The 72,089-nt window shown below is 43.5% G+C and overlaps 3 protein-coding genes across 3 annotated transcripts in view; all 3 read left to right on the plus strand.

The window, feature by feature from the left end:
* The window catches only part of LOC117561966 (GTPase IMAP family member 4-like), a 7,213-nt gene extending 6,009 nt beyond the window's left edge, over positions 1-1,204 (plus strand). Inside the window, exon 2 of the mRNA XM_034239705.1 lies at positions 1-1,204. This exon is cut by the window's left edge and continues 828 nt beyond it. Coding sequence (XP_034095596.1) covers positions 1-698 — 698 coding nt within the window. The 3' untranslated portion in view covers positions 699-1,204.
* A 39,507-nt stretch (positions 1,205-40,711) lies between these two features.
* Positions 40,712-44,595, plus strand: LOC117561965 (GTPase IMAP family member 9-like). Its single transcript, XM_034239704.1, has 3 exons — positions 40,712-40,780; positions 42,195-42,296; positions 43,332-44,595. Exons 1-3 carry the CDS (start codon positions 40,753-40,755, stop codon positions 44,294-44,296), a joined length of 1,095 nt encoding a protein of 364 aa, XP_034095595.1. The 5' UTR covers positions 40,712-40,752; the 3' UTR covers positions 44,297-44,595.
* Positions 44,596-49,021: 4,426 nt separating this feature from the next.
* LOC117561961 (GTPase IMAP family member 4-like) lies at positions 49,022-59,480 on the plus strand. The gene is made up of 2 exons (XM_034239700.1): positions 49,022-49,265; positions 58,235-59,480. The coding sequence occupies exons 1-2, from the start codon at positions 49,241-49,243 to the stop codon at positions 59,089-59,091; spliced, it is 882 nt and encodes a 293-aa protein (XP_034095591.1). The 5' UTR covers positions 49,022-49,240; the 3' UTR covers positions 59,092-59,480.
* Positions 59,481-72,089: the final 12,609 nt, after the last annotated feature.

The raw sequence follows: 72,089 nt of genomic DNA on the forward strand, positions 1-72,089 counted from the left end.
AGGAGGACAGGTTGAGAGAAGCTCATGAAAGAGAAATGGAGGAGGAGAGGAGGAGAATGAGAGAAGAGGAGGACAGGCAGATAGAAGCTCATGAAAAAGAAATGGAGGAGACGAGGAGAATAAGAGAAGAGGAGGAAAGGCTGAGAGAAGCTAATGACATGGAAATGGAGGAGGAGAGGAGGAGAGAAGCTAGCAAAACTGAAATGGAGGAGGAGAGGAGAATGAAAGAAGAGGAGGAAAGGCTAAAAGCAGCTAATGAAAGAGAAATGGAGGAGGAGAGGAGGAGAGAAGCTAGCAAAAGAGAAATGGAGGAGGACAGGACGAGAATAAGAGAAGAGGAGGACAGGCTGAGAGAAGCTAGCAAAAGAGACATGGAGGAGGACAGGACGAGAATAAGAGAAGAGGAGGACAGGCTGAGAGAAGCTAGCAAAAGAGACATGGAGGAGGAGAGGACGAGAATAAGAGAAGAGGAGGAAAGTTTAAAAGCAGCTCGTGAAAGAGAAAGGGAGGAGGGGATGACGAGAATAAGAGAAGACGAGAAAAAGAGGGCCAGGAAGGATGCTGAGGACAGCTCTTCAATATTTGGCATAATTGCTTCCGCTGTGGGAAAAGGTGTGATCGCTGTGGGAAAAAGTTTGATCGCTGTGGGAAAAGGTTTGGGAGAAGGTGTGAGATCTTTGCTTCCTAGGAAGCCATGATACAATCTGACCCTCTGGAATACCTCCTTGTTAATCTTCACAGTCCCCTTTTTGATTTTGTTGTTTGATGTGATTTATAGTAATATCAGTTATTTCAGTGGTGAGTTACAATTACATACTAATAAGGTGACAGATTGTGAAGAACCAAGATGTTAACGTTCTAAACTATAGTAATGTACTGTACACTAATTTGTTCTTTGATTGCTTTTACAAGAAAAAAGAGCAATATATACATCATGAATTAATGCTTTTAAAATTGTATACGGATGCATTTTCTTTGGCTTTCCTGCAACTGAAGGCGTAATGTCAATGTTGGGTTTTGTAAAAACGAAAGGTTAAAATCTACATTTGTAATGAATTTTGTAATTCAATATGAAAAGGTTGGAACTCAAATGAATGTGAAAAGACAAATATCTATCTATCAATAATGTCTCATAATAAAATAATGTTGAGTTCACATTGAGTGTGTTATGTAATTTGTTGTTTAATAAACGTTTTAAAAGTGAGTTTTAAGGGTCTATATTATTAGAAATCACAGTATTATTCACAACTGGATCTAAATAAAAAGGTTAATGTCATTATAGAAAAGAAGAAATAAAGCCTGAACCCATTAAAAGCAAACTGGAAATGAATGTTTGCTAAATCTGAGCATTTCAAATCGTGGTAACTTGAAGGATTTTCCATTATTGACCTTTGTATTCAGAAAATACCTTAAACTCATTAATTATCTCAACAATAGCTGAACTTTTTAATTGGTTTGGACAACCAATCCCTACAGCTTTGGAGAGGAACTTTAAGGAACATCTGGTAAATACATTTGTTGTTAGCATGACAATTATTCTGAAAACACAGCCAAGCAGTTTGCATCAACACATCTATCTAAAGAGATAAGTTATCATGGAACTATTTATGTTTGTTTTAAGGCGAGACACGGCAGGCAAAAACATCGTTTTTCAAGTACTGGTCAATTTTGAGATTTTGTGCTATTTTGATTCCATAACATGTTTTCTTTCAGGCTTTTGGAAGGAAAACGTACAAAATACACATTTAAGTGTTTATTTTACTATAGTTTGTCTATTTGCGTCTGTAGATTTCTCCTAAATTCACCAAAAGTTAACATTCTAACGTAACATAAAGTACCGCGACCGCTGTGTGCACCATGTCAACAGAGGTATCGCTGGAAAGCTGTGTCTCTCCTGCACAATCTCATCGGATCCAAATATGGTCATTTCCTTTGTATCAGCAACCAATCGTGAAAGCACAAAGGGGTCTTAAACCAAGAAACAAAATCTCATTGGCTGGTGTCAATTTCTGACAACGTGATTCGTTCAGATGCGTCACGTGGTGTGCTAAAACACCACTGGTCAGCTTTCAGCTAGAAATTGAAATCTCAAAATGCCAAAAGAACGGCGAAAAAACGTTCACAGAGAAGACGCCAACAATTGTCACTTGCACGAAGTAAGGTTATACAAAAAAAAATGACTTGAGAAAAAATAAACAAATGTTGTAGAGCAAGATTATACATTGTAATATAAATGTGTGGGAAATGTGCGGCAAAAGGAAAATAAACAAAAAAATCTGTCTGCTCAAAATAGGTCAATGTTGTATTATTTGTGTCATTTATTCTTGAATCTATGTATTGTATGGTAATAATGAATTGAAAAAAACGTAATGTATTGAACACATTCCGAAACAAAGCAGATAAGACATAACTAGACTCAGACATTATGGTGATTGAAACCTTTTGCGCTGTTGCTGCAAAATGAAAACGTTGTTGATTGTCTGTTCCAACGAGTAGCATGAAGCTGCAGCGTTGGAGACGACACTTGTAGAACCACACACACAGGTCCCGCGTCACGAGCACACACACAGGTCCCGCGTCACGGCGGCACGTGACGGAGCACGTTCACATGAATGTGAACGTCAACGCAGAGAATGTGAGTAATGTGAAGTGCTTTTACAGTTTTATTTGTTTAACATTAATAACAATTCCGGTGTCTTGAAATGAAGTGTGATTAGCCAACATTAACTATGATAGTGTTAAGGCAATACAAACAAACATCTGTTTGCTTATGATAGCTTCTAACCGTATTAAAGTCTCTAAAAACAACTATTCATTAGCTATAGCTTTCGGCAAAAGCATTAGCAAAAGCATTAGCTTCGTTAGCATATTTGATCATTTGTTTAATTAAACTAGCGTGATTTTGTCAAGCCCAACTAGGTGTCATAGTTGATTAATTTAATCACTAATTACAGTAATAGTGTGAGTAATGTGAATCATGTTTTTTTTTTTAAAGTCAACAGCTATTCTGTTGTATTGAACAGCCATACAAGCAACAAGTGCTAAATGTCATCTGTTAGCCTATGATGACTCGCTGCAAAACCAACTGTTAACCATTTTGTTTATTTGTTTAATGAAACTGTATGTTATGGTTATGTTATTTGACAGAGGCTTTTATCCAAAGTGACTCACAAAAAACATAAAATAACCATAATTAACATTAGAATTTCAATACAAATAGTTACATAGTCAAGTTACATTACTTATTACATTTTTAACAGGGTAATTACTCATCTGTAACCTACTACATTTAAAAAAGTAAACTTCCCAACCCTAATGATTAATTATAGTCAGCTAATTAATTAAACTTCAACGGATGACAAAAGCATGTCAATATGTCCACTACATTAAATCAGCAGTAGCCTAAGTTCTGTCTTCAGTGTAAATGCTTCTTTAATAGTCATTGTATTACAATTTGAATTCATTGTAAATAATCTTCACTGTGCTGACTGCCTGTTTACCGTTTATCAGACAGTGTCATCATTTTGACATGTTTTGTAATATTGCATGAGGTGTTTTAGTCAGTTATGTCGGCCTAATATGTAGGTTAGAATCTGTCGTGTCAGAATCTAACAATTAAGCCTAATTTATGTCTGTCTGTGAAATTGTTTCAAAATGTTCAGTTTGACCAATTAGGCTCTCTCTTTTTCAAGATGCATATTACAATCCGAGAGGGGAGATCCTTGCCGGACCTTCAACGGTGCACGACGTGTTGCAATGACTTCCACTGCCTGTTCTGTGTCTCTCGTTTATTCTCTACAAAACACTGCAAGGTGAAAAGCCATCTCGAGAGCCACTTCCAGCGTGCAGTTCTCCATGAAGGTAAAGTTAGCTTACATTCTCTTGTGAAATGCAAATGGAGTTGCAATGTGTCTGCATTAAAAGCAGCCTAAATGTTATGATCAGTTCCATTTGAGCAATACATCAAAACAAGTCCTATGATTTGTTTGTGGTGACCAGTTACTTGATCCAGATGTTTGGTATTCATAATTTACACTTTTAAATAATATGATCACAAAATAATAATACTACAATTCTATGTTCTTATGTTTAAGGGTATACCATTCACAGATGTGGATTAAATTGCTGACCAGACTATCATTTTCACTGCTGCTACTGCCAATCCATGCATACTCGCAAATCTGGCTTTGTAAAGCACCTCGCTTTGTGCAAGGCAAAGCACTCTGCCATAACCCCCATCATCCCAGATCCAGCAATCCCCATCATCCCAGATCCATCAACGCCCGTCATCCCAGATCCAGCAATCCCCATCATCCCAGTGCGAAAGATGCAAAGGGTCCGTGTAGAGCAGGGGTGGCCAACCCGCGGCTCTCGAGCCGCATGCGGCTCTTTGCCTAGTTTCATGCGGCTCTTCAGTTCATATCGAATTGTATAGCCTATGTGTGAGTTTGGGGGAGAGACACTGACTCCTGACTAGTGTTGCACGGTGTACCGATACTTGAAAGGTACCGCGATACCCTGCCGTTAAAAACGTTACGATTCCTCCGTTTCATTAATATCGGTACTTTAAGAATGACGGGGAAAAGTACTCCGGTGAGAAAGCGCTGTTTTAATAAGAGCCGTGTGTGTTCAGCGCTCTGCTTTCACTCCCTGCACTGCAGCCGTGCCTGCAGTCCCGCCCCTCTCAAGCACGCTCTAAGTCCCTCCCCTCTCAAGCACGCTCTAAGTCCCTCCCCTCTCAAGCACACTCAAGTGCCTCCCCTCTCTCGTGCACGCGCTAGCTGCCAGAGCATGTGAGAAAACGAGAAGCAAGTGGGAGTGCAACTGCCGCTGCGCCTCGGCTTGTTGACAACAAAGACGCCAGAAGCGAAATTTGGAAGTATTTGAGCGATATCTCTGACAGTGAGGGCAAGCCTACGGACACCACGAGGCCACCACAGCGTGTCTAATTTTGATGTGGCCCAAGAGCCAATCACAATAATACCTGCGATGCAGTGAACCAATTTGAGGGGGGGGAAACCTATCGTTGATTAAACACTATCCAGTGTTTCCCGCCAACGGAGCCCCGCGCCCCCCCCCTGAAATTCAAGGTGTTTAAAAAATATATATAATTTTTTTTTTTAAATATATATATAGCACCAAATTCCAAATAATCTATAACTACTGTCACTTTTCATATTGAACATGTGCTCTTTAATTAAATAAACTAAACGCTTTCATTTTAAGTTGTGAGTTTAGTGTTTTTGACCCTAAGAAACACTGATGCATTTATCAATAACAATAATCCACAGCTCCTCTCTCTGCTCCAGAGGATTTCAAAAATATATATCCCAATGCCACAAAGATGCATCAGTGACGTGGTTGAAATCTTGTCTCCAGAAAACAAAAAACTGAAACAAGCGGTATCAGTGACTGTGTGTTTGATGTGGCTCTTTGCAGAAACATAGAAAAAATGTGGCTCTTAACCTCTGACTGGTTGGCCAGCCCTGCACTAGAGCTACAAAGAAAACCAATATTGAGCACACTTCAAATGAACAAAATGCCCCAAAACAGAAGGACAATATACTCCAATATGTTTGAGTACATCTGAAGTCATTTATAAACTTATTACCATTATGGTGGATTGACTTTAGCTTTCGAATAGATTAATGGTACATTAAGTAAGTACTATTTTACTTTTAGAATAAAATGCTTCTTCTCGTGAGCGTTCAGACCAAGAAAACACTCTGCAGATGAAGAACTATACAAACCTCATCTTCACTTTGCTTTGCTGTCAACATGGTGATATGGGTGTGGTTTGCTGGAGGAAGCTTTCATGGAGAGGTGTGGTTGCATGAAACCATTCAGTGCTCCACATGTGCTCTGTCCTCCACAACTTAAACATGGCCTGCGATGCAAAGGAAGCCAAACATGGTGAGTACATGAACACTATGGGATTAGTTTTGTGTCATAAACATAAAGGAACACTTTCTCAGAATCAAGCAAAACTAAGAGTTTACGAGAAGAAGAAAAAGGTGGGCGGGACTTTCAGCGGTGCGTCCCCATTGGCTACTCAGTTTTTGAGTGACAGCTCACTACACCACAGATCATACAGTGCAACTCATGCAGCAAACTCCGGAGTTCACTCAGCCATGTTTGTGTCGGTGTCTCCTGGGGAGTTTCCCTGATAATATCAGACTTATCTTATCGATTGCTGTGCATTAGACTTGTGTTGTGTAGTTTATACTTTATTCCAACTTTAAATATTTTAATTCCTGAACACCTGAACACACTGCTGCTGTACAATAATTTCCCAATTTGAGATCGATAAAGTGTCTGTCTATTTATTTTATAGATAAAAAACACATCCATGTATTTTCAAGCTAAAGGTGATAACAATATAAACTCTATACTGTTATTTTTTAAAGACATTTCAAAAGCATATATGGCTATGTTTAGGACACACAATTAAAGACTGCTTTAATTTAACAAATTCTACAATATAAAAGTGGCAGATTTTCTTGATTAAACAGACCAGACCTAGGTTGCTTTCAAGTTATTTCAGGTTTTGGCCTGTATTCAGTGTTTTGCCCAGACTTGAGAGGCTGGAGGGCAACAGAGGACGCTTGGACAACTCAGATTCTTTCTTTTTGTCTTTATTTTCTGCTCAGCAGTTATTTGAAAGAAACTATTTATCAGATTCTCATCAGATTCTCATCAGATTCTCATCAGATTCTCATCAGATTTGCATCAGATTTGCATCAGGTTGAAAACCAACGCTGTCTCTGGAGCCTCACACACACTGTCGCCAACTTCTCCCTCCGTGGCTGTGGGAACAAAAAGTTCGCCCATCATAATTCCTGCCCCTTTTTGTTGTTGTGTTACCGGAAGCTGCATTCATATTTTTTACGTACTGGCGCTTCTCATTTAGAGAAGTAGACTACGCTATCCAAAATAAAACGAATACCCCCTTGGTATTGAACAATACTATCACAACAATAACCTGTAGCTAACAGTCCCTGCTGTTAGGCTACTTAGCTAGCATTGTTATGGATCTAAAGCTAACTTTCATAGCACAGCTTTTCTTTACTTCTCACTTAAAACAATAAAGAAACAGACCGTATAGTACAGCACAAACAACACAATGATCAATACTTACATATATTTTCACATGTAGTATTATAATAATTGAAATGCTGGTTCTTCTGGGGCAACACACTCTCACTTAATAATCGTCCAGGAGCGACGTTTGGTCAGGGTCCCGTGGCGTGCAGTTGTGACGCTCCTAGGCTCCTTCAGCTTCATAAAGGGACGCAAATAGCTTTCAACTGATTGCAACGTATTCCCATCTGCGGCGGGATTTGACGCTCATGGAAGCACGGCATTCGTTTGTGTCGGCTGCCCTTAAAGGCAATGTGAGCCACCATTCCCATTGGATAACGGAGAATTGTACACCCGGAAGTAAGTATTCCCCTTACTGTCGATTGATTTTACAGTGATATCTGCACTACTCATCGACTAAAAAACACCAGATTATCCTTGTTAATTACACAACATTGATTGGTTTAAATTGTGTGCAATACTTTTGTATTTTTCCCCTTCGATTCGGAGAAACAAATGTTTTTTCGGAGTAAAGGATGGCAGAAGACACTACACTACCCAGAATCCCCAGCTATCGTTTGGACTACACCATGTGCTCTGTTTGACAAACCCCGTGATTAGTTCTCAAGCTCTGTGATTGGTTGACCTCCAACTGCATTCCATATAAAAAACGTTTCGTAAAAGATAAAATCATACTTTATTCAGCAGTGCTTGCTTTACTCTTTGAAAGTCATCACATGAATGCATTGTAATAAATGGTTCGGCTGTATTAAATATATTACACATCTGTCGTAGTTCTTTATTTTTATTTATCTACAGAGATCGGGCTCAGAATAGACCGGAAACTATTCTTTTACCGTTCTGTTTGAATTTCACAATAAAGTTAGTAGTAATAATGTATTTTGATATTATTGTTTTTTATTAACTACTAGACCGCTGGGTCATGTTAAGACCATCTTTTCTGTGTTGCTGTGGGTTTTTTCCATCGCTTTTGTGTTACAAATATCAAAACAATAACTAAATATATCCGTCGTAAACTAAACCAGAAACAGCAGTATATTTTATTTTGTTAACACTGTAAACTTGACAGCTTTTTAACCCAAACCACCTACTGGTTAAAGCACGTTATTACACGTTTAGAGTAATGCAATGCAGGAAGATTGTGTTGCTTTTTAATGACTGTTTAAAATGCCTTTTTCTTAATGTCTTTTATTATGATTAACTACTTGTTGCTAGGGACGCTGCTATCGATATTATTTCTGTTATGTTGTGTAACTGTTTAATGGTGTTATCTTTATTGTTACCCCCAGAATTCAACTAAGGAAGTAATATATGTGCAACATGTGCTCTGTCTCAATATGCATATTTATTTACCTACAATTGCTGCAAAATGCATTACAATTACCAGGATGTGCTCTCATAACGGTCAAAAGGTTGAGTGTGGAACATTGGAAACTTGTCATACTCTACGCGCCATCTTGGCTACGTAGCGGAAGGAACAAAATGAAAAAACGGAAACGTTAACTTTAATTAAATGTATTATGTCAACAGATTTCACATAACGGTATAGATGAAAGTAATAATATTAAGTTGAACCTAATATTATGGGTATTTTTGCCTTCAACTCACCTAATACAGTTTCATCGTTTACATTTTTCCGTTAATCAGCCATTGCAGTTGCTCCGATGAACACAGCACTATACAAACAAAACAAACAAAGAAGTTACACATGTTTTTTTACTCATAACTTTATAAACGGACAGCTATACAGTACTAGTGTCGAAAATAATCTGCTGTTTATTTTATTGGGTTTATTGAGCAGTCGATAATGATTTGATACAGCAAACGATAACGTTGCCAGCTAGCAAGCTAGCAAACAGCCACATAAGCAAAAACAAATAGTTACAGACACAAAAACAAAGAAAGGGGAAGAAATTAAAAGAACCAAAATAATCAAGCCAATAAAAAGAGAAATTAGTAATTAGTCAGATTAATGCAAGCAACCTTTAAATCAGGGCAATTCAATTACACATTCAGTTGGGCCAGATTGTATAACTACAAAATTCAGCTCGGCCAGACATTCAGCGGCCTGTAAAAAGCGGGTAATGACACATTTTAAACCAACACATATTACTGCGATGAAAAACATGCCATTTTTATTCATTGTTGATCTAACAAAGGCACGTCAAAGAATAAAAACACAACAAATTAGCATTAATTTAACAGAATCTGAAAAAAAGTGCACAGTTGTAGCATTACATTTGTTTGCTTTAGAAGTCAAATATTCAGGTTTTTATTTTAACCAGGCACAAAGTGCATTTAAATGAATACAATAATAGCAGTCTTAATACATGTCCTCACATACAAAATAAAATTGGATACATATGACACATGCACATCAAAAAGTGCATTAACAAACAGTTAAAGAGCTCCAATGTAACAAAAAGAGGTAGTAGGTATGGGATTCGTTTTGTATCATAAAGATAAAGCAACACTTTCTCAGAATAAAGCAAAACTATGAGTTTAAAAGAAAAAAAAACGGAGTCAAGCAAAATAAAATACATTTTAAAAATAAAACTATAAGTTGCAAACAAATAATTTGTGTAATCATGTAAACTATAAGTCTTTTTTCTTTGTTTTAACATAGGTTTTTGTTTGCAGTTCTCTTTGCTTCTTTCTCAATGATCAGACTTTTGCTCTCGCTGCAGCTCTTCTCATTTGCGCTCCCTCGTTTTTTTCCCCGATTTTGACACAAACATCCCAGGTGGGTGGGACCTTCAGGGGTGCTTCCCCATTGGCTAATCAGTTTTTGAGCCCTCTACACCACAGATCATAGAGTGCAACTCATGCAGCAAACTCCGGAGTCCACTCGGCCAAGATAGTGTCGGTGTCTCCTGCGGAGTTTTCATGAACATATCGGACTTCTCTTATGGATTGCTGTGCATTATACATGTGTTGTGTAGTTTATACTTTATTCCAACTTCAAATATTTTAATACATGAACACACTGCTGCTGTTAAATAATTTCCCAATTTGGGATTGATAAAGTGTCTGTCTGTCTATTTATTTATTTTATAGATTAAATAATAGGGGGGGGGTCCGAAAACCAGGCAGTATCTGGTGTGAGGGGTAGGGGTAGGGGTAGGGGTAGGGGTAGGGTAATGTTGTGAATCGAGTGGCCCATGGTGGTGGTATGGGCAGGCGTATGGTATGGGCAGGCGTATTTAATGGACGACGAACACAGGCCACTCGATTCACAACATTACCCTAACCCTAACCCTAACCCTAACCCTACCCCTACCCCTCACACCAGATACTGCCTGGTTTTCGGACCCCCCCAGACCCCCCCAATAAAGCAAAAATGCACGTTTCAGAGTGGCCTTTTATTGTGGCCATTCTAAGGCACACCTGTGCAATAATCATGCTGTCTAATCAGCATCTTGATATGCCACACCTGTGAGGTGGGATGGATTATCTCGGCAAAGGAGAAGTGCTCACTATCACAGATTTTTTCAGATTTTTGAACAATATTTGAGAGAAATGGTTATTGTGTGTATATAGAAAATGTTTTAGATCTTTGAGTTCATCTCATAAAAAATGGGAGCAAAAACAAAAGTGTTGCGTTTATATTTTTGTTCAGTGTATGTTGGTCTGAAGAGCTGAAGCATTCATACACAATGGATACAAACTGTGTTGTCTCATTCTATATCCTGTGAGAAAATGATATACATTTAGCATTAAAAACTCTACATACTATTCCTAGCCTGAGGAAGATATGAATAATCAACAGATTTGAATGGAATCTCTAACATTTTCTTTAATCTTGCTGGGAGACTTCAACGCACATGTTTGCATTGATGGAGACACTTGGAGGGGCGTGATTGGGAGGAACGGCCCCCCTGATCTGAACCGGAGTGGTGGTTTGTTACTGGACTTCTGTGCTAGTCATGGATTGGCCAAAACAAACACCATGTTCGAACATAAGGATGCTCATAAGTGTACTTGGTACCAGAGCACCCTAGGCAGAAGGTCCATGATCGATTTCGTTATCGTATCATCGGACCTGAGGCCGTATGTTTTGGACACTCGGGTAAAGAGAGGGTCAGGTAATGCTCCGGATTTTGGACAAAATTAACATGGGATCACTCCGGTCATTGTACATACTTTGTCTCACTGGAATATTAACGGTCAGATTGAATACAAAATCGACCCCATTTCTCCGGCCAATGACGGGACGGTTTTGAAAGTGACAAAACACTGTTCCTGTCAGGATTCTCATGTTTTGTCACGTTTGTAGTTTTGTATGTCTGGTTATGGGTATTTTCCTCCTTGTATATTGTCTGGTCCTTCTTCCTGTGTTTTTCCCCTGTCCTTAGTTTCCCTGGTGTGTCTAGTTGTCTGATTGTTTTCACCTGTGGCCCTTGTGTTTCTCCTCCCCTACCCGGCTGTTTCTCGTCTTGTGATTACCCCTTCCTGTATTTAGTCTTGTCTCTTCCTGTGTTCAGTGGCGGTTCGTCTTGTGTATTGACGTGGTCTTCGGTGAGTGTCCTGTTCGGTCTGTACGTATATATAGCCTTGAAATAAAGGAACTATTTTTGTCACTTAATCTGCATTTGGGTCCTGCTTCCTACACACACCGTAACATTACGAACCGACCTACGATATGGGCCCAGCAGATTCGTTTGAGCTGGAACTAGTGGATTATACCGCTTCTTTGTCTGACTACGCTCATCAATGGATAGGAGCGGTCAGGGTTCAGCAGCGAGATGCTGCTCTGGCAGATGCAGTCACCCTTATGCTGAGGAATCAAGATTTGGTCAAATTCTTACCGGCCTGGCTTTTGGATTACCTCACAGTTGGTTTTCCCGATCCTGATAGACCCAGGTCTCCAGATTCCCTCTTTGATACCACACGCATCGGTGTGGTCCGTCTGGCGTCAGCCCCTGCTTCTCACCCAGTGTTTGCTACAGTCCAGGAGCCATTCGCTGGTACTCGTCTGGCCTTTGGAGGTCCACGGAGCCTCCAAACGGCTCCTAAGAGGAGTCGCAAGGCCAGGTTAGCAGCACGAGCCCAAAAGGCCATGGTTCCAGAACCAGTTCAGCCCCCAGCAGCCAGGGTTACAGCCCCAGTACAGGCCCCAGCAGCCATGGTTTCAGCTCCAGTTCTGGCCCCAGCAGCCATGGTCCCGGCCCCAATCCCGGCCCCAGCAGCCATGGTTCCAGACCCAGTCCCGGCCCCAGCTGCCATAGTCCCTTCTTTAGTCCCTTCCCTAGTCCCTCCTCAGGTCACTTTCCTAGTCCCTTCTCTAGTCCCTTCTCCAGTCCCACCTCTAGTCACTTCTCTAGTCACTTCTCAAGTACCAACTCTAGTCCCATCTCAAGTCCCTTCTCTAGTCCCTACTCAAGTCCTTTCTCAAGTCCTTTCTCAAGTCCTTTCTCAAGTCCCTCCTCTAGTCACTTCCCTAGTCCCTTCTCCAGTCCCTCCTTTAGTCACCTCTAGTCCCCTCTCTAGTCCCTCATCTAGTCCCTTCTCTAGTCCCTTCCCTAGTCCCTCCTCAGGTCACTTTCCTAGTCCCTTCTCTAGTCCCTTCTCTAGTCCCTTCTCTAGTCCCTACTCAATTCCTTTCTCAAGTCCTATCTCTAGTCCCTCCTCTAGTCACTTCCCTAGTCCCTTCTCCAGTTCTCCCTTTAGTCACCTCTCTAGTCCCCTCTCGATACCCTTCTCTGGTCCCTTCTCTAGTTCCTTCTCTAGTCCCTTCTCTAGTCCCTTCTCTAGTCCCACCTCTAGTCCCACCTCTAGTTACTTCTCAAGTACCAACTCTAGTCCCATCTCAAGTCCCTTCTCTAGTCCCTCCTCAGGTCACTTTCCTAGTCCCTTCTCTAGTCCCTTCTCCAGTCCCACCTCTAGTCACTTCTCTAGTCACTTCTCAAGTACCAACTCTAGTCCCATCTCAAGTCCCTTCTCTAGTCCCTACTCAAGTCCTTTCTCAAGTCCTTTCTCAAGTCCTTTCTCAAGTCCCTCCTCTAGTCACTTCCCTAGTCCCTTCTCCAGTCCCTCCTTTAGTCACCTCTAGTCCCCTCTCTAGTCCCTCATCTAGTCCCTTCTCTAGTCCCTTCCCTAGTCCCTCCTCAGGTCACTTTCCTAGTCCCTTCTCTAGTCCCTTCTCTAGTCCCTTCTCTAGTCCCTACTCAATTCCTTTCTCAAGTCCTATCTCTAGTCCCTCCTCTAGTCACTTCCCTAGTCCCTTCTCCAGTTCTCCCTTTAGTCACCTCTCTAGTCCCCTCTCGATACCCTTCTCTGGTCCCTTCTCTAGTTCCTTCTCTAGTCCCTTCTCTAGTCCCTTCTCTAGTCCCACCTCTAGTCCCACCTCTAGTCCCACCTCGAGTTCCCTCTCGAGTCCCCTCTCCAGTTCCCTCTCAGGTCTCTTCTCGAGTCCCCTCTCGAGTTCCCTCTCCAGTTCCCTCTTGAGTCCCCTCTCCAGTTCCCTCTCGAGTTCCCTCTCAAGTTCCCTCCTCTAGTCCCTCCTTTAGTCCCTCCTCTAGTCCCTCCTTTAGTCCCTCCTCTAGTCCCCTCTCTAGTCCCTCCTCAAGTCCCCTCTCTAGTTCCCCTCTCGAGTCCCCTCTCGAGTTCCCTTCTCTAGTTCCTCCTCTAGTCCCCTCTGGAGTCCCCTCTCTAGTTCTCCTCTTGAGTCTCCTCTCGAGTCCCCTCTCGAGTTACCCCTTGGTTCCCCTCTCGAGTCTCCTCTCGAGTCCCCTCTCGAGTCACGTCTCAAGTCCCTACCCAATGTCCTGGTCCGTTGGAGGTTCCGCTGGGGGTCCTGCCAACTCCATGTCCTGTCCCGTTGGAGGCCCCGTCGACTACTCCTCTGCCGGGGGTCCTACCAATTGTATGTCTGTCCCGTTGGAGGTTCCGCCGTCTACTCTCCTGCCGGAGGTCCTGCCAGCTCCTTGTCCTGTCTCGTTGGAGGTCCCGCCGACTACTCTCCTGCCGGGGGTCCTGCCAACCCTTTGTCCTGTCTCGTTGGAGGTCCCACCGTCTACTCTCCTGCCGGGGGTCCTGCCAATCCTATGTCCTATGCCGTTGGAGGCCCCGCCGACTACTCTCCTGCCGGGGGTCCTGCCAACCTTGTATCCTGTGCCGTTGGAGGCCCCGCCGACTACTCTCCTGCCGGGGGTCCTGCCAACCCTGTGTCCTGTCCAGTTGGAGGCCCCGCCGACTACTCTCCTGCCGGGGGTCCTGCCAACCCTTTGTCCTGTCTCGTTGGAGGCCCCGCCGACTATTCTCCTGCCGGGGGTCCTGCCGACCCTATGTCCTGTCCCGTTGGAGGTCCCGCCGTCTACTCTCCTGCCGGGGGTCCTGCCAACCCTTTGTCCTGTCTCGTTGGAGGTTCCGCCGTCTACTCTCCTGCCGGGGGTCCTGTCAATCCTATGTCCTGTGCCGTCGGAGGCCCCGCTGACTACTCTCCTGCCGGGGGTCCTGCCAACCTTGTATCCTGTGCCGTTGGAGGCCCCGCCGACTACTCTCCTGCCGGGGGTCCTGCCAACCCTTTGTCCTGTCTGGTTGGAGGCCCCGCCGACTACTCTCCTGCCGGGGGTCCTGCCAACCCTTTGTCCTGTCTGGTTGGAGGCCCCGCCGACTACTCTCCTGCCGGGGGTCCTGCCAACCCCATGTCCTGTTTCGTTGGAGGCCTCGACATCACATGTCTCACTGGGGGTCCTGCCTACTCCTGGTCCTCTTCCGTGGGGGATCCTGCCGAAGCCTGTCTCACCGGCTCCGGTTCCTGTCCGGCCAACACCGGGTCCTGCCCGGCCTCCGGAGCTGTCCCGTCAGCACTTTCCTGCCCGGCCTCCGGAGCTGTCTGGTCTTCGCCCTCGAGCCCGGCCCCCTGAGAGCCGCGGTCTTCGCCCTCGATCCCGGCCATCTGTGAGCCGCGGTCTTCGCCCGCGATCCCGGCCCCCTGACTCTTCCTGCCACTGCCCTCGCCCACGGGCCCGGCCCCCTGACTCTTCCTGCCGCTGCCCTCGTCCTCGAGCCCGGCCCCCTGACTCTTCCTGCCGCTGCCTTCGCCCTCATGCTCGGCCGCCCGAGTCCCCCACGTTAGACTCTGCCTTGCCCCCGGGCCGTCCGCCCGAGACCCCTTCCTTGGACTCTGCCTGGCCCCCGGGCCGTCCGCCCGAGACCCCTTCCTGGTCCTCTGCCGTGCCCCTGGGCTGTCAGCCCAAGACCCGTCCTCCGGACCCCCTCCGCCCACCCTGGTGGCCCTGGTTTTGCGTCCCTCCTCCGGACCCCCTCCGCCCACCCTGCTTGAAGTTTTGGACTTTTGTTTTTTGTTTTTTTTAGGGACGTCTCGAATGCGTCCCTTGAGGGGAGACACTTGGAGGGGCGTGATTGGGAGGAACGGCCCCCCTGATCTGAACCGGAGTGGTGGTTTGTTACTGGACTTCTGTGCTAGTCATGGATTGGCCATAACAAACACCATGTTCGAACATAAGGATGCTCATAAGTGTACGTGGTACCAGAGCACCCTAGGCAGAAGGTCCATGATCGATTTCGTTATCGTATCATCGGACCTGAGGCCGTATGTTTTGGACACTCGGGTAAAGAGAGGGTCAGGTAATGCTCCGGTTTTTGGACAAAATTAACATGGGATCACTCCGGTCATTGTACATACTTTGTCTCACTGGAATATTAACGGTCAGATTGAATACAAAATTGACCCATTTCTCCGGCCAATGACGGGATGGTTTTGAAAGTGACAAAACACTGTTCCTGTCAGGATTCTCATGTTTTGTCACGTTTGTAGTTTTGTATGTCTGGTTATGGGTATTTTCCTCCTTGTATATTGTCTGGTCCTTCTTCCTGTGTTTTTCCCCTGTCGTTAGTTTCCCTGGTGTGTCTAGTTGTCTGATTGTTTTCACCTGTGGCCCTTGTGTTTCTCCTCTCCTACCCGGCTGTTTCTCGTCTTGTGATTACCCCTTCCTGTATTTAGTCTTGTCTCTTCCTGTGTTCAGTGGCGGTTCGTCTTGTGTATTGACGTGGTCTTCGGTGAGTGTCCTGTTCGGTCTGTACGTATATATAGCCTTGAAATGAAGGAACTATTTTTGTCACTTAATCTGCATTTGGGTCCTGCTTCCTACACACACCGTAACAGTTCCACACATTTAAAAACACTTAAACAATTAAACAATGTTTACCCAGGATCCAGGGACCTTCCCTGGCTTGTAAAATGTGGTGATGCGCCCTGGAGGCATCAGACTATTTAAAACATGTATCCCCAGGATTCAATCACTTTTCCTGGCTTGTAAAGTGCTGTGAAGCAGCCTGTTCTCTGGGTGCAGTCTGGGTGCAAGAACCATGTGCTGCAAGGAGATTTCTGGGTGTGCTCTGTGGTTCTCACAGCCCTCTTCTCTCTGGCTGCTCTCTCCCTCTATTCACAGCACTTTTCCCCGCCTTTCAGAGACTCATTGCTGGGTAGAAAAGCCTTGTGCATCACCCTGGATCTCTGCTTAGGTGCCTGCGAGTGTGAGACCCGGCTAACAGCAGTGAACCTGCTGCCAGCATTACAAACATATTAATCAGGCGTTTTAACACTTTTTTCCATGAAAATGATTTTTATTCACTATCATGGGGCTATATAAATCAAATTCCGGGTAATTCGGAGCACAATTGTACCTTTTACTATTTAAATGTATTTGTATTATATATTTTTGGGCTATAAAAGTGAAATTTCTGGGTGACTTTGTCAGTTTATGGAGCTTAGCCCAAAATTCCCGGTGGTTCCAGGCCAAATTTGGGAGCTCATAGGCGGCCTGCAATGCGCCCCCACCCGTGGAAAGCAGAAAAAAGTAAAGAAAACGGTCAATTATATCTTAAAATAATCAAAAATGAAGTTTAAAAAAATTGTGCCAACGGAGGAGGGGTTCAAAACAGCTCAAGTATTCGGGGCTTCGGACTTTTGCACTCCCCCGTTGCATTTTACAACGGAGAGGGGAATCGAGACCTCCCCTCCTCCTTCAAAAAAATTCATTCAGGTTTTTCAAGCTACCTTCCGCACGAAATCGGAAACCCGGTTTTTGAGAGGACTCAGAAAAAAAACGGCTGTTTCACATCATGGAGGAATGTGTCCGCTACGTGAGTGCTTTGGCTCGGATACAATTGTTGCATGGAGACTCCCCAGTATGGTTCTTACCAAACGTTACGTTTTTGAACTGATCTCTGGAGGAATGCAAGGGGAGTTGTCACGGAATTATGAGACACTATTTTGGGATACAATTTCTCCATTTTCATCCCTTTCCTCTGGTTCTCCCAAAAGATAACTTCGAGTTTTTCTGACTCTGGAGGAATGTAAGGAGAGTTGTCAGGGGACTCTACCCGCCTCATGAGACACTATTTTCGGACACAATTTATCAATTTTCACCCCTTTTCTATGGTTGTCCAAAAATGAACTCAGACCTTTTCTGACTCTGGAGGAATGCAAGGGGAGTTGTCAGGGACTCTATCCGTCTCATGAGACACTATTTTCGGATACTTTTTTCCATTTTCACCCCTTTTCTATGGTTGTCCAAAAATGAACTCAGACTTTTTCTGACTCTGGAGGAATGCAAGGGGAGTTCTGCAGATCTCATTTCGGCAAACATTTCAGGGCTTTGTGCACTTAATCCATGACAAACTGGAGTTGAGACCAGGAGGCGGAATCGCAGTCTTATACGGAATCCCGAACCCAATAAAATACCCAATATTAACGGTGTGTGTGTCTGCCCAAGGACAATTTAAGGTAAAACCTAATAGAGGTGTCATACATAATAACCTAATAAAAGTAAATGTATCAACTACTACAGTGCAACAAAACAGGAAGATTAAATGTGGTCTCTTAAATATAAGATCTCTAGCATCTAAAGCAATATTGGTAAATGATTTAATATCAGATTATAATATTGATATATGCTGTCTCACTGAAACTTGGTTGAGACATGAAGAATATGTCAGCATAAATGAGGCCACTCCACCCAGCCATATCAACACTCATATTGCCCGAGGCGTGGGCCGAGGAGGTGGAGTTGCAGCAATCTTTGACTCAAGTTTACTTATCAATACTAAACCAAAATTATACCTCCTTTGAAAGCCTCGTTTTTAGTCTGACGCATCCGACCTGGAAAACTTTGCAGCCAATATTATTTGTTACAGTGTACCGTGCACCAGGTCCTTATTCAGAATTCTTATCAGAATTCTCTGAGTTTTTATCAACTTTGGTACTTAAAACAGATAAAGTAATTATCGTAGGTGACTTTAATATTCATGTTGTATTCATGCTCCTTTGAAAAAGAAGAAAATAAAACAACAGATTAGCTCCATGGCATAATGCCGAAACCCGCAAAATAAAGCAAAAGTCGTGACAACTTGAAAGGATATGGGGTTCCACTAAACTTGAAGAATCTCGTTTAATTTGGCATATTACTCTCAATGAATATAAGAAAGCACTGCGTAAAGTGAGATCAGCCTACTACTCTTCATTAATAGATGAGAATAAGAATAATGCCAGATTTCTTTTCAGCACTGTAGCCACACTGACAGAGAGCCACAGCTCGATTGAGCCTTCTATTCCCATAGCAGTAATGATTTTATGTGCTTTTTTAACGATAAAATTGTTACTCTTAGAAACAAAATTAATGACCTCTTGCCTTTGACCAGTATAGTGTTATCAACAGCTCCCGGAAACGTAAGTTCTAATATTACAGTAGATAGTAATGTGACGTTTAGATACTACTTGGACCCCAAAGCAGAGACTGACACAAAATAAAGTTTCAATGTGTTTTAATAAACAAAAGTAGTCCAAGGCAGGTACTGATGACAGGGAGCTTGGCTAGTCGTAGTAAATCCAAATATAAAGCTGCGGGAAAACGTTCCCGACAAAAACTCAAAAATAACTCCTTAACTAACTGCAAAGTGAACAACAACAGACTCCAGACTGCAGAAAGGCACTCCGGACAGCGGGACAGCATGTAATACTCTGGCAGAGAAGTGAGGTGAGGGCCAGGAGTGGGAACAGGTGTGCCTCATCTGCAGCCAGGAGTAAAACATCCACGCCCCCCTGTCACACACCAGCCCTGCAGAGACGGAAAGACAGAGTAGTGAGGGGTAAAAGGAGCACACAACAAGTAAAACCCAAAAACAACAAAAGCCCCATGCAAAACATAACAGTACCCCCCCCTCAAAGGACTCCTCCTGGCGGCCTACCAGGACTATCCGGGAAACGGACATAAAAGTCTCTCAAGAGTTTTGGGTCCAAAATGAGCTAGCGAGAAACCCATTGTCGCTCCTCTGGCCCATACCCCTCCCAATCCACTAAATACTGGTATCCACGGCCTCGCCTTCGAACTTTCAGCAACCTCCGTACAGTGAAGGCCGGGTGATTGTCGATGAGCCGGGGGGGTGGAGGGGGTTTGGTCGGAGGGCAAAGAGGGCTGTAGGAAACTCTCTTAAGGAGTGACACATGAAAAGTGGGGTGCACCTTCAAGGCAAGAGGCAACTTAAGCCTAACCACACTAGGATTGATGACCCGTTCTATCTCATAAGGTCCAATGTACCTGGGAGTGAGTTTCCGAGAATCCGTTTGAAGAGGGAGGTCACGGGAGGAAAGCCAAACCTTCTGGCCCGGTTGGTAATGCGGAGCTGGTCGTCGATGACGATCCGCCATCCTCTGGTTCCGGGCGGAGGTGCGGGTAAGAGCTGCCCGGGCTTCACGCCAGACTCGCCGAAGATGCCCCTGTACCGAGGGAACCGCCACCTCTCTCTCTTGAACCGGGAAAAGGGGGGATTGGAAGCCGTTGGAAGCCATAAAGGGTGACATACCTGTGGCAGAGCACACCAGGGAGTTGTGGACGTACTCAACCCATGGCAGATGAAGAGACCATGAGGCTGGGTTTCGAGAGGCAACACAACGAAGAGCCGTTCCCAGGTCCTGATTTTCCCGCTCCGTCTGGCCATTGGTCTGGGGATGGTACCCAGAGGACAAACTGGCCGACGCCCCCAATGCCCGGCAAAAGGCCCTCCAAACTTGGGAGGAAAACTGCGGACCCCTGTCTGAAACAATATCCTGTGGGATACCTAGCAGCCTAAAAACATGCTGGGTGAGAAGAGTGGCAGTCTCGAGGGCAGAAGGTAGTTTAGGCAGAGGGACAAAGTGCACAGCCTTAGAGAAACGGTCAACGATGGTCAGAATAGTGTCGTTCCCGTCTGATGGTGGGAGACCAGTCACAAAATCCACCGCAATGTGGGACCAGGGCCGGTGGGGAATGGGAAGGGGGCGAAGAAAGCCAGCGGGGGCCTGATGTGAGGCCTTGCTGCGGGCACAGACGGAACAAGCTGAGACATACTCCTTTGTGTCTGCGGACATAGTGGGCCACCAGAAGCGTTGTCGAATTAGGGCCAGGGTCCGATGAAAACCTGCATGGCAGGCAACTTTGGACGCGTGTCCCCACTGGAGCACTGGAGATCTAGCATCGGGGGAAACGAACAACCGGTCTGGTGGACAATCCTGAGCCGCTGGATGGTCCTCCTGGGCCTCCTCGACCACCCTTTCAATCTCCCATCTAGCTGCTCCCACGACACAGGAAGATGGCAGAATGGTTGCATCTCTTGAATCCTCCACTGGGGAAGCGAACTGCCGGGACAAGGCGTCGGCCTTCACATTCCTGGAGCCAGGCCGGTAGGTCAAGGTGAAGTTGAACCGTCCCAGGAAGAGAGCCCACCGAGCCTGGCGCGAGTTGAGCCTGCGTGCAGAGCGAAGGTAAGACAAATTCTTATGGTCCGTCCATACTATAAAAGGATGGTTGGCTCCCTCTAGCCAGTGCCTCCATTCTTGAACGTCGTAATTCCTCTCAGCAGGGGTCAGCTGACGAAAGAAGAACGCACAAGGGTGGAGCTTCTGGTCTGCGGGGGAACGCTGGGATAAAACTGCCCCCACTCCAGAATCAGAGGCATCCACCTCCACCACAAACTGGACCCCTGGATCAGAATGAGAGAGCACAGGAGCAGTGGCAAACAAACATTTCAGTTTTACAAAAGCTGCCTCAGCTGCAGGAGACCACTCAAAAGGCAACTTGACAGAGGTGAGTTTAGTCAGAGGCACTGCTACCCTACTATAGTCCCGAATAAACCTTCTATAAAAGTTGGCAAAGCCCAGAAACCTTTGCAACTGCTTCCTGTTAGAGGGAGTGGGCCACTCGGTCACTGCTTGGACCTTGGCGGGGTCAGTCCTTAATTGTCCCTTGTCGACGATAAACCCCAGGAAACTCACAGAAGAGGCATGAAACTCGCACTTCTCAGCCTTAACGTACAGTCTGTTCTCAAGAAGTCTCTGCAGTACCAGCCTTACTTGCTGGACATGCTCCTGAAGAGTGCGAGAGAAGATTAGGATGTCATCAAGGTACACAAAAACAAACCTGTTTAACATGTCACGCAAGACATCATTAATCATAGCTTGAAAAACCCCAGGTGCGTTCGTTAACCCAAAAGGCATTACTAAATACTCAAAATGTCCCCAGGGAGTATTGAATGCATTCTTCCACTCATCCCCCTCCCTTATTCTCACCAAGTGGTACGCATTGCGAAGATCCAACTTAGTGAAGATGGTAGCTTCATGAAGGGGAACAAAGGCTGAGTCTATGAGTGGAAGGGGGTACTTGTTCTTGACTGTGATCTCATTAAGACCTCTGTAGTCTATGCAAGGGCGTAGGGTCTTATCCTTCTTGTCCACAAAAAAGAAACATGCGCCCATAGACGAGGAAGAGGGGCGAATAAGCCCAGCAGCGAGTGAGTCAGAGATGTAACTCTCCATGGCCTCCTTCTCTGGCCTGGAGATATTGTACAGTTTACTAGACGGAAAGGGGGTGCCAGGGAGCAATTCTATGGCACAATCGTAGGGCCGGTGAGGCGGCACGGATAGTGCGTGGTCCTTGCTGAAAACCTCCTTGATGCTGTGATATTCAGTGGGTACGGAGGTGAGATCAATGGGTTTGAGGGGGTCCGGTGCTATAGCAACTGTGGGGGGTACAGCAGAGAGTAAGCAATGAGAGTGACAGAATAAACTCCAGTTAACGATAGACGAGTTGGCCCAATCAATGTGGGGATTATGGAGCTTCAACCACGGAAAACCTAAAACGAGTGGTGACAAGGGTGAGGGGATAAGGTACAGGGAGATTATCTCGTGATGGTTACCAGAGATCTTGAGGGAAACTGGAGCAGTACGGTGGGTGACTTGGGCTAGGAGTCTCCCATCTAAGGCAAACACATCCCTCGGTTCTGGAAGAGGCTCGAAAGGGAGTTTAGACTGCATAACAAAGTCAGAGTCAATGAAATTGTCATCCGCAACAGAATCTATCAAGACTTGAAGCGGAACAGAGTTCTGAGACCAATACATAGTTCCTTTGACTGGGATGCGGTTGGAGGAGGCCGAGTGGATAGAGGTACGGCTCATCAGTGCTCCCCCTGTCGCTGATGAGCCAGGTATTTCGGCCGAGAAGGACAACCGGCACTGAAGTGACCAGCCTGGCCACAGTAGAGGCAGAGTCGCTGATGAAGAAGGCGTTGACGTTCAGATTGGGTAAGCGTCATCCCTCTCAGCTGCATGGGCTCCTCCATGAGGAAGGGAGAAACCTTGGTAGCTGGAGAAGCACTGGAAGGCCAGGAGTCAGGAGGATGAAGAGAAGGTCCAGGGAACGCAGGCCGTCTAGGAAACTTGGACTGAGGGGGAAGGGAGGTGGGGCTATGCTCTCCTGATCTCTCCCTACGCCTCTCGCGGAGGCGGTTATCTAATCGTATCGCTAAATAAATCAACTCTTCTAAGGAGGGGGTTTCATCCCTGGCAGCTAGTTCATCCTTTAAATCCTCATTTAGCCCCTTACAAAAAATTCCCAGCAAGGCCATGTCATCCCAACCGCTCTCTGCTGCAAGAATGTGGACATCAACAGCAAAATTAGCAACAGAGCCTGAACCCTGGGTGAGTGAAAGGAGTCTTTTACCAGCCTCCTTCCCCCTCATTGGATGATCAAAAACCTTACGCATTTCTGCAGTAAATGACGACATAGACTGACTGATAGGCGAGTTGCTGTTAGATATGGCAAGGGCCCATGCTGCTGCTTTATCACTCAGTAAGCTCATAATAAAAACAACCCTAGACCTATCAGTGGAATAAGTAAATGGTTGTTGCTCAAACACAAGACTACACTGGTGTAAAAACTGACTACAAGACCCTAAATCTCCTGAATACCTGACGGGTGTGGGGATAAAGGGCTCACGAGGATTGCAGGGCTGTCGTTCCGGATCCGCTTGAGGTGGAGGAGCAGGATCTGGAGCTTGAGCAGTGGCAGGCAGCGGGAGCGTGGAGAGGTGTGCTGCGACCTGATCCAAATGGCCTCCGAGGTTGGTCACACCGGAGGTTAAATCCCGAATTGCTTCCATTACTCTCTGCAGGGCTCTGTCATGTTGCCCTATAATTACCCCCTGGGCAGCAAGCGCTTCCCTGAGTCTCTCATTCTCTGCGGGGTCCATGTGGCCAGAGTATTCTGTGACGTTTAGATACTACTTGGACCCCAAAGCAGAGACTGACAAAAAATAAAGTTTCAATGTTTTTTAATAAACAAAAGTAGTCCAAGGCAGGTACTGACGACAGGGAGCTTGGCTGGTCGTAGTAAATCCAAAAATAAAGCTGCGGGAAAACGTTCCCGACAAAAACTCAAAAATAACTCCTTAACTAACTGCAAAGTGAACAACAACAGACTCCAGGCTGCAGAAAGGCACTCCGGACCGCGGGACAGCATGTAATACTCTGGCAGAGAAGTGAGGTGAGGGCCAGGAGTGGAATAGGTGTGCCTCATCTGCAGCCAGGAGTAAACCAGCCACGCCCCCCTGTCACACACCAGCCCTGCAGAGACGGAAAGACAGAGTAGTGAGGGGTAAAAGGAGCACACAACAAGTAAAACACAAAAACAACAAAAGCCCCATGCAAAACATAACAAGTAAACTAGAATGCTTTTCAGCCATAAACTTTGAACAATTCAATTCAATGATTCTCTCTTCTAAACCATCAGCGTGTATCTTAGACCCAATTCCAACTAAGCTGTTGAAGCAAATGTTTCCATTAATTAGCACTTCTTTATTGAATATTATGAATATGTCTTTATTATCAGGCTATGTTCTACAATCATTTAAAGTAGCAGTGATAAAACCGCTTCTTAAAAAGCACAACCTCGATCCAGAGGTTTTAGCCAACTATAGACCTATTTCTAATCTTCCGTTCCTCTCAAAAATTATTGAGAAAGCGGTTGCAAAACAGCTGTGTGATTACTAAAAAACAATGATTTATTTGAAGATTTTCAGTCTGGCTTTAGAACACATCATAGCACAGAGACAGCTCTGGTTAAAGTCACAAATTACATTCTAATAGCCTCTGACAAGGGACTTGTCTCTATTCTTGTTTTGCTCGATCTCAGTGCTGCATTTGATACTATCGATCATGATATCTTATTGCAAAGACTAGAGCACTTAGTTGGCATACAGGGAACTGCTTTAGGCTGGTTTAGGTCCTATCTATCTGAACGCTCTCAGTTTGTACGTGTCAACGATGAATCTTCCACGCAAACCAAAGTTAGCCATGGAGTGCCACAGGGCTCAGTGCTCGGACCTATTTTGTTCACATTATATATGCTTCCGTTAGGCAATATTATAAGGAATCATTCTGTAAACTTTCATTGTTATACGGATGATACTCAACTATATTTATCAATCAAGCCTGATGAAATTAATCATCTAAATAAAATTCAAGACTGCCTCAAGGACTTAAAAACGTGGATGACCTTAAACTTTTTGATGTTAAACACGACCAAAACTGAAGTTATTGTACTTGGCCCGAAGAATCTACGAAACAAATTATCTAAAGATATACTAACTATGGATGGCATTAATTAGGCCTCCAGTGAGACTGTAAGGAATATTGGTGTTATATTTGATCAGGATTTATCCTTTAACGCCCACATAAAATCAATTTCAAGGACCGCCTACTTCCATCTACGTAACATTGCAAAAATCAGGCATATCTTCTCTCAAAACGATGCAGAGAAACTAGTCCATGCATTTGTTACTTCAAGGCTGGATTATTGTAACTCCTTATTATCAGGGTGTACCAAGAAGTCAGTCAAGACGCTTCAGCTGATTCAAAATGCTGCAGCCTGTGTACTAACCAGAGTTAGGAAAAGGGACCACATTACTCCTGTTCTGGCTGCCTTACACTGGCTCCCTATAGAACACAGGATAGAATTTAAAATTCTTCTTCTCGCCTACAAAGCCCTTAATGGGCAGGCGCCATCTTACCTTAAATAACTCATTATACCCTACTGTCCTACTAGGGCATTGCGTTCCAAGAATGCAGGGTTGTTGGTTGTTCCTAGAGTCTCTAAAAGTACAATGGGAGCCAGAGCCTTTTCTTATCAAGCTCCACATTTGTGGAATCAGCTTCCAGTTTGTGTTCGGGCGGCAGACACCCTATCCGTTTTTAAGAGTGCGCTTAAGACCTTCCTTTTTGATAAAGCTTATAGTTAGGGCTGATTAGATTCAGCCCCTAGTTTTGCTGATATAGGCTTAGTTCAGCCTTTCCCAAACTCAGGGTCGCGACCCAAAATGGGTCGCGGACCCGTTTTGATTGGGTCGCCAGTTAAATGCATTGCTACACACAGCGTCAGAGCTGATGGCTGCGTTGCAAATACAATTTTTTTATAATTGTTTTATTTTATTTTTATTTTTAAAATGAAATTATGCAATATAGCATTGTATATTGAATGATTTAATTTTCTAAATACAAATACACAACAAATAAAAGATTGTATCAGCTCTGACGTGTCCCCCGCGAAAGTTTTCGCGCCGTCTGTTTATTGTCTGTTGATTAATTCCGATCGTACATGATGGCAAAAAGACGATACATAGAGGAGTTTTTAAACGTTGGCTTCACAAAAGCTGTTAGAAATGGAGAGGAGCGGCCTCAGTGTGGTGGAGAGGTGCTCAGTAACGAAAGCTTGAAAATGAATAAATTGGACCGACATCTCCAAACAGAACATCCTCTGAATCGGGACAAATCGAAGAATTTTTTCATCTGCAAAGAAGATTCGTTCAAGAAGCAGTGGAAAAGTAAGTCACTCATTTTAATCATTTGTTTTGTGTGTTTGTGAGCTTGTCAAGGTCTGTTGTGAAATTGTTTCGTTAATGCAAAGTTGGATGAAATGCAGACTGAGCCCCGGAGCGGACCGCCAGCTGCGCGCTCTCGCGCGTCCTCTACTCGCTCCCGCGAGTCCACTACATTCTGCAGCGGCACAGAGCGGTGGTTCAACTTTTACTTGCCTGAAATGTTTTTAAAACGGCCGGGAGAAAAACAGAGAAACAATAACCGCAGGAAGATTAGAGGGAAAGTGACAGGCAGTATGAGAAGGAAAGCGAGAGAAAGTATCAGCCGCACGGACGTGACTGCTGCAGTGTGATGCACATAGGAATACATATGGGGGTTATTCCCTATCTTTATTCAAGAGCGTGGACTTTAAATTTGAGAGCATACTTTATTGATTTCACGTTCAGAATATGTATTTATTTCCCTCAAACCCTGTCCTCGCACTCAAATAGTGCCTGCTTGCACTTAGATTTGCTCTGCTTCTGCTCAAACTGTACGCTTGCACTCAGATATATTTCTGCTTACAGATTTCCTGTGTTCCAGCTTAAAACTTTCTCCTCGCACTCAGGCTGTTTCTGTGCGCTCGTGAAATGTCTGCTCTCAGATTTCTTCTGTGCGCGCTTGGATCTCCATTTCTAGATAGTAAACTAGAATGCTTTTCAGCCATAAACCTTGAACAATTAAATTCAATGATTCTCTCTTCTAAACCATCAACGTGTATGTTAGACCCAATTCCAACTAAGCTGTTGAAGGAAGTTTTTCCATTAATTAGCACTTATTTATTAAACATTATGAATATGTCTTTATTATCAGGCTATGTTCCACAATCATTCAAAGTAGCAGTGATAAAACCGCTTCTTAAAAAGCACAACCTCGATCCAGAGGTTTTAGCCAATTATAGACCTATTTCCAATCTTCCGTTGCTCTCAAAAATTCTTGAGAAAGCGGTCGCAAAACAGTTGTGTGATTACTTAAAAAACAATGATTTATTTGAAGCTTTTCAGTCTGGCTTTAGAACACATCATAGCACAGAGACAGCTCTGGTTAAAGTCACAAATGACATTCTAATAGCTTCTGACAAGGGACGTGTCTCTATTCTTGTTTTGCTCGATCTCAGTGCTGCATTTGATACTATCGACCATGATATCTTATTGCAAAGACTAGAGCACTTAGTTGGCATACAGGGAACTGCTTTAGACTGGTTTAGGTCCTATCTATCTGAACGCTCTCAGTTTGTACGTGTCAATGATGAATCTTCCACGCAAACCAAAGTTAGCCATGGAGTGCCACAGGGCTCAGTGCTCGGACCTATTTTGTTCATATTATATATGCTTCCGTTAGGCAATATTATAAGGAATCATTCTGTAAACTTTCATTGTTATGCGGATGATACTCAACTATATTTATCAATCAAGCCTGATGAAATTAATCATCTAAATACAATTCAAGACTGCCTTAAGGACTTAAAAACGTGGATGACCTTAAACTTTTTGATGTTAAACACGACCAAAACTGAAGTTATTGTACTTGGCCCGAAGAATCTACGAAACAAATTATCTAAGGATATACTAACTATGGATGGCATTAATTTGGCCTCCAGTGAGACTGTAAGGAATCTTGGTGTTATATTTGATCAGGATTTATCCTTTAATGCCCACATAAAATCAATTTCAAGGACCGCCTACTTCCATCTACGTAACATTGCAAAAAACAGGCATATCTTGCCTCAAAACGATGCAGAGAAACTAATCCATGCATTTGTTACTTCAAGGCTGGATTATTGTAACTCTTTATTATCAGGGTGTACCAAGAAGTCAGTCAAGTCGCTTCAGCTGATTCAAAATGCTGCAGCTCGTGTACTAACCAGAGTTAGGAAAAGGGACCACATTACTCCTGTTCTGGCTGCCTTACACTGGCTCCCTATAGAACACAGGATAGAATTTAAAATTCTTCTTCTCGCCTACAAAGCCCTTAATGGGCAGGCGCCATCTTACCTTAAAGAACTCATTATACCCTACTGTCCTACTAGGGCATTGTGTTCCAGGAATGCAGGGTTGTTGGTTGTTCCTAGAGTCTCTAAAAGTACAATGGGAGCCAGAGCCTTTTCTTATCAAGCTCCACATTTGTGGAATCAGCTTCCAGTTTGTGTTCGGGCGGCAGACACCCTATCCGTTTTTAAGAGTGCGCTTAAGACCTTCCTTTTTGATAAAGCTTATAGTTAGGGCTGATTAGATTCAGCCCCTAGTTTTGCTGATATAGGCTTAGTTTGTCGGGGGACATCTTACTTCTTCCTTCTCTCTGTCTATACCCGTGTACTCTCATGTTCCGATTAACCCAGCTTCCCCAAATGTCTTTCTTTTTGGATCGCGAGCCCTGGATCTTGAGTCGTGGCTGTGGTCCTGGATCATAAGTCCTGGATGGATATCCTCGTGGATTCATCTTCCTATTATACACACAAGCATTTCCAAACATTTGGAGTACCTATGTTGCAAATGTATTATCTTTTCAATTACACACGGCATCTATTGCACGTCTGTCCGTCCTGGGAGAGGGATCCCTCCTCTGTTGCTCTCCCTGAGGTTTCTCCCATGTTTCCCTTTAAACTGTGGGTTTTCTCTGGAAGTTTTTCCTTGTACGATGTGAGGGTCTAAGGACAGAGGGTCTAAGGACAGAGGGTGTCGTATTGTCATACTGATACTCTGTACAAACTGTGAAGCCCACTGAGACAAATGTAACATTTGTGATATTGGGCTATATAAATAAACATTGATTGATTGATTGATTGAACGGTAACGTCATGATGCAGCACCAGTCGGGCTCTGGGCGGTGTGAACAAAACGGGGGCTGAAAAGAAATGTAGCTCAGCGTAAGTTCAATCAGGAAGACAATATCATCTGGTGTCACACGTTATCTCAATAAGTGATCAGGGGCATTACGCCCCGGCTAGCCAATCATCGCACCTGCTAACCCCTTTAAATCTGCTCTTCCCTTCCTGTCAGTTGTCATTTTAGGTGTCAACGCACAAAGGTAGTAAACTAATACTCCTCTGCAAAAACACTCAGAAAAGCAAAAACAAAACCCCACAATGTCTAACACAGACTCTTCAGACAACGAACCGTTTCCGAAGGATCCCGATCCCGGCTCCGACGTACTCTCTGGCTAGCTCCATGTTGCTCATCGACGCTCGCCTTCAGGCCATGAGGAAAGGCCCCGCTGGAGCTTCAACTTCTTCTGCGAACTGGGCCGGGGTCCCCGCTTCGCTGCCGCCAGGATTTATGCCGGGTCAGGGGGTTTTTCATCCACAAATCATATCTCCCTCTCACTCCCTGGCTTCCGCACTCCCAGCGCCTCACTTAGGTAGGCCTCATATTCCCCAGAGCGCTCACATTTCCTCTCGGCTGAGAGCGAAAATCCTCGAAGGGAAAGACATTAATTTAGTCAGCCTCATTTTGCCTTCCCCGGAGTGCGACAAATCCATCGCCACCGGAGGAAGCATCACCGCCGTTTTTAAGTCCGCAGATCCTCGGCTCCTCAAAGATCTCAACATAGGACAATTTCTTGTTGCTTTCGGCATCTTCCGCGATGTCCTATGCTCTGTTTACCCGGAAAGAAGAATTGAGTTAGACGCTTATCCGGGCATCATCTGCGATCTTTATCTCAAATATTGGAAATCCACTTTCTACTCCTATCACAAGAGCTTCTCTAGCAAAGCAACACTTCACTTAGCCCACTGCAACATTCGCCTGGACTGGTCCGTGCTGGACACAGAGCTGCTCGTGATGGCTACCGGCGGGCAACAAGTCGCTTCGTGCATTAGTTGCGGGATGCAGGGCCACACCTCCCCCTTCTGCCCATCAGTGCCTTTCTCCGGGTCCAGAGCTTTTCCTACGTCACAGTCTGGGAATAATAGACAAAACCGTCAGGTGCAGAATAGGCAAGACGACGGGATCTGTTATGGGTTCAACAAAAATGTCTGCCCCTTTCCTTATTGTTCTTTTCTCCATATCTGCAGTGCCTGCAGGGAGGCTCACCCAAAGTCAGTTTGCCCCAGGCGCGGCCTTGGCAACTTCCCGCAGCAGAAACCACGTGGTGGAAAAAACTTCTGAAACATCACCTTTCCACCCCCATTAATATCCCACATTTAGCAGCAGCGCTTTCTACTCACCCAGATCCCGTGTTTGTAGAATATCTCCTATCAGGGCTCTCTCAAGGCTTCAGGGTCGGGGTTATTTCTCTTCCCTCCGTGTCCTTTATTTAAAAAAATCTGCAATCAGCAGTTAAAGAACCCATCATAGTCTCCCAGCTCATCGAGAAAGAACTCAACAAAGGATACCTAATCGGTCCTTTTCACTCACCCCCGTTCCCAGTGTTCCGGACAAGTCCAATAGGAGTAGCCACACGTAAATACTCTGAAAAGAAAAGGCTGATTTTCGATCTGTCCGCACCCCGCTCCGGCCTGTTTTGCAGCATTAACAGCCTCATTCCTCCAGAGCCATTCTCCCTTCATTATGCCTCGGTCGATAACGTAATCAAACTTATCAAGTTCGCGGGGCAAGGAGCCTGGCTCTCCAAGGCAGACATTACTGACGCGTTTAAGATTATTCCCATCCATCCGTCCCAGTGGAACATGTTCGGCATAAAGTGGGAAGCTAAATTTTACTTCGCGGTCCGCTTGACTTTCGGGTGCAGAAGTAGCCCCCGTATTTTTAATTCCTTTTCCGAAGCTCTCTGCTGGATTCTGCTGAATAATGTCAGGATTCCCTCCGTTCTCCACTTGCTGGACGATTTTCTCCTCGTAGATCCCCCTCGGGATAACTCAGGTGCTTCCCTGGCAAAACTCAAATGCTGCTTTCAGGAGCTAGGCGTCCCCTTATCCGAAGAGAAAACCATAGGACCCGACACAAGCTTGGAGTTCTTAGGCATCGCACTCGACTCCATAGACATGAAAGCATCTCTCCCCAGCGACAAACTGCAGCGCATACGCGACATCACTAAATCCTATTGCGAGCAACAAGTCATCACCAAACAACAGCTGCTCTCCCTCCTCGGGCACCTCAACTTTGCCATGCGCGTCATCCCCCAGGGGCGCTCATTCATCTTCCGCCTCCTGGTCGCAGCGTCGGCTGTAACAAACCTCCACGACCGCGTGTTTCTAGACGAAGGCTGCCGCTCAGACCTATGCTTCTGGTTGCTCCTGCTCGCCCACTGGAATGGCATCACCTTCTTTTACGACGACCTCGTGTACTCCTCCGATTCAATGAGGTTTTTCACGGACGCTGCCCCATCCGTGGGTTTTGGGGGTTTCTTTCAGGGATGCCTCATCCTCCGCCCTGCACGAGATCTATCCGATTGCTGTTGCCTGCCACGTGTGGGGTCACCTCTGGCTACGAAAACGCATCTCGGTGCTCTGCGACAACCAATCAGTGGTCGGGATTATTAATAAAGGTCGCTCCTCGTGGAACCGCGTTGTTGTGAAAGGGGCAACAGGGTCATTATGTCACCTAATGGGCGTTTTTGGTTCTTATCTAGTACATTTAGCTGATAACGCTACTGGAATATTTTCTTGAATAAAAATGATAAATGTAAGCCTTACAGTATTATTTCCCTTTCTTCTTGAACCACTGTTTGTCAGCCACATGAGGGTGCTGTATCTCAAGGATTTAATTCAAAGTTGACCTTTCTCTGCTTCACAGCATCTGAGCTTAACTGCCACATCCTGTCATGACCAGAGACTGAGAGCTACAGTTCAAAGTGCTAACCACAGTCTGCAGGTTTTTGTGAACTTTAGAAGAACAAGGTGCATTTCTTGTAAATTCTGAAGGGAGGGGGGAGCAGGGTTTACTGATGGCAGTTATCTAAAAGTGAAAGGAAAATAAATTCTAATGACAAATGTAAGGGTGTCAATCATTTGAGACCCTGAATAAGAGGTTGAATAGATTCATATCACATGAACGTGAAAGCCTAGAGGGGAGAGAAATGGCGGTAAATAAAGGAACATGGTCAGTTTAATCACTATTACACTGAACAAAAATATAAATGCAACACTTTTGTTTTTGCTCCCATTTTTCATGAGATGAACTCAAAGATCTAAAACATTTTCTATAAACACAAAATAACCATTTCTCTCAAATATTGTTCACAAATCTGAAAAAATCTGTGATAGTGAGCACTTCTCCTTTGCCGAGATAATCCATCCCACCTCACAGGTGTGGCATATCAAGATGCTGATTAGACAGCATGATTGTTGCACAGGTGTGCCTTAGGCTGGCCACAATAAAAGGCCACTCTGAAACGTGCAGTTTTGCTTTATTGGGGGGGTCTGGGGGGGTCCGAAATCCAGTCAGTATCTGGTGTGACCACCATTTGCCTCACGCAGTGCAACACATCTCCTTGGCATAGAGTCAGGGGCGGATCTACCGGGGTGGCATGGGGTGGCAACTGCCACCCTAAACAATAGCCTTGCCACCCCAGCTGCCACCCCAGTTGGCATCTTTGTTTTGAAAGAAAAGTTGTGGCTCATCGGACATTTATGAGAGAAAGTCTCTAATGTCCGAGTGCAAGTGAATGCAGCACAAGATGCACGTCATGTAACCCCTCCCCCGGTCCTGGCGCGAGAGTGGAAATATGATTGGTGGCGAATTCACTTGAACGGGGGGACGGCGCAAAACGAGAAGCCTTTCGGACCCAAGCACTGAAGGAATGAGGTAGTTGCGGTCTACAATGACAGAGAAGAGAATGTCAAGTTTGGCTGTACTCAGCATTGAATCAAAACGCACTACAGCTGTTGATCTTAATAAGTTTGTGAGGCGTTTTGCTGAACAAAATACTAATCGCCGCATTCAGCTGTAATAGACATGCCAACTTGATGCTCTGCTCACGGATGACTCGATGAGAATAACAAACTGTTAAGATGATGACCTTGTATGCGTGTATATATTTTTTTATTTGAGGGGGTCTGCCCCCAAAAAACAGTTTTAAGTCCTGAGAAAGTAAAATAAGACGGTGTGTAAAACTACACTGCCCAGCCAACAGAAAGTAACCACTTTGAATGAACTAGGCCAGTAGGTAAGGACCTTCCACTGGATAATAACTGCAGCGATGTTTTAGCTGAATACACGTTTTTTAACCCTAACTGATGCAGTTAGTCACTTCTTTAATGTTTGTTCTTTCTGATATAAAGTCAAGGTTGTAACTGTATATCAATAATGATATAATGACTTGTTTTTCAAATTTGAAGGAGGGTGAGCAAGCATCTTGATGAACATTCATCATTAACTCCTCCAAAAAATATATAGTTTATTCAATAATAAATGAATATGTGAATCATAACAGTTCTTCACTATATCTGTAAAGCGTCTTTGAGCACCTGTAAAAACACTAACAAATTAAATCTATTATTATTATTTATTAACAGTGATTGACAGCTGATAGGAATGATATGATTGTTAATAGTATCATATTCATTCAGACAAACATCGATGAGACAGTTAATTAATGTACTTATTGCAGCAGTCTGCATAGATTTGGTTCCCCTGCTGGTCTAAGAGTGAGACAAACTCATTCAGTTATTGTTCAGTTAAAATTCATTAAATTACATCTGCCACCTTATATGTAAGGCTTTACTGATGTGCCACAATAATATCACCTATGTGATTGAGTTAAAATATTAATATTGTGGCTTTCCAAGTTAACATTGATTGTAGGGGTGTAACGGTTCACAAACATTTCGGTTCGGTACGTACCTCGTTTTTAGGTCACGGTTCGGTTCGTTACGTATCACAAAACATTACATTTTTTTTAAAAATTATTATTAAACTGTGACTAATGTATTCAAATAAACATTAAGGTGCAGCATTTCGATGAACTGAAATAATCTGTATTTGAACTGTACTAGTACCTAAGCAGCCAGCTTGACATTAGGACTTGCTTGTCATTGTATTTTGTTGTTTAAAGAAAGATGAACTTGTCCACATTGCTTGCTGAAATGGCAGATCTGCTGGCACTAACCATGTCTCCTGCTGTGGAGAACACCCTCTCGCTAGGGACAGTGGTAGCAAATACAGCCAGGTAGCGCTAACATGGCAACATAAGGATATTTGGCGTTTGTAATAGCTTTGGCTTGGTCTGAACTTTCTGCGAGTGGTGGAGGCTTAAATGCTAGTGGGAGTTGGGTTTGCACTTCAGTCTTTTTTCTTTTGGTACCGGTAATATTCACATTCGGGTGATGCCTTTTCAAATGAGTGTGATGTATTGCCAGCCGCGTAGCCAATGTTAGTTGAACAATGCCGACAAACAGCTTTGGTTCGGTCCACCTGTCTTTGTCCGTCATCCTTGTACGTAACTGCGAAACCAAAATGTTCCCAAACCGGAGACTTCAATGATGCTGGAGGATTTTCAGCTCAACTTTATCTGCGTTCGCCATTTCGACAGTTCCTCAAATTACTGACTACATTTGAACGCATCCCTGTGACCAGCTCTCATAGTATGCCTCTCGTCCAATGAAATGACTTGGTCGCTCTATGATATATACCTGAGATTACTTCCAGAAAGTTGTTCATGTTCTCAATTTTTTACGTTTAACGCTATATTCGTTCGGTACACACGTGTACCGAACCGAAGGGCCCGTACCGAATAATTTCAGTATGGGTACGTGTACCGTTACACCCCTAATTGATTGATATGATTGCGATTTAAATCAGCATATACTTCTTTCAGGGGATGCCACCCCTCAAAATCTCCTGCCACCCTCTTGCCACCCCATGAATATTTGTCTAGATCCGGCCCTGCATAGAGTTGATCAGGTTGTTGATTGTGGCCTGTGGAATGTTGGTCCACTCCTCTTCAATGGCTGTGCGAAGTTGCTGGATATTGTCAGGAACTGGAACACGCTGTCGTATACGCCGATCCAGAGCATCCCAAACATGCTCAATGGGTGACATGTCCGGTGAGTATGCTGGCCATGCAAGAACTGGGATGTTTTCAGCCTCCAGGAATTGTGTACAGATCCTTGCAACATGGGGCCATGCATTATCATGCTGCAACATGAGGTGATGGTCGTGGATGAATGGCACAACAATGGGCCTCAGAATCTCGTCACGGTATCTCTGTGCATTCACAATGCCATCAATAAAATGCACCTGTGTTCGTCGTCCATAACATACGCCTGCCCATACCATAACCCCACCACCACCATGGGCCACTCGATTCACAACATTGACATCAGAAAACCGCTCATCCACACGACGCCACACACGCTGTCCAGACCCTCCAGAAAAACGCGGGCTAAAATCCTTGATTATGCGATCAAACATGCGGGGTTTTATGTGATTTTATGCGTGAAATGGGCAAGACACTTCACCCCAAATTGCTCCTGTGGGGATTGCCCACAGTATTGAGTATGTAAGTTGCTTTGGATAAAAGCGTCTAACAAGTGACATGTAATGTAAATGTAATGAAATTGCGAAATATGTGGAAAGTTGCGAAATATGCGGAAAAAATAAATATTGGGCTGTCTTATTTATTTATTTATTCTCTCTCACACACAACCTGCCACTAACGTTAAACCCCTTTCCTATTCAATTAAACACATTCAATGTTTATTTATTGTAAAATAAATTGGGCTATTTTAATCACACTCTCTCTCTCTCACACACACACACACACTTCTCCGCCTCATTCTATTTTCATTTACTCGTTCGTTATCTGACCAGCTTCAATCTTGTAGGCTTCTCACCTCGTTTCTTGTAGCCCTTGAAAGGGTTTTGGAGGTCGATGCCTCGGTGAACGTGAGTTGTTTGGCTTTCTTGTCCGCAGCAGCAGAAAGCCTTTTCGAATGTTTGAATGAATCAAAGTGGGTCGTCACCGTTGATGTTCTCTTATGCTCCAACACAGTTGCAAGGGGTGCAGAATAGTTTCCCCCCACTTTCGTGCGAGACATCGGGGAACTGCTTTGCCCGGTCTTTAGCAGAAATGTTCGTCGGTAAATGAGATGGATTAGATTTTTTCATCTTGGTGTTTTCTCTCTCGTGTGAGCTCCACACGTTCACTCTACGGTGTTGTTTACCTTCTGTGATGCGCGAGCTGATGACGTCGCGTCATCATCATCATCACTTCACGTCAAGTCGAGTTAACTTTTCTTTTTTCTCAACTTTGTGTGGAAAAATGCGGCCTTTTGATAAATATGCGGCCTTTTAAAGATTTGCGCCATTTTGCTGATTATGCGGTAAATTCTGCGATCGCAGAATCGCGTTTTTCTGGAGGGTCTAGCTGTCTGCCATCTTGCCTGAACAGTGAAAACCGGGATTCATCCGTGAAGAGAACACCTCTCCAACGTGCCAGACGCCATCGAATGTGAGCATTTGCCCTCTCAAGTCAGTTACCACGACGAACCGGAGTCAGGTGGAGACCCCGATGAGGACGACGAGCATGCAGATGAGCTGTCCGAGTAGCAGCTGTCCGAGTGGCTGGTCTCAGACGATCTTGGAGGTGAACATGCTGGATGTGGAGGTCCTGGGCTGGTGTGGTTACATGTGGTCTGCCGTTGTGAGGCCGGTTGGATGTACTGCCAAATTCTCTGAAAATTCTTTGGAGACGGCTTATGGTAGAGAAATGAACATTCAATTCACGGGCAACAGCTCTGGTGGACATTCCTGCTGTCAGCATGCCAATTGCACGCTCCCTCAAAACTTGCGACATCTGTGGCATTGTGCTGTGTGATAAAACTGAACATTTCAGAGTGGCCTTTTATTGTGGCCAGCCTAAGGCACACCGGTGCAATAATCATGCTGTCTAATCAGCATCTTGATATGCCACACCTGTGAGCTGGGATGGATTATCTCGGCAAAGGAGAAGTGCTCACTATCACAGTTTTTTTCAGATTTGTGAACAATATTTGAGAGAAATGGTTATTTTGTGTATATAGAAAATGTTTTAGATCTTTGAGTTCATCTCATGAAAAATGGGAGCAAAAACAAAAGTGTTGCATTTATATTTTTGTTCAGTGTAATAGTGATTAAGCTGACCATGTTCCTTTATTTACCGCCATTTCTCTTCCCTCTAGGCTTTCACGTTCATGTGATATGAATCTATTCAACCTCTTATTCAGGGACTCAAATTATTGACACCCTTACATTTGTCATTAGAATTTATGTTCCTTTCACTTTTAGATAACTGCCATCAATAAACCCTGCTCCCCCCTCCCTTCAGAATGTACAAGAAATGCACCTTGTTCTTCTAAAGTTCACAAAAACCTGCAGACTGTGGTTAGCACTTTGAACTGTAGCTCTCAGTCTCTGTTCATGACAGGATGTGGCAGTTAAGCTCAGATGCTGTGAAGCAGAGAAAGGTCAACTTTGATTTCAAACCTTGAGATACAGCACCCTCATGTGGCTGGCAAACAGTGGTTCAAGAAGAAAGGGAAATAATACTGTAAGGCTTACATTTATCATTTTTATTCAAGAAAATATTCCAGTAGCTAAATGTACTAGAAGAACCAAAAACGCCCATTAGGTGACATAATGACCCTGTTGCCCCTTTCACACCAACGCGGTTCCCGTTCTAGGAACGTGCATTTATATTTTTGTTCCAGTGGCGAGCCGTCAGGGCCCTCTAGGCCCTCTGTGAGGGCCTAAGATATTCTAAAAAATAATATTTGAAAACATGAAAAAAAAATACATTTTTTTTTAAATATTATTTTTTTGTTGTTACATTTTTCATTAGTTTTACCAAAATAACTTGATTTAATTGTATTTCAAATAATATTTCCAAAGAAATAAATCCTTCGAATCTGCCTGTTCAGTTTCTGTTGGAATGTGAAGGGTTAAATGCCGTCTCTGCGAGTTATGTGAAGACGGGAGAGCTTGTTGGTCCCTCTCTACATTCACAGAGGGCCAGCTGTAGTAACTCAACGAGAGAGTCATGTCAAATGACAGTACAATTGACCAATCATATCTTCCCTCTAAATGGGCGGGCTTTATTTTCGCGGACTTTATGACAAGTTCCGCCCGCTGTGAGGTCTATGCAAGTGGTGCAGTGACGCGTCCTAAAACCCGGAAGTAAGCTTCGCTCGGATTCCCTCGACAGAAAGCAGTGGCATTTCTCCATAGGGTTTTGGAAAATAGCTCGAAATAAGGTCTGTGGAAAACGAACCTGTTAGATAAATGCACGTTGTGTTCAGCCGGATAATATCCACATGTCTACCCTACTTTTATTATTTTCGAATCATAAATCTAATCGATAGATTTATGATCGATAGATTTATGATCGATAGATTTATAATTAGCATACATTCGTTCATGATTGCTCAGTGATAGTGATGACATCGTTGCGAAATTATTAACCGAGTCATTTTCAAGATTGAGTTACAATGATAAACTGGAGTGGCAAAGGATCAGCTGCATGACCCGCAAGTGCTTCATCCAAAAGGACAGGAGGATGGACTTTGTGTTTCAGTGATTTATCATCAAAGGTAGGCCTAAGTCATTTTCAATGTGGTCCGCCGTGCCGACTTAGTTCATTTGTAATTGTTACATGGCTGTGGGTGCCCTGGCATGATAGGTGTTTATATAAATGGTGTTGTTTTGTGTGGTAGAAGGTCGCTGTCATTGATGCGTTTTGCACCCCGGGCCGCTGTTTTGATATTCCGCTGAAGTATACGCTGTGACGTAATATCTCTTCTTTTGTTTCGAGGGAAGTGGGGTGGGGTTGGGGGGGTGGTGTCAGAGGGCCTAGGTATAAAAGTCACGGCTCGCCACTGTTTTGTTCAGTGTATGTTGTATGCTGAATCAGCCTGTGTTTCTTATGAAAACACTTTGACAAAGTTCAGGCTGCTGTAACAGTGTGGATCAGTCCAACACAACAGCTGCTGAAGGAGTCAAACTCTAAATTGTCAGATAAAAGTAGCATCGAAAATCACATTCTTCTGGACTGTGTGTCAGTGTCTGAAAATAAATCCTGTTTGTGCATTGAAACTTTCCAACGCATTGAACTTTCGGAAATTGTTTATTTTGTTCAGCCTTCTTCTCAGATATCAAATACAATGATGAGGGGCTCAGGATTGTGATGGAGGGGAAGACTGAAGCTGGGATGAGCTCCACAGGGAACAGCCTTATGGGAATCAGAACTTAAAATGAACCTATCATGCTATATTTGAATAATATATTGTAGGGCCATACCGGTATATATTCATACGTTTTTTTTCCCAAATACCAAATAGATCAAGCTGTTACCATGCCACGCAACCTCTCATTCCCCTGATAGGTGGAGAGTTGCCCATATAGGCGGAGCTCCTCGTTTCTGCTCAGAGAATTTTCAAATCTGTATCAGATCCGTTGCAGCCCCGTTTTTAGAGATTCGGTTATGGAGGAAAAGAGAGAGGGTTGTGTTTTCTGACACTTGGTGAGTTCTCTGGAACACCGGGGACACATATTCATTCATGTATAAAAGACGTACAAGAGTACATTTTGCATGATAGGTCCCCTTTAAATAAGAATCCCTTGCACCGTACACTACAATCTTCAATAAAAGCAAAACAACTTATAGTTTATATGAAGATTCAACAGTGTGAGGAATTGAAGATCAATGTGTTTATATCAAAACCTTGATGAAGGGAGGGGGAGCAGGGTTTACTGAGGGCAGTCATCTATAAGTGAAAGGAAAATACATTCTAATGGGAAATGTAAGGGTGTCAATCATTTGAGACCCTGAATAAGAGGCTGAATAAAATCATATAACATGAACCTGAAAACCTAACGTGTAAATAAATGGCAGTTTAAACACATCCATGCCCCTTCCCACCAAACCAGTTTGGTTCTAGCTCCGTGCTTTTCTGGTTCTGAACTGGTTCTCCTTGTTAGTCCCAGTTGTGTTCCCAGCCGCTCACAACCACAACAATGGCGGACTGCGTCGGGTTGATGCTCGTGTTGCTTTTAATAATATGAAGCCAGATTTGATTAAATCACTATTATGCTGAATGCTGAAGCTAACTGTCCATGTTTCTTTTAAACACTTTGAGAGCTGCAGACTGCTGGAGGTGCTTCAAACTGTAAATAAAATGTAGCTCTACATGTCCATGTGACCTTGGGAAAGATACTTAATAAATTGGTATGGCCAACGTGTGTGAGTGTGTGTGGATGTTAGTCTCCCTGAGCACCTTGCATGGCAGACTCTGCCTCTATGAATGTGTATGAACGGCTGAATGTTGATATGTAAAGAGCATTGAGGGCTTATATCTAAAATATGTAAATCTGAACACATGAGGCTGTATTTCCCCTTCTTCTGTTTATTAAGGGAAGGATTTTATACGTTTTAATCTAATAATCATCCCACTGTAGCTGAACTTCAGACTGTGATGTCAGCAGTGTGTGGGTGTGGTTTGCTTCATGCAGTCTCTGTTTAAGGAAGTGTTGTTGCAGACTAACTTCACTTCCTCAGCTCAGCAGCAGACCAGCTCTTCCTAACTAACTATGGTCAGCAAATGTGCCCTGCTGAATGGTAAGTTGATCAACTGTATTCATGCTGTTGATTGTAACATTTTCATTTAAATATATATTTATTGTTACACATAGGCTACATCATGTCATAGTCCAACTCTGCCATAGAGGGAAACGCTTACAAGCCAAACCTGTTGATGTTAAACCTGCAGTATATGAACTCCTTGGTGAGTGGAGAGGGAAGTATTTTTATTTGACAGGCCAGCGCTGTTTTTATCGGCGAGGGGTGGATCTTCCAGAATTCTTTTTTAAAACCAAATCCCTTGTGAACTTCATCTGAGAAGGTTCTGCTGGGCGGGCAGTATGGCAGCGCTGGAGCACTACTCCGGTTTGATTGTTGACATGTTTGTTTATAAGAGCCGACCCGCCCTCTTGTTGTATATCAGTTACTGATTGAACGCTGCAGCTGATCTGATACTTACTGCAGTTTCACACCAGAGTGAACACTGATGACAGGTTAAACTCAAGATCATCACTCTAATGTATTGTATACATTTGTTTTCTGATTTAAGATCTAGTTAAAGGTATGTTTTAAATGTAAATGTTAAAGTGGACCTATCATGCAAAATGCACTTTTTGATGTCTCTTATACATCAACATGTGTCCCCGGTGCGTCGGGGAACTCACGCAGCGTCAGAAAATAAAACCTTCTCTCTTTTCCTCCGTACCCAAATCTCTAAAAACGGGGCTACAACGGAGCTGATCCAGATTTGCGTCCGGTATGACGTAATATCGGAAATGCAGGCTGGCTTTACACCCACGGTCCTATCAGAAACGTTGTGTTAGTGCAATTTATGGCTCACCAACCTTACATGTTAACACAGAGAGAGATCAATAAAGCACTAACACAGATATCGTTGTGATTCATTATTATTCAGTTGCGCAACAACAATAATCAATCTGGAGTAGCATCACCTTGCTTCAACAGCAACCAATCAAAGAACACAAGTACAATTTCACACAGGCATATATAGCTACTGTAATGAACGCACACAGACTTATCCTAATCATGTTTAACTAGCACACGAACCTCAATGTCTTCCCTCCAAACTCGTATATGTTCCCAGATGTCGAAAGTTCACTTATCTCATGAAATCCTTAGGAGTAAATTAACTGACAAATACCTAACTGCTTTTATAACCTGAGGCCTTCTCTGTACTTCCTCTGACATTGGCATCAGCTCACTTTAAAATGAATACATCGATTGATAATCAGCCATGGCCCATAGGCCTCTCCAAATCGGTGTGATCTAACTCAACAACAGACTTGTATAGCTTATCATGTGACCTTAATGAATAAGCCAGAAATACGCTGTAATAAAGATTCTGCCATAACACTTGCTATCAGAAACAATGCCCGACTGTTTTTCCAACCGTGTGTCTGTCATGATCAGGTTTTTTGTCTTGTTTGAAAAGTGTTCCTGCGACTTTGGCTGCTTGGGAGTGCGGTCGTCTTTCAATCAGGATGTTGTGGGTTAGAGCCCAGCCCGTACAGTCAACATGTCAACGATCCCTCTGGTAAGATACTGGAGCCTGAGTTGCTCCTGATTGCCAATGGTGTGTGTGTGTGTGTGTGTGTGTGTGTGTGTGTGTGTGTGTGTGTGTGTGTGTGTGTGTGTGTGTGTGTGTGTGTGTGTGTGTGTGTGTGTGTGTGTGTGTGGTGTGTGTGTGTGTGTGTGTGTGTGTGTGTGTGTGGTGTGTGTGTGTGTGTGTGTGTGGTGTGTGTGTGTGTGTGTGTGTGTGTGTGTGTGTGTGTGTGTGTGTGTGTGTGTGTGTGTGTGTGTGTGTGTGTGTGTGTGTGGTGTGTGTGTGTGTGTGTGTGTGTGTGTGTGTGTGTGTGTGGTGTGTGTGTGTGTGTGTGTGGTGTGTGTGTGTGTGTGTGTGTGTGTGTGTGTGTGTGTGTGTGTGTGTGTGTGTGTGTGTGTGTGTGTGTGTGTGTGTGTGTGTGTGTGTGTGTGTGTGTGTGTGTAGTTGGTGTGTGTGTGTGTGTGTGTGTGTGTGTGTGTGTGTGTGTGTGTGTGTGTGTGTGTGTGTGTGTGTGTGTGTGTGTGTGTGTGTGTGTGTGTGTGGTGTGTGTGTGTGTGTGTGTGTGTGTGTGTGTGTGTGTGTGTGTGCTAAAGAGATGTATACGTACAGTCCATTTACCCCGTGTGTGATGTCTGTTTTTACTTCCTGTCTTTGTGTTTTCCCGCCTGTTTGTCTGATATATGTCTTCCCTTGTCTTTGCTTTCTATACATCGTCTATGATCCCCTCTGGTTCCTGATGTCTGGTTTTATGTTCCTTGTGTGATTCCCTGCCAATGCTCCAGCACAAGTTGGGTTTCCTTCTGATTTAATGTGTTGTGATTTTAGATTATATTGTTTGGTTTGATGTAAATGTGTTAATGTACAAAGAGAGGGGATATCAGATGTTAGAGGGTCTGACAGGCACTCCTTGTGGTTTATTTGTATAACCATAAAAGGTTCTATTTGGAACCTCAAAGGTCTTTTGTGGAATTGCAAAGAACAAAAACGTATGAACACAGCAACAAATAGTTTTTTTCTGTTTTTCAGTCTGTCCGTCTCAACCTTCTACAAACTGCCACAACACATACTCTGGCGATACATACTACCACAATGATAAGGCTGTCCGGATTGTGATCGTTGGGAAAACTGGAGCTGGGAAGAGCACCACAGGAAACACCATTCTGGGAAAAGAGTACTTTAAATCAAAGTTTTCTTCTAAATCTCTGACTAAAGACTGTGCTAAGGCCTTTGGGGAAGTGGAAGGACAAAAGGTTGCTGTCATTGACACTCCAGGTCTGTTTGACACCAGCATTGATGAAGAGAAGACCAGAACATATATTGTTCAGAGCGTTGTTTTTGCTGCTCCTGGACCTCATGTCTTCTTGGTCGTCATCAGACTGGGCAGATTCACAGATGAAGAAAAGCAGTCAGTGCAGAAGATTCAGGAAATCTTTGGAGAGCAAGCAGACAGATACAGCATGGTTCTCTTTACTCACGGTGACCTGCTCGAAGACCAAACTATCGAAGAGTTCTTGAAGGAAAGCGAAGAGCTGCAGGAACTTGTGGACAGATGTAACGGCCAGTACCACGTCTTCAATAATAAGGTGAAGGATCGTTCTCAGGTCAAAGAGCTGCTCGACAAGATCAGTTATATAACAGAGAAGAACGGAGGAAGCCATTACACCAATGAAATGTTCCAGGAGGCAGAGAGGGCCATAGAAGAGGAGAAACAGAGAATCCTTAAAGAGAGAGAAGAGGAAATACGCAAACAGCAGGAGGACCAGGAGAAGAAAATATCGGAAAAGTATGAGCAACAACTCCGGGAAGCAAAGGCAGAAGGGGAGAAGTTCAACAGGATTATAGCAACTCAGGAAAAAGAAAAGCAGGGGGCAAGGAAACAACTGGAAGAGATGCAGGAAAGAATCGCTAGAAACGAAGCTGAGAGAAGCACTTCAATTTTCAAACAGTTTTTTGAATTTATTGTGAAAGTGGTGAAACAAGTGTTTTCTTAAATAAACATTTGGTTCAGTTTTGATGGTTTACAATCTCGTAAAAGTGCAGAATAATATGTACACATGCACATTTGCCATCATGTCATGAACATAAACTAAGAGCAAAAATCCAAAGAGCTAGCTGGACTCTCTACATGCATTTTATATTGGTGGCTTTTAAAAGAACAGGTGGCCTTTCTTGTAAATGCTGATGAGAGGGTGAACTGGGTTTGCTGTTTATAGTTCTCTAATGGCGCATTTCCACTGCAGCGGGTAGCCCCGTTTAAGCGTCCTTAACCGTCCTCAAGCGGCCAGGCCAGTTTTTGGTGGCGTTTCCATATAGCCTAGTACCGGCTAGCGGGTACTTTTTCCCTCTTTTTCCGGCCCCATAAAATCGTGGTTCCCTCAGACCAGGGCCAGGGCTGAACTAGTGACGTCAACACTCTCGACTGCTGATTGGTCAGAGAGAATCGTCACAAGATCGCGCGCGAGTTCATCCCTAGCGTCGCATATATATATCTAGAAGCAAGCTTGCAGCATTTTTATAAACAGCATTTTGTAAACGGAGGAGCTACAAAAATGGCTACGTCTAATAAGAAAAGCACACCGTGGTCGACCGAGGAGGTGACGACGTTCCTACATCTCATTGGGGATGATCAAATCCAGCAGGAGCTCGACGGAACAACTCGAAATGTGAAGCCGATCGCCCCGCCTACACTGCGTTGCTACCCCAGGTCCTAAACTGTAATGGAAATGTGCCACGGCCTCGGACGGCCAGCGAGGCAGCCCGAGGCCTGAGCGAGGACGCTTACGGCCCGTCTACACTACAGGCGTCAAAAAATGCTTTCAACGCTTCGCCCATTCATTTGAATGGGGTGACGTAGGATATTTTCAAACTTCGCCGAACTGCATTGTGGGTAGCATGGCAAGGCGTTGCAAGCATGGCAAGCGTCAATCGGCGTCAAAAGTTGAACAATGTTCAACTTTTGAGGCTCGATGCTTGCTCGAAGCTGGCGTCAGCCAATCAAATCCCGTTTTTGCAATTCCCGCCAGTACAAGCGCTAGCCAATCAAACCGCGTGCAAGCTGGGAGAGCCAGACCGCAGTTTATTTCCTCATATTCCAAACGAGAAATTACGGTAGCAAATCACCCGGTTCTTTCCGACCAGAACTATTACCGGGATACAAACCAGAGGAACCAGGCATGGAGGGAGGTGGCAGAGACAGTGGGTGAAACTGGTAGGTTTTCGCCTGTTTGGGGATTTTATATCCAGTTTACTTCGTTTTAACATTGCTATTGCTTTGTATGTCGGGGGCGGGAGATTCATGTGATTGGTTGTTGGTCGCCTTGGGCGTGAGAAATCGCCAAGCCTCAGACACGCCCAGCTTCAAGCTTTTTCGATGCCTGTAGTGTAGACGGGCCGTTAGGGACGCTTAAACGGGGCTACCCCGTTGCAGTGGAAATGCGCCATAAATGAACACTGAACATGCAGGTGGACTGGATATTCAAGCTGTGCTAAAAACAGAACAATAAAGGGCGTGAATCAACAAATTCCAATGACCATTGAAGAGCTGAGAAAAAACACGACAAGTAAAAGATTGTAAAGTGAAATGCAGAATAAATGCAACGGCTACATTTTGATGCTACTTTATGTAGGTATGTCTATCCGAAAATAATAATGTTCTTGTGTGTTATGTGTAGGCTGTGTAGATCTGTTGTAGGTTACATTAAAACCATTTTGAATAAAGCGACATATCAACTTGTAGAGAAGTTCTTAGTGTTTGCTATGTTTAACTTTGTCATCCTGATTGTCCATACTGTCATTTTGCATCGTTGGTCTTTCTGTAAACACATCAACGTTTATAAACATTTATTTCACCATTTAAGGTTTTTTGGGCAGTTTTTACTCATAACAATTTAGGGTCTAAGAATGAAAAGTTCTGTTGGTAGAGTTTGTGATTTTCAAAGTATGGATGTATGAATAAAAAAGACTTGACATGACTAGAAACACTGAAGACTACATTCATCAAAACATGTAATTTATCTTGTACATATAAAGACAGCACTGCATTTAAAACAAATTAAAGAACATCACTCAAAGACAGAGTTTGCTGAACCTTTTTGATTTAGTCTCAATGGATAAACAGCCTGTAAAATAACACGTACACACCCAGTCTGCATTGGGTGTGGTTTGCTGCATGCAGCTCATACAAAAGGAATTGTTTCAAACAGTCTCTTAACTCTCAGTCTTTACCTCACTGTAAACCAGCACCTCTGCTCTCTACAATCCAATAATGGGAGGCTTTATTAACAAAGACGGTAGGTCAGGATCAGCATGTTTTATATCCTTTATCTATCGGGGACACAGGTGTCTTTTTTAATATTTGTGCATTCATATTTTGCATTGTTTTCATCAGTAATATGATGATCAAGGACTTATTTGAAAACTATTATTAGTCTTCAGTCTACTTTCATTTCCCTTCTTATTTGGTTGAAATATTTCGTCAGTTTATAATTGTGTTCATATAAATTGATCTTTAATTTGTTTGTGTGTGAATGCAGCACATTGGCCTTAAAATGGGGTTAGTGCAGGGGTTCCCAAAGTGGGGGTGAGACCCCGAGTGGGGGTCGCGAGATGATTACAAAATTGAAAATAAAAAATATCAATTTTTTTGTAATTATTATTAATAATAACGTGTGCAGAGACATTCTTCAGGGGCGGACTAGCCATCTGTATAATTTCCCCGCAATGAGGCTCCCCCTTTGACAATCCATTAGCGCAGTGTTTCTCAAACTTTTTCATACCAAGGACCACTTGACCAATAAAAAACACTCACGGACCACCTGACTCCACAAATAATAATAATAATACATTTATTTTGGGGGGCGCCTTTCATAACACCCAAGGATACCTTACATATGTTGAGTATATCTCAGTCTTAAAACATATATTATTTATGATTTTCATTCAATACAGTTTCTTTGTGGCATTTAGAAGAACAGGGGGCATTTCTTGTAAATGCTGAAGGGAGGGGGAGCAGGGTTTACTGAGGGTAGTTATCTAAAAGTGAAAGGAAAATACATTCAGGACATTAAGGGTGTCAATCATTTCAGTCCCTGAATAAGAGGTTGAATAGAATCATATCACATGAACGTGAAAGCCTAGAGGGGAAATAAATGTCAGTAAATAAATGAACATGGTCAGTTGAATCACTATTAAGTTGTATCCTGAATCAGCCTGTCAATGTTTCTTTTGAAAACACTTTGACAAAGTTCAGGCTGCTGTAACAGTGTGGATCAGTCCAACACAACAGCTGCTGAAGGAGCTGGAGTCAAACTATAAATAGTCAGATAAAAGTAGCATCTAAAATCGCATTAATCTGGACTCTGTGTCAGTATCTGAAAATAAATCCCATTTGTTCATTGACATTTCAGATATCAAATACAATGACGAGGGGCTCAGGATTGTGATGGAGGGGAAGACTGAAGCTGGGAAGAGCTCCATAGGGAACAGCCTTATGGGAATCAGAACTTAAAATGAATCCCTTGCACCGTACACCATACTTGCCAACCCTCCCGATTTTCGCGGGAGACTCCCGATTTCACTGCCCTCTCCCGGTTTCCTCCCGGGGTCATATTTCTCCCGCATTTCTCCCGATTTCTGACCAAATCAGATTTACTCAGGACTGTTTCCACTCGGACTTTAATACAGCTACACCATTGTTTGGTTGTCATGGTAGCGCGTCTCTTTAGTAACGTGCGCAACTGAAAGTCTGAGAGGGTGAGGCAGATAGTCACATAAAACAGAACAAGAATCGACAACTCGACCCTCTGCTCACTCCTTTCCTGTAAAATACAGGTCCAGCCCACACATATGCTCCATCAAGGATGGTGCTACAGGCTGCAAGACATTGCATTTACCACTACAATAAGCATGTTAATGTTAATCTAATACAGCTCCGGCGATCCACTACCACCCCCCCCCCCCCCCCTGCCAAGGCTTGTTGTGGGATTTAGAAGAACTGAGAGCATTTCTTGTAAATGCTGAAGGGAGGAGGGAGCAGGGTTAACTGAGGGCAGTTATCTAAAAGTGAAAGGAAAATACATTCTAATGGGAAATGTTGTTACGGTGAGTGAAGCAAGCAGGTGGGAAAAGTAAGGGTGTCAATCAGACCCTGAATAAGAGGTACAATAAAATCATATAACATGAATGTGAAAACCTAACAGGGAAAGAAATGGCAGTTTAAACACATCCATGCCCCTTCCCACCAAACCAGTTTGGTTCTAGCTCCGTACTTTTCTGGTTCTGAACTGGTTCTCCTTGTTAGTCCCAGTTGTGTTCCCAGCCGCTCACAACCACAACGATGGTGGACTGCGTCGGGTTGATTCTCGTGTTGCTTTTAATAATATGAAGCCAGATTAGATTAAATCACTATTATGCTGAATGCTGAAGCTAACTGTCCATGTTTCTTTTTAAACACTTTGAGAGCTGCAGACTGCTGGAGGTGCTTCAAACTGTAAATAAAATGTAGCTCTACATGTCCATGTGACCTTGGGCAAGATACTTAACCACACATTGGTATGGCTAATGTGTGTGAGTGTGTGTGAATGTTAGTCTCCCTGAGCACCTTGCATGGCAGCCTCTGCCTCTATGAATGGGTGTGAACGGGTGAATGTTGATATGTAAAGAGCATTGAGGGCTTATATCTAAAATATATATAATCTGTTCAATTAAAACAAATCTGAACACATGAGGCTGTATTTCCCCTTCTTCTGTTTATTAAGGGAAGGATGTTATACTTTTTAATCTAATAATCATCCCACTGTAGCTGAACTTCAGACTGTGATGTCAGTGTGTGTGGGTGTGGTTTGCTTCATGAAGTCTGTATTTAAGGAGCTGTTGCTGCAGACTAACTTCACTTCTTCAGCTCAGCAGCAGACCAGCTCCTCCCTCCAGAACCAACTATGGCCAGCAAACATGCCCAAAATGGTAAGTGAATAAACTTTATTGTTAATGATGATTGCAACTTATCTAAATAGATATTTATAGATGGATATGTAGCTTGTCATATTTCCTAATAATGAACAGATCAAAACAGTTAATACAAAATGAATATTTCTTATATTCCAAGCATTTTAAGAGCCTGGGTGATTTTGCGAATGCGACACAGCTTTTACTTGCTTGCATTACATTCTTCACAAGACTACATATTTAGGGGTAGCCAGTACGAAGTCTGTTTGGGCTCATGACTATAACTAAAGGCAACTTATATACTTAAAAGTTTTTTTAGGCCCAAAATGGGGTAATTTGTAGAAGTATGAAAGATAGAAACTAAAATGTTGTCGTGACTATCTGTCAAAAATGTTTTCTCATTAAAATAAACGTACAGCTAGAGGCCACTGCTGCACCATGTCGGTTCAGGTTGTATTCAGGCAGTTAAGAAGTGAAACATTCAGGCAAGATTAACATTTAGTTTGATTTTAATTTTGAGTATTTGTGTTCATCATGGTGCCTCTCTCTTGCTCCGGTGAAGAAAAAATAAGGTCCCTTCAAGGTGCATCACTTGACATTGACAGACCCTCTACCTTTATCACCAAACCTGCCAGTCGCCTAATAAACGCTTTCTATGGTGCCAATAGCATCTACAGGAATAAATGAAAAATATCAATAGAATGACAGATTCTAGAGATGTTCTAGATTATTTAAACCTAGAATCTACACATATTTTAGATTATTAAACCATCTTGATCGAACCTGATCTCACCAGAATGCGTGACTCCACCACGACTCCTTAACACCGCATTGCGTGGTGGAGTCACGAACTTTGCTACATTTCCGTGTCTGCACCACGCAAACAACCCCAATGTAAAGTGAATGAGGCTCCTTCGTCGTGGTGCACACACGCATTTCTACAACGTCCTGCAGTGAGCTTTTATTCTATAAAACGTTTTTAAATCTACTTTTTTTATTTTATTTGTATTCATAATAATTTTTATTTTTTGTCAGAATGTATTATGGCAACCCTGTCTCCTAAAAATTACGTTCCCACAGAACTAAACTGCATTCTCAATTACGTTTAGCTAGAAACTTATTTTCTCCCACGTTACGTTTGTTATGAACGTATCTTAAAGACGTTTATTTTCTACATATCTTTGCCATTTATTGTCTTGCTTATAATAATGATAATAGTCATTTATAAATATCATTTTAGAGCACACCTTTGAAATCAGTAGGCGAGGCTGTAATTTCGCCAGCTGTTACTCTCATGAGCGAGGCAGAAAATAATAGTTTTAACATGCCAAAAAGCTGCTGTGTCGTTTATTGCACCTCAAATATTAAAACAAAACCAGAGTTACGTGTGTCTGTACTTCCTCTAAGAAGAAAGGACAGTAACAGAAGATCTCTGTGACGCCAGATGTGGTGTTGTTAATGCGATAGGATATCCGAAAAACAATTCAGTTTAGGATTGCCGAAGACACTACTCTACCCATAATCCCCAGCTATCGTTTGGGACTACATTCCCGTTGACAAACCCCGTGATTAATCTTCAAGCTCTGGGATTGGATGTTGGAGTGGCAGTGCGCCAAGGTTACGCCAAGCTGTTTGAAATGGAACGAAACCACGGCAGACTATTCAAAACTGGACTCGAACGCCCCCCAGAACTACACATGCTGGCTACTGTGTTTCGCAACATGTTCTCTTTGCCACGTCTCTACTGGGAATTGTAGTTTTAAAAGACGTTTTTGTTTTTCCCAAAATTAGAAGTTGACAGTATTAAACTGTGTACAGCCCTGGAGGTTTAGGTCATAGGAAACACATTGGTGTGTACACATGTAAAACATGTAAGTACTAAATGGGTGAAAATCGCTTTTATCCATAATGGGCAGCATTAATATATACCCACATGACAGCTCAGTGTATTTTTACTCCACTACATTTATTTTAGTTACTTTGTAGATTCTGATTAATGATGTGAAATTGCAGCTCATCCAGAATGCAGCGGCTCGTCTGGTCTTCAACCTTCCAAAATGTTCCCACACCACACCGCTCCTCCGCTCCTCCGCTCCCTTCACTGGCTTCCAGTAACTGCTAGAATCCACTTCAAAACAATGGTACTTGCGTACCATGCTGCGAATGGATCTGGCCCTTCCTACATCCAGGACATGGTTAAACCGTACACCCCAGCGCGTACACCGCAGCGCGTACACCCCAGCGCGTGCACTACGCTCTGCATCAGCCAAATGGCTCGCTGCACCCTCACTGCGAGGGGGACCCAAGTTCCCATCAGCAAAAACACGTGGGTTTGCTATCCTGGCTCCAAGATGGTGGAATGAGCTCCCCATTGAAATCAGGACAGCAGAAAGCTTACACACCTTCCCGCGCAGACTGAAAACTCATCTCTTTCGACTCCACTTCGAGCGATAGAACTATTAACAAAGCACTTATATACTAATAAAGGGCTGGCTTATCTAAAGCCAGTTGAGTAGCACTTGAAATGTTTTGCTCTAAAACCTGATGTACTTATATGATTCTGTTTTCTTCAAGGTTGTATCTTCCTGGTCGAATGTACTTACTGTAAGTCACTTTGGATAAAAGCGTTAGCTACATGCAATGTAATGTAATGTAATATAAACGACCCTTAAAGCAGACTTTAGTTACACCTGAGTCAAATTCAGGGAAGGTGATTGTCAAGTGCCAACAATCAGGAGAGATATTTGATTGTTAGAGGCACACATTGGTGTGTACACATTTAAAACATGTAATTACTATATGGGTGAAAATCGCTTGTATCCATAATGGGCAGCATTAATATTCTACTCCACTACAATTCAGAGGTTAACCTGGTATTTTTACTCCACTACATTTACTTTAGTAACTCTGCAGATTCTGATTAATTATGTGAAATATAAACAACCCTTAAAGCAGACTTTAGTTACACCTGAGTAAAATTCAGGTAAGGTGATTGTCAAGTGTCAACAATCAGGAGATATTTGATAGTTGGTGCTTGAGAAGACTAAACATTTATCTGCAGATCTCTATAAAGTATATTAATTACTCGTTATTCTCTACTAATAGTTAATTAAAAACTGTATATTATGGCTATTTTGCACATCCCTTTCAAGATTTCAAGATTTTCTAAGGTTTATTGACATATCACATACACAACTACGGTGTAGTTATGCAATTAATGAAAAACTTGGGTCACAGGTTCCTCAACAGTGCATTACAAGACATCTATCAATATGTGTGTACCTCCACCATTAAACTGTCATATTCTGCACATTTCTTATTCTATCTACATACATAAGAGTATAATTAATGTGTATAATATCAGTTAAAATAAGTGCTTCAACATAGTTGACATTGCAGTAAAGCAATATATTAGACGTTAACCCTTGTGTGGTGTTCGGGTCAAATTGACCCGATTTCCATTCTCAATGAATACAAAAATATATAAGGATATTTTCGTTCAACCTGAAACTCAATGGCCGGGGCTTATTTATAGTGAAGGACATGTGGAATTGTTTTATTTTTTTCCACTTATGAAAAAAATGCCCACCCGCATTTATGTCCTTCATAAGAGGTTCGGGTCAATCTGACCCGGATACAATACCAGGACAGACAGACAGAGAAAAACACACAGAAACACAGAAACTAAAGACACACACACACACACACACACACACACACACACACACACACACACACACACACACCACACACACACACACACACACACACACACACACAATCGTATGCACAGAGAAGCTGTTTGATCCTGTTTTCCCTTGATCTTTACGCTTTGTAGTGGTGTACACAAACTATCCTAGAACATTATAAACATTTTAGATCTTCCAGAAATGTATAAACATTTTAAATGTTCTCGCACTGTCTCCCTCGCACCTGCACGCCGGAGGAGGGACTAAACAGAGACATAACCTCACATTACAGTGTAGTGCAGAACTACAATTATCTACCAGCAAAATGGCCAAAAGATATTCTGCTCAGAGCCTTGGAGCTAATAATGGATGAGAGTGAGTGGAATGCATTAGAGGCACACGGTGAAGTGGAACAGGAAGACATTTCTGAAGATGAGGATGATGTGGAGGTAAACTCAGAATTTGACAGCAAATTGGAAGATGAACTTGACTCAGAGCCAGCTGCTGGAAGACCCCCACGGCTAGCCGCTGAAGGACCCCCACAGCCAGCCGCAAGAAGACCCCCACAGCCAGCTGTGAGGTCTGTGGACCCTCAAAGGAATCCAAGACACAGACTACATGCAGCAACTGCAACAAGTACATCTGTGCTATACACACAAAGAAGTTCTGTACATCATGTGTTTCCTAAACGGACTTGCCCATTGACTCACATGATGTTCTGTCACTTCATCAATATAGTTTTCGGATATACTGTATTTTATGAATAGTGACTGTTAATTGTTTTTATTTGCTTTGTGTTTATATCTGTTCTATGTCATTTATATGGATGTTTCATTCCCTCTATATTTGTTGTGTCCCGTTAATTATGTTAAGTTTTGTCATGTTAGTTTAGTTTATGTTCCACTTCCTGTTTTATTTTGTACTCACCTTGTCTCATTCCAGGTCCCTTTACTTCCTGCTCTGGTTCCTTTTCCCGCCATCATCAGTGTCTGCCCCGCCCCTGATTGTTTCCACCTGTGCCCACTTACCTCATGTATATATTGTCCTGTCTCCCCTTGTTAGTTGTCGGTTCGTCTTGTTCATTGCTCCAAGAAGTAAGATCTAAGCCATTGTTTAATGAAAGTCAGTGTTTTGCCTTTTACCCTCCACGAGAGCGCTTTACGTTTGTCAGTTTGTTCATTCCTCTAAAAGAGTGATTTTGTTTTTTTTGCAAGTAAAGACTATTTTTTTCTTCAAAAACCTGTTTGTCTCTGGGGTCGTGCATTTGAGTCCTCCAAGCTATTGGGTCAAGGTTCCTAACAATATTTCACAGCCAAATACTTTTGGATGTGGTTCTTGTGTTCCAATTGCTGATAAATGGCTTTATTTCCTTCAGGGCTTTGATTATTATATGACAGATTAAAAATAATAAACATTAATGAAAAAATGTTTCATTTACATTTGTCCGAGAAAAGCATGAGCAAAATGTAAACCTAGTTTTTATTAGTGTATTTTTTTTAACTTAAATTGTTATCACAAAAAACGATGGACACTTCCATTGTTACATTTGATCCAGCAAAGAGTATTTTCAAAAACTAATCATATTTCATTTATATTGTTGGGGAATTAGTTAAAGACAATATATATAAGGAATTGTGCATGTTGAATTTAGTTCTGTATTTTTTTAAACCCTGAAATATGTCCCGGGTCAATTTGACCCGAACATTACCAAAGGGTGCGAAATGTGAACATAACACAAGGGCTTTGTCAGGCTTAATATTTATCTGTAGCTAGATACTGTTAACTGTGATGGTTATTCTCGCGTCCAGGAAAGAGAAGCTTAAAAAGGAGACTAAATGGAGTCTCTGAGATGTTTTCAAATTGGTACTTTAATTAATAAAAGGCGCGGTACAGTCACAAACAGGATATCGTCCGACAGAAAAGCAGCTGTCTCTGGCCCTCGCTAGCAGAGAAAAGAGGCCGAACCGCTCAGGTGCTGCTGTTATATAGCTTCTGCAGGCTCCTCCCTGCGGGCCGGCCCTCCACATCTTAATGTCCGTTGTTACGTTTAAACAGAGGATTCAGGCATTGTACATTCAATACATACTTAAACACGCCTCTTCTCCTCATATTGTCTTTCATCACTTTTCCTTTAACACATTCTAAACGTTGTGGTTAATATTCTAAAAAATACAGAAAATACTTCACGGCTGGTTTGGTTTCTGGTCATTCCGGATGTTGTCACATCTTACCCACGTCTGTAAACAATAACTTTATTCAAATAAACTATACCTTCATTTAATATTCAGCAATAATAATACGTCTATAGTTGCAGTGTTAAAATCAGTAGGTTTCGGTGTGCATCACTCCATGTCATTTCGCTACTAAATTAACCTTTATAAGAAATGGTAAACTAGCCACATGCTAACCGGAGATGAAGGATTTTCAGAATAAAAGCTTAACTGGTTGTGCTCAATAATTTTCTGGTTTTTCAGTATAAAACAGCATTTAAACTGAAGGTACATTTAAGGTACATCATGCCATCAAAACATTGATTTTAATTTCTAACAATACCCCCAAAGCTTTTTTCTTATTTGAAAGAAGACCTTAAAGGTGGGGTAGGTAAGTTTCAGAAACCGGCTCGAGTGCACTAAAATTTGAAAGTACACAGCCGAAAATAATCCGCCCCTTCCTTCAGACTTCCTTACAGAGCACCTCCTCCAACACACATGAACGCGCAATGCACGCCCAATGACGGCATGCCCAATGAGGGCACGAGATACATTTGTGCGTGCACGAGATGGAAGGCTGACAGACAGGGCGGCAAAACGGATTGGTTGTACTTTTTACAGTATTACGGCTTCCACAGATTAACATTTTTTATGGATTTGTTGTCAAAGCATTTAAGATATTCATTGCTATCGGGGTGTTAAGAGCATTCCATGGAATATAACAAAAAGTGTATCTCGAGCCGGTTTCTCAAACTTACCTACCCCACCTTTAACCTGAAGTATTCTTTAATGTGTTAATACAGGTTAATTAGTTTGTCTGTTTTGCACATCCTCATATTAATATCTTTGTACATCCTGCACTAAACTGTTTTATTGTAGAGATCACTTACAGTATCTTCTTGATTTTTTATATTCTATATTTCTATCATTGACCTTCTACTTTCCCCCTATGAAAGTATGTACTCTTAATATTGTTTTCATCAATAACATTATTCAACAAAAATAACATTATTCAACAAAAATAATTCAATAACGTGCTTTAACCACTAGGCGGTGCACACAAGGTAAACAGCATACTAATAATAGCTTTGTATTATTAGTGTAGGACACGTATGTATGTATAACATCTGAAGATGTGTAGTTTTATTCATGTTTTTACATAATTTTACAGGATATTGCTATACTATTTCTCATGTTTTACTTCTACACATTAATATCTGATTTGTAAAACATCACAGACAGAAAGGTATCCGTCATTTAATGGTAAGCTATTGAAATTGTGATTCCATAGATGTGTCTCCCATCACCCACATTCCCAAACTATTCTCTCAACTCAGTATTTACATTCTGATATTCAAAGAAAATCAGTATTATCTTTAACAACTACAAGTCCTTTTCTACCAGCTGTGCACCGTTATGGTGTAAATATAACCTATCTACCAATTGGATCAAATATAAAAGTCAGCTGAATTACTATTGATACTGCAAGGAGACGTATTGTGTGAAAAGAAATGTAAGATGTTGTTTAATTGTTGATATATTTATGATCCACGTCACATATTCAGTTTTGCCGTCAAGTTTTCAGTTCTCCTGTTTGTCCAGAAGTCTTCTCAGCAGGGCTCTATAAATAAAGAACTACGGCAGATATGTAATATTTAATGCAGCCGAACCGTGTATTACAATGGCGTTATGTGATTACCTCCAAAGAGAAAAGCAAGAACACTCGGAATAAAGTATTATTTTATTATTTTAAAATGTTTTCAGATATCATATCGCATTAACACCATATCCCAACATACATTGCGGCTAAAACATCCAATCAACGAGCTTCAAGCTGAGGATCTTTGGTAATCTCTTCAGTGGGTGGTTTGTGATGTGTATCGCTCAAAATGTCCCTTAGAGGCCTACGTCTGTTTCCGGTGACTTTATTTACGGCTAAAAAGCCCAAGATTATAGAATTAAACAAATAAATAAAAAAGGATAATTGTGTGTTATTGTTGAGTAAATAACAGTGTGTTATTCAGAAAAGAATAACAAATTAGAAGGAAAAAAAGATTACAAAAAATACAGATTTCAGTATTTTGAGGCTCTGAGCCCCATTTATTTTCCTCACAGACGGCAAAAGAAGTCCGACATTATACGATTTAAGATAAAAACAAATAAATAAAAAGATAAAACACTGTCATGTAATTTACGTTAGAATAAATAGAATGGTTTTGAATAATATATGAGTGTAAAATCTACGTCACTTTACAGCCCCGCCCACTTTTGGGGAAACCAACGCTGTCATTTGAACGGCGATCAAGCCTGAAGCCACAGAGATCTTCTGTTACTGTCCTTTGTTCTTAGAGGAAGTTCAGAAACACGTAACTCTGGATTTGTTTTAATGTTTGAGGTGCAATAAACGACACAGCAGCTTTTTGGCATGTTAAAACTATTATTTTCTGCCTGCTCATGAGAGTAACAGCTGGAGAAATTACAGCCTCGCCTACTGATTTCAAAGGTGTGCTCTAAAATGATATTTATAAATGACTATTATCATTATTATAAGCAAGACAATAAATGGCAAAGATATGTAGAAAATAAACGTATTTAAGATACGTTCATAACAAACGTATCAATTAAGTTTCTAGCTAAACGTAATTGAGAATGCAGTTTAGTTCTGTGGGAACGTAATTTTTAGGAGACAGGGTTGCCATAATACATTCTGACGAAAAATGAAAATTATTATGAATACAAATAAATTAAAAGAAGCCTCCCGTGAGTTACTACAAGCTATAAAGTAGATTTTAAAAACGTTTTATAGAATAAAAGCTCACTGCAGGACGTTGTAGAAATGTGTGTGTGCACCACGACAAAGGAGCCTCATTCACTTTACATTGGGGTTGTTTGCGTGGTGCCGACACGTAACTGTAGCAGAGTTTGTGACTCCACCACGCAATGCGGTGTTAAGGAGTCGTGGTGCATTCTGGTGAGATCAGGTTGTCTTGATCCCACTCCCCTCTCTGTCAACATTGTTCATTTGGTAGTTGAACCATTTTATAAATACCGAGATTTCTAAATATTTCTTCATTCTTCTTTTTTTCAGCCTGCCAATCAAACACATACAATAACGATGTACTCCGGATTGTGATGGTGGGGAAGACCGGAGCTGGGAAGAGCACCACAGGAAACACCATTCTGGGAAAAGAGTTCTTTAAATCAGAGTTCTCTTTTAAATCCTTGACTGTAAACTGTGAAAAGGTCTGTGGTGAAGTTGATGGACAAAAAGTTGCTGTTATTGACACTCCTGGTCTGTTTGACACCAAGATTGATGAAAAGACGACCAGAAAGAACATTTGTAAGAGCATTTCATTTGCTTCTCCTGGACCCCATGTCTTCCTGATCGTCATCAAAGTGGGCAGATTCACAGAGGAAGAAAAGCAGACAGTGCAGAAGATTCAGGAAATCTTTGGAAAGGAAGCCGACAGATACAGCATGGTTCTCTTTACCCACGGTGATCTGCTCAAAGGGAAACCTATCGAAGAGTTATTGGAGCAAAGTGAAGAGCTGCGGGAACTGGTGGCCAGATGTAAAGGGCAGTACCACGTCTTCAATAATGAGGAGGAGGATCGTTCTCAGGTCAGAGAGCTGCTCGACAAGATCAGAAATATAGCAGTGAAGAACGGAGGAAGCCATTACACCACTGAAATGTTCCAGAAGGCAGAGAGGGCCATAGAAGAGGAGAAACAGAGAATCCTTAAACAGAAAGAAGACGAAATACGCAAACAGGAAGAGGAAATGGCAAAAAAGTATGAGAAACAATTAAATGAAGCCAAAGATGACATGGAGAGGATGCAAAATCTAAAAGAAGCTAGTGAAAGAGAAATGGAGGGGGAGAGTTGGATAATAAGAGAAGAGGCGGGATGGAAGGCCAGAGAGGAAGCTGAATGTACAATTTTATAGATTCCTTTTTTAGATAATACCTATCAACTGAGATGTTTAGCATGAGAGAGTCTGACCTTCTGAGGCTGGACAGCAGCAGATTTACCAAACCTCCTTGCTCATCTTCAGTCCCCTTTCTGATGTATTTGTTTGGTGTGATTTATAGTTATATCAGTTATTTCTAGGTTTGCGTGGTTTGAACAAATACTAAACAAATGTCACACATTGTCCAGAACCAAGATCTCTGATTTGTTCTTTGATTGCTATAACAATCGAAACGTTCAAATCTTTATATGTAATGCATTTTTAAATCAAATATGAAAAGGTTGGAACACAAATTAATGTGTTAATGTGTAAAGACAAACATCAAGTGATTAATAGTGTACCATAATAAAAGACTGTTGAGTTCACATTGAGTGTGTTATGTGCTTTTGTTGTTTAATTAAAGATTAAAAGAGGGTTTTAAGGGTATATCTTATTAGAAATCACAGTATTATTCACCACTGGATCTAAATAATTTGTTTTCATGTCATTATAGAAAAGAAGAAATAATGGAAATGAACGTGTGCTAAATCTGAACATTATAAATCGTGGTAACTTTAAGGATTTTACATTATTGGCCTTTATATCCAGAAAATACCTTAAACTCATTAATTATCTCAATAATAGCTGAACCTTTAATTGGTTTGGACAACCAATCACTACATGCAAACTAATCTGGGTTATAGAGACACTTAATAAGCTCTGGAGCAGGGAGTCCTCGACCAATCAGAAGGAAGGTGTTGATCAAAATATATGTATTTTACACAACATCACATTACAAACCTTTAAAAACTAAATTCTGTATAATTTATATTATTAGTTATGTTTACATATGCAAATGAGGCTTTATGTGATGCTGACTTTTGGTGAGTTTAGGAGAAATGTACGGTATTAAGGAGATTATAATAAAGAAGCTTTGAAAGCAAGAAAGCACAAAAGTAAACACAGTGTTTATTTATGTTCAACCCGGAGAGACGTGATGTAAGAATTACATATTTATTGTTTACACGTCATATGAATGAAATGATTGCCATGATAGTACAACAGGAGAATGTAATGGTGTTTGGCGATTAGGCCCCCGGTTTGCAGGATAATCATTCAGGAGGGAAAGCACCGCTCCGATGAAATCCCCGGGGTCTAGACACTGGTGGTGGTGATGAGTAGGTGAGACCGGTCTGAAGGAGGAAGGTTTAGCTTTGTCCTGACGGAGGCGAGAGGGGTGGAGGCGGGTTGCGTGTGATCATCTGCAATGACAACTGACAGGGAGGAAGAGCAGGTATTTAAGGCATTTAGCATGTGCAGCGATTGGCTGCTGAGGCGTGACGCCCTCATATTTAATGAGGGGGGAAGGGAGCCATAGAGTGACGTGTGAGTGACTCGAGTTAGGTCTTCCTTATTGAACTTGCGCTAAAGCTTTCATTTCAACCCGGAGAGACGTGATGTAAGAATTACATATTTATTGTTTACACGTCATATGAATGAAATGATTGCCATGATAGTACAACAGGAGAATGTAATGGTGTTTGGCGATTAGGCCCACGGTTTGCAGGATAATCATTCAGGAGGGGAAAGCACCGCTCCGATGAAATCCCCAAAACCAGTGAAGTATGAATACTGAGATGAACTGAGTTGCTTACCTTGTGGGGTGACTGGTGATCTGGGGAGGAGAGATAATAGATTAACACGTATATGAGCGACACTGTGCCGGAATCACTGCCGGAGCTTACTGGTCATGCTGAGACTCTGACTGCCGAAATCAGTGCCGGTCTTATCTGAAAACGACCTGCGGGTCGCATGCCTGGCCAGCAGGGGCTTGACTACGCCGAGGAGCGAGCGGTTTCGTTTTGTAACGGTGGCCCAACGTCCACGACACCGAAGTGTACGGTAGCCTTCCGCTACGACACCGAAGTGTACGGTGGCCTTCCGCCACGCCTGACTTCGCAGGCTATATATATATATATATATATATTTCTCTTTATTCTTTTTCCTTTGTTTGTAACTGACACCGAAGTGTACGGTGGCCTTCCGCCACGCCGGACTTCGCAGGTTATATATATATATATATATATATATCTTTCTTTACTCTTCCTTTGTTTGTTTGTAACTGACACCGAAGTGTACGGTAGCCTTCCGCTACGACACCGAAGTGTAACGGTGGCCTTCCGCCACGCCTGACTTCTCAGGCTATATATATATATATATATATGTTTTCTTTATTTCTTTTTCCTTTGTTTTGTAACTGACACCGAAGTGTACGGTGGCCTTCCGCCACGCCTGACTTCGCAGGTTATATATATATATATATATGTATCTTTTTTTCTTTACTCTTTGTTTTGTAACTGACACCGAAGTGTACGGTAGCCTTCCGCTATGACACCGAAGTGTACGGTGGCCTTCCGCCATGCCTGACTTCGCAGGCTATATATATATATATATATATATATACTTTTTCTTTCCTTTGTTTGTAACTGACACCGAAGTGTACGGTGGCCTTCCGCCACGCCTGACTTCGCAGGGCTATATATATATATATATCTTTTCTTTCTCTTTCCTTTGTTTTGTAGCTGACACCGAGGTGTACGGTGGCCTTCCGCCACGCCTGACTTCATAGGATATATCTTTACACTGACACGTTTGAGCGAGAGCCTGGGATTTGGATACCTGTGTCCGGGAGATGGAGCCCGTTACGTGGAGGTGCGCGTGAGACGAGAAGTTATTCCCTGTGGGCGGGGCCCGCGGACTAGGACAGGAATGCAGTTTGAATATCAGGTACCTTAGTTAGACATGTATACTTATGAATGTGTTTATGAGCCACCACCAGTTATATGCATAAATACCATAATTAGGGTCCGAGAGATCTTTGGGAAGCAGTACGGTGCTGATGTCCGGGCGAATGTAGGTTGCGAAGGCGGAGGAGGACCACCGTCCTAATTGTTGAAGGGATGAGGTTGGAGAGACCTTGATTAGCAAGCCGAGGTGGCTGCACCTATCCTAAAGGAATGTCCTGAGTAGGATGTAGGGGATATGCCGGACTTAGTGAGGACTTGCTTGAGGTAGAAAGTGAACAGTCGCAGCGTTAGGGGGGCATTTCCTTTGATGAGAAAAAGTGGTGAGGGACGGATTGGTGGGGGGGTCTGCAGCGCAGGAATTTTAATCATGGAATTAAAAGGGCAGAACGGGGAATTGATGCGAGCCGCGATGACTGAGCAGGCTCCCCCGCATTTTGAGTGTTTGAGGCTGAGACTAAAGTGGTTGGTGTTGAAGACTAGGTCGGAGAGGCAGACGTCTTGGCTGGGGTCGAACGTGAGGGAAGCTGTGGTAAATTCGCCGGGTCGGGAGAGCGCATAGAAGGCAAGTAGGGAATACGGCATCGAGCAGTGCGTCGAGATAGGGGGAGAATAATCCTTTCCTGAGTGGTGGACAGCATGAGACGCAGGACAGGGAGCGTGATGGGGAGCCTCGGGTCTGCAGCGGGGGGGAAACGTCTTGTACAGCCCTTTAAGGATGAGTTTAAACGGTAGGGTTGGAGAGTAGGCTGGGAAAGCTAGGATCAGAGCAATCGAACGTTGAATTGAATTCCTGCTAGGAGGCTCCGGATATACAGGGGGTTGAGGTGTCGATCGGTGGTGCAGTAGCCCATAAAGGCGCACACGGTGGAGATGAGGACAGGTTTGAGGGGGACATCTACTGAGGCGGCAGAAAAAAGCGAACGTTCTCCATGCGAAATCATAGGATTCTGAGGGTGGGAAGCGCTAAGCCCTTTCCTCATGAAGAATCTGGCCGACTCAAGGTGCCGAGCTAGGGGACTCTCGGTTAGTGCAGAGAGAGGAGATGAAGTGGAGGGATTCCGACTGGTTGCGAGCTGGCTTCCGGGCAGAGGCTCCGGAATGTCTGGAAATGAAAGCGAGAGAGGGAGGTCAGCGATGACATGAGGTGACCGGGAATGTGACGAGCTGTGGATGATGAAGTTGTGGATAATGGAGGACCCGCGTGATGCTTCTCATGAATGGCATGATGTCGCTACACTGGGAGCGCGCTTTATTGATGATTTCGACCACTGATTGGTTATCGCACAGCACCGAGATGCGTTTACGGAACCACTGGTGACCCCATACGTGGCATGCAACGGCGATCGGAAATATCTCGTGCAGAGCGGAGGATGAGGCATGATTAGGGAATGACGGGGCCAAGACCCTGCGAACCACTCGCCCTGAAAGAAGCCCCCAAAACCCACGGATGGGGGCGGCATCCGTGAAGAACCTCATTGAATCGGAGGAACACACAAGGTCGTCATAGAAGAAAGTGACTCCGTTCCAGTGGGCGAGCAGGAAAGACCAGAAACGTAGGTCTGAGCGGCAGCCTTCGTCTAAGAGGACGCGGTCATGGAGATTGTCGACCGCTGATGCTGTGTCCAGGAGGCGGGAGATGAACGAGCGCCCCTGGGGGATGACTCGCATGGCGAAGTTGAGGTGTCCTAGAAGGGAGAGCAGCTGTTGTTTTGTAATGATTTGTTGCTCGCAGTATGATTTGGTGATGTCCCGAATGCGCTGCAATTTGTCGGAGGGGAGAGACGCCTTCATGTCTATGGAGTCAAGGGTGATGCCTAAGAACTCTAAGCCATGTGTTGGGACCTAACGTTTTTCATTGGAGAGGGGGACGCCTAGCTCCTGAAAGCAGTGTTTCCAGTTTGCTCAGTGAGGTCCCTGAGGCTGTCCTGTGGCGGGTCTATGAGGAGGAAGTCGTCCAGTAGGTGAAGGACGGAGGGGATTCTGACGATGTTCAGCAGGATCCAGCAGAGCGCTTCCGAGAAGGAGTTGAAGATGCAGGGGCTGCTTCTGCACCCGAAGGTCAGGCGAACGGCGAAATAGAATTTGGACTCCCACTTAATGCCGAACAAGTTCCCACTGAGACGGATGAATGGGAATGATTTTGAAGGCATCGGTAATGTCCGCTTTGGAGAGCCACGCTCCGTGCCCTGTGAACTTAATCAATTTGATTGCATTGTCCACTGAGGCATAGTGAAGGGAAAACTGCTCTGGAGGGATGATACTATTGACGCTGCAAAATGTGCCGGAACGGGGAGCGGACAGATCGAAAATCAGCCTTTTTTTTCCAGAGTATTTGCGTGTGGCTATTCCTATGGGATTTGAACGGAACACTGGGAAGGGGGGAGGAGCTAAAGGGGCCGATTATGTATCCTTTGTGGAGTTCTTTGTCGATGAGCTGGGAAACTATGTTGGGTTCTTTAGCGGCTGACTGTAGGTTTTTTGCTACGAAAGTAACTGTGGAGATGAGAGGACCCCTACCCTGAAGCCTTGGGAGAGCCCTGACAGGAGATAGTCCACGAAAACGGAATCTGGTGGTTGGATAGCGCAGCTGCTAGCTGAGGGATGTTAATGGGAGTGGAGGGGTGATGTTTTAGAATGTTTTTCCACCACGAGGTTTCTGGCGCAGAGCTACTGAGAGGTTTTGGCTGCGCCTGGGGCACACGGACCTTCGGGTGTGCATCCCTGCAGGAACTGCAGATATGGAGAAATGAACAATAAGGTTGAGTACAGACATTTTTCATTGAATCTAGCGCAGATTTTGTCTTCGTGTCTCATTTGCACCTGACGGTTGTTCTATCATATCCAGTATACTGCGTGTGGGAGGCTCTGGGCGCGGAGAAAGGCACTGAGGGGCAGAGGACAGCGATGTGGCCTTGTGCTCCGCAGCTTGTTGCAAAGAAATAGCGGTTGCCCGCCGGTAGCCATCACGGCAGCTCGATGTCCATCACTGACCAGTCGAGGCGGATATTGCTATGCGCTAGGTGAAGCGGCTGCTTTACTAGAAAAGCTTTTATGGTACTGATAGAAGATGGATCTCCCGTATCTAAGGTTGATGTCCCCGATGATGGCCATGTACGTATCTAATTCTGCTCTTCTCTCAGGGGTAGACAGAGCAGATGACGTCACGGAAGATGCCGAAAGCTACCATGAATTGCCCTATGCTGATATCTCTGATAAGCCTGGGGTCCTGCGGTTTTAAAGACGCGGTGATGTCTCCTCCTGTGGCGATGGCTTTATCGCACTCTGGGGAGGGCAGGATAAGGCTAAGCAAGTTAACATCCTTCCCTTCAAGAATTTTCGACCTAAGCAGTGAGGAGATATTAGCGGCTTGAGAAATAAAAGGCCTACCTGCAGGGGGGGCTGGGAGGGCTGAAGCCAGAGAGTGAGGAGGAGCTGCCACTGGGATGCGTGGAAAACCCCTGACCTGGCAACCCCAGCGGGACTGAGGCAGCGAGCGCTGGCTCTGAATGCGGCGGAAGTTGACGCTCCTGTGCCGGAGTCTTCCAGGGCCTGGAGGCGAGCATCGATGGCTCTTATGGAGCTATTGAGGGATTGCAGGCGCCGACCACGCTACTTTCCCCGCTCCCGGCCTGGTGAGCCTGAGAAGGGGTGGATTTGGGAGGCGGACGGGGTCCTGGAGGGCTCGATTTCCTGCGTTTTTTTCCTCCGCGGCTGCGGCCGCGTCCTCGCCCTGGTCTCTCTGGGGAGCTGCTTGGGGCTGCTGCCTCGGGCTGGGGAGCTGAGCTGGAGACCTGATCCGAGAGCTCTCGAAGTTGCGAGAGAGTGAGGCCTGGGGCTGTGGGGATGCCCTGCTGCCGGAGTCGGGCGATGAGGAAGTCTGCCTCTGGTGATAGGCCGCTGTGGAGAGTCGAACCGGGATCAAAGATTTCCATACCAGGTTCGTCTGAATTGTCCGAGTTGGACATCTTGAGCTAGGTTTTGTTTTGGGTTTTTTTTTTTTTTCTCACGAGAAAGAGTAAAGAAGTACTGCTACTGCGTGTGATCATCTGCAATGACAACTGACAGGGAGGAAGAGCAGGTATTTAAGGCATTTAGCATGTGCAGCGATTGGCTGCTGAGGCGTGACGCCCTCATATTTAATGAGGGGGGAAGGGAGCCATAGAGTGACGTGTGAGTGACTCGAGTTAGGTCTTCCTTATTGAACTTGCGCTAAAGCTTTCATTTGTATGTGTTGATCCCTTCTGATACCGGCCTGACTGTTATCCAGCCCACAATACACATTGTTTGTTATAATAGATCCTTTTTTAAATAGCTGTCAACAGTCTTACTTTTATTTATTCTGCTACGTAGTCTGCTTTCTGTGTCTCTGTAAGAAGAAAGTTGACTTTTTCCTGAAGTTTTTTTAATATGGTAACTTATAACTAATTCCAGTAATTACAAATCCGACCAAAATAACGGGAGAAATATATTTTTGGAAAATTGAAAAACCCAAAAATAAGCGGTAAAAAATATTGTTACTGTAGCTGAGAACAGAATAATAATTCCAAAATGTATTAACAAAACTTTATGTAATTAAACTCAAGAATGTCAGTTAAATGTTGTAACTCATTTAGTGGCTTGCTCATGGGAACTTGTGCAGGAAGTGAACCGGCGACCCTTCTGTCCCAAAGCTAAGAGACTGAGCCACTGCCGCCCATTTAAGGTAAAGATTAGGCCTTGGAACCGGAATACACTATACCTCATTCCAGAGGTGGGACCAAGTCATTGTTTTGCAAGTCAGAGTCAAGTCTCAAGTCTTTGCGCTCAAGTCCGAGTCAAGTCTCAATTCATTGTTTTGCAAGCTACAAGTCAAGTCTCAACGTCAGGATGGGCAAGTTCAAGTCAAGTCCAAGTCCTAAACTTTGACAAAACGAGTCATAAACAAGTCTTATGTGTTTTTCATCAAATGTAATGACATCGATCAACAGATTAATACTTAATAATCAAATTAATCTTTATTAGTCACATTAATATTAATCACATTTTCTCTCTGCTGCGTAAAGTAACGTGTGTTTTTTCTAATTTAAGAGGGATCAGTAAGGGTAAGGCTACCGTGACGGTTTGATTTCAGAAGGAGTTTAATGGATAAGATCCCTGATGTTGAGGTAACCAGAATGTTTATTTCACTGTGTACAACATGTATAAGGGACCCACAATCTATCTTTATGCAAGGATAATGTGCAGCGAGGCAGTCTCTATGGGGAAAAGAACACCTGCATCTAGATCCCTCTTGCAGGTGGTACTTTAAGTATATTTTGATGCTAATACTTTTTCTACTTTTACTTGTAACATTTTGAATATAGGACGTTTTTTTGTACAGGGTTCCTGCAGGTTTCGCCAACTCAAATGTAAGACTTTTTAACACCTTTTTTAAGACCACTTGAATAGAATTTAAGACCTATTTCACGGCAATAAAGTATGAAGGAAAATGTATATAAAGAAGAAATACGTCCCATAATCACTTACAAGTAAATGTATTCATGTTCAACATAAGAACAATGACTGAAACAACAGCGTAACAGTACAGAACTGTGTTAGAGTGGTTAGACAAAAAGGTGTATGTGGTGAGTTCTGTGTGGCTTGCGTGTGTGTGCTTGAGTGTGTGTGTGTGTGTGTGTGTGTGTGTGTGGTGTAGGTGTGTGTGGTGTGTGTGTGGTGTGTGGTGTGTGTGTGTGTGTGTGGTGTGTGGTTAGGGCTGTGGCAATTAATCATATTTTAATCGCAATTACGATTTTGGCCCTGCCACAATTACGAAAACAACATAATCGGAAAAAACGATTATTTTGCTTTGCTAGGTTGTGACAGTGCACCACAACATATTTGATCTAATTAATTTGTTAGTAATGTATCATTTATTTAATTAATTTTTGTATTGGTTTTTCAGTTGAATTATACGTTCAGGGTAATCAAACAGTTAAAAGATACTGTTCAAATTATTATTTGTTTTAAAGTTCAATAAATGGATGTTTTCAAAGTGAATGAATATCATATTTAATAATCGTGATATTAATTATTGACCAACATAATCTTGATTATTGCCATAATCGAGCAGCCCTAGTGTGTGTGTGTGTGTGTGTGTGCTGTGTGTGTGTGTGTGTGGTGTGTGTGTGTGTGTGTGTGTGTGTGTGTGTGTGTGTGTGTGTGTGTGTGTGTTTGTGTGTGTGTGTGTGTGTGTGTGTGTGTGTTGTGTGTGTGTGTGTGTTGTTGTGTGTGTGGTCTCTGAGAAAGAGTGACAAGAGCTATATTCTACAGGGTGACTTGGAAGAGGGTCTGAGTCCGACCCTTGTCAATTAACTACGGGGGTCCCTCAGGGCTCTGTTTCTTGGTCCCCCTCCTCTTCTCCCTGTACACAAACTCGCTCGGACTCAGTCATTAGCCCGCATGGTTTTTCATACCACTGCTACGCTGACGACACCCAATTAATTCTGTCCCTTCCCCGCTCAGAGACCCAGGTCAGTCGCACGCATCTCTGCTTGTCTAGCTGACATCTCTCAGTGGATGTCTGCTCACCACCTCAAGCCTCAACCTTGACAAGACTGAGCTGCTCTTCCTTCCGGGAAAAGATTGTCCAACTCTTGACCTGACAATCAACATCGGCACCTCAGTTGTTTCCCCGACTCAGACTGCAAGGAATCTGGGTGTGACCCTAGATAACAACCTGTCCTTCACTGCAAACATCGCTGCTACAACCCGTTGCTGCAGATACACGCTTTACAACATCAGGAAGATACGTCCCCAGCTGACTCAGAAAGAGACTCAAGTTCTGGTCCAGGCTCTCGTCATCTCACGCCTAGACTACTGCAACTCCCTCCTGGCTGGTCTACCTGCATGTGCCATCCGACCTCTGCAGCTCATCCAGAATGCAGCGGCTCGTCTGGTCTTCAACCTTCCTAAATTCTCCCACACCACTCCGCTCCTCCGCTCCCTTCACTGGCTTCCGGTAACTGCTAGAATCCACTTCAAGACACTGGTACTTGCTTACCGTGCTGCGAATGGATCTGGCCCTTCCTACATCCAGGACATGGTTAAACCGTACACCCCAGCGTGTGCACTACGCTCTGCATCAGCCAAACGACTCGCTGCGCCCTCGCTGCGAGGGGGGACCCAAGTTCCCATCGGCGAAACACGTGGGTTTGCTGTCCTGGCTCCAAGATGGTGGAATGAGCTCCCCATTGACATCAGGACGGCAGATAGCTTGCACATCTTCCGGCGCAGACTGAAAACTCATCTCTTTCGACTCCACTTCGAGCGTTAGAACTATTAACGAAGCACTTTTATACTAACAAAGGACTGGCTTACCTAAAGCCAGTTGAGTAGCACTTGAAATGTTTGGCTCTATGAAACATGATGTACTTATATGATTCTGTTTTCTTCAAGGTTGTGTCTTCCTGGTCGAATGTACTTATTGTAAGTCGCTTTGGATAAAAGCGTCAGCTAAATGCAATGTAATGTAATGTAATGTAATGTAATATTCAGAGCTCTGCTGCCTTGGCTACACTATTTCATCGTTGCTGTTGTATGATTGGTGTTAGCTACGGTATTTAGCATCAACCGCACCTCCGCTTTTAGGGTTGACGTAGACCCAAACTTCGCCGGACGGTCCCCGGTGTTGATGTGGGAGCTGCTGCACTAGCTAACGCTACATTAGCTGATGCTGCACTAGCTAATGCAACATTAGCTGCTGCAGGATAGCTAACGCTACATTAGCAAAACAAACACTAATTTATTTGCAAAGGTGCAGCGGGCTTCAAACACGTTCCCTCCACTGGTTTCAACCAAGCACTAAATTAGATGTTTTCCAACCATATACGGTTGAACTTACACTTCCCCATATTTATTTGTAAGTAGATTCGAAGATAGGCTACATGAGCTAAAGCTTGGTTGCTAGGTTACTAGCTGGGTGTTCTCCAATAAGGGGCCGGGGGAAACAAAGTTAGTGATTACTGGTTCCATGTTGATTTAATTCAATACAAATTGTTGGGGGGAACTGAAATGCTATTACCGTACTGGTTACTTTGCAGCCCGGACATTTCCCCCAAAACACATTTAGACGCTATCGCAACATAGAAGTACCTTTCAAATCCGAATTTTTAAGACCTTCTGAATCATATTTAAGACCTTTTTAAGGCCTTAAATTCTGATTATCAAATGTAAGACTTTTTAAGACTTGTTAAGACCCCGCGGGAACCCTGATTGTAACTTTTTTTAATTGTCTGAACTTCTCCCACCTCTGACAATAAATCCTGAGTGGTTACCAAAAAAAAACTCTGCTCTGAAGGTTATTTTTATTTTACAAATCCTGCACTCCGCTTTGCTTTCTCCAATATCATTGAATCATTTTTTCGGTTTTCGCACATTTCTTGACTTTTCCGACGCGCTTGCATTTAAATCCGGCTCCCCGTCTCCCCGTCGCTCTGTACAGCTGGCCTGTACCACTACACATGCTGTGCCCCCCACCCTTCTTTCACATAATGGTATGATCCTAGTGTGTCCTCGCATATGATTGGCCGCATGGTGGCCCAGCTAAATAAAGACCCGCCCCTGCCTGCAAGGATTCTCAGCAAGAGTAGGAGCGGCTGAAGATTCTGCTTTCCCCGACGGGGTGTCTGCTCTTCTAGCGGCAGCTCGCGATCGGCGTGTTGGAGACCTCTAAATTAAAGTAGCAAGTCACCTCAAGTCAGAAGGCTCAAGTCCAAGTCAAGTCCCGAGTCATTGGTGTTCAAGTCCAAGTCGAGTCGCAAGTCTTTTGTGATGTTGTCAAGTCGAGTCTCAAGTCATAACATGTGTGACTCGAGTCCAAGTCATGTGACTCGAGTCCACACCTCTGCCTCATTCACACCAACGGTGTTTCAGGGCTGGTTCGGGGCTGGAGCTTGAAAAGCACCAGGTTTTCCTCTTCACACCGCAGCGGAGCAGCCTCTTAGCTCTGGAATCCGGTTCATTTCAAGCACCAAAAAATTGTCCGGCCAGAGCAAAAGCACCGCATACGTCACGCTTACGTCGAGGCGGGGCAGGGGCGGGATCAACTCCTGAACAACAACAAAAAGCCCGCGTTTTATCCAGCTTGTACACAATGATGGAGAAACTTAACAAGCAGCATTGGTCCACAGAAGAGACTAGCTACCTACTGGGAATCTGGTCTTCCGAAGAGGTACAGAGGAAGCTGGAGCCCAATCGGCCATTGTTGTTGTTGTCAGCTGTGAGGGGTTTCCACGCGGGTTGGCTTTATGAAGCAAGCACGCAAACGGTTACGTCATGACGCAAACGATGACTTAATGACGCAGCATCAGTCAGACTCTGGGCGGTGTGAAAAGAGCCGGAGCTAAACCGAAGAACCGGTTCTGAAACTGAAAAGCTCTAGCACGGAGCTTGAACCGGAGTTGCGTTGGTGTGAATGAGGTATTAGTCAACACAATGTAACATTGAGTGATGAAAACAAGTCTGTTTATTTTTGTGTTATGTCTCTGGCAACACACACTTAGTCTTTGAAGTTATATTTTATTGAAAGTACATTTACTCAAATATTAAAAGATGATTTTGTAGTACTTGTTTCCCAAATCCAGGCTTAAAAGAAAGGGTGACAGAGCTTTCTGCGTCAGAGCTCGAGCCCGAGGATCTGAGGCTGGCAGAATCAGTGAGATCTTTTAAATCACTTCTTAAAACTCACCTTTTTATTAAAGCTTTTAACAAATGATGACACCACTCAGTTTTACTCAACTTCCATGTTCTATTTTCATTTTTTTTACTTTTTTTATTTAATATGTACGTTTAAGAAAAGTAGTCGAGCAACTTTTCTTATGTCAAATCATACGCCTCAAAAGTCTCACCAATGAAGAGCTCTCACATCATAGGATGATACAAAATTAGATAAGATGGACTATTTGTATTTGCAACTTAATTATTATTTAATGATGCATCTACGTAGAGCAGTCTGCTGTATTGAGCATCAGAAAAGGAGAAACCATTTTTTTAACATGCCTTGTACATTAAAATGCATTGATTACATAATGAAGACACACAGCAATTTATAATGTATCCTCTTGAATGATTCATGTAATGCCTTGTATTAGCATAGTATAACAATAGACATGTTTGTTTATCAGTGCCTAAGAGGACTTTGTAGTGGCTGCAGTTAATTTCTAGCTCACA

Source organism: Gymnodraco acuticeps, unplaced genomic scaffold (assembly GCF_902827175.1).
Source record: "Gymnodraco acuticeps unplaced genomic scaffold, fGymAcu1.1, whole genome shotgun sequence".
NCBI classification, from domain to species: Eukaryota; Metazoa; Chordata; class Actinopteri; order Perciformes; family Bathydraconidae; genus Gymnodraco; species Gymnodraco acuticeps.

Coding starts and splice junctions, on each gene's coding strand:
- LOC117561961 (XM_034239700.1), top strand. CDS start 49,241: ATGGCCAGCAAACATGCCCAAAATG. Junction 49,266..58,234: donor CAGCAAACATGCCCAAAATG/GTAAGTGAATAA, acceptor TCTTTTTTTCAG/CCTGCCAATCAAACACATAC.
- LOC117561965 (XM_034239704.1), top strand. CDS start 40,753: ATGGTCAGCAAATGTGCCCTGCTGAATG. Junction 40,781..42,194: donor CAAATGTGCCCTGCTGAATG/GTAAGTTGATCA, acceptor TTGTTTGAAAAG/TGTTCCTGCGACTTTGGCTG. Junction 42,297..43,331: donor ACATGTCAACGATCCCTCTG/GTAAGATACTGG, acceptor TCTGTTTTTCAG/TCTGTCCGTCTCAACCTTCT.